Here is a 67,457-nt window from a genome sequence, read left to right as displayed (position 1 = left end):
TACAGAATTTTGTAAAGACAGAACCTTGTAGGCATTTGGCAAGGTGCTGAACAGGGAAAATTTGTTTGAATAGTGAAGAATCAAATTTCCATAGTGAGGTTTGTTATGGCCTTTGAGAGCTCAGAATTTTTACAGCTTCAGCAGATGGACTTCGCCCAGGTAATATGTTATTTTTTTGGAATGTAAGATGTGCGGTTAGCAGCACCCCCACTAACATCTTTCATTTCTGAAGCTGGCACTGTTGTAGGGATTGGCAACCAATTGCCTACGATGCATAATCACAGCACTGTGACATCCTAATGCAGAAAATCTCACCACTCTGGAGTGCTCCACAAACACCAGTTCCAATCTAAAGGCACAAAACTCTAAAAAAGGAAGGTTCATTTATCATCTTACCTTTCTGATGAAAAGCAGCAGGGATTTATTTGCAGCTGTTTGCCCTATGCTATTCTCATCTGAAATGTGTAGCTGCAGAGATGGATTACAGTGAGATTTTTCTTTTTCTGCCAGATATTAGAGTGAGCTCAGTTGTGCATTGATCTGGGCCCTCCAGGTAGATAAGCACCTCAGGGCAAAGAGAGGTACTGTAAGGGCACTCTGTGAAATACATGAGACTTTCATTCACATTATGAACACCAAAAGCCTTTGACTTCACAGCTGGCTCCAGAGAGCAGAACCAGAGCGCCTTTGATAGGCAGGGATGATCCAATGAAATGTCAGTTTGGAGCATATTGGTCAACGTAGCTCCTCATGTTCTATTTTTTATTACTATATTGAAAGGCTGGCACATTCCATGGAGCTGACATCCAGCCTGCAGTAATCAATGCTACCCGAAGAAATTGCACCTTTGCTTATTCTTGCACAACAAAGCAGGACCATGCCCACAACAAACAGAGCTTTAAGACATTTGTTCTAGACTTTTTCCCTATAGTCTGCATTCCTACAATGAAAATATAAACAATCAACAAAGAAAAAAATCCTTTAATCTGGAAAAGCTAGATTTTCAATGTCTCACTTTTATACATACAGAAATCTACTTACTCCACAACGGAGTAAAGGTATTTATAAACCAAGCTGCCTTTGGCCACTGTCTTTTTTGGGAACAACCTTTTTTCCAGGCTTAGTTTCCCTCAACTCAAAATCTGCATAGCCCCCTCTGCCCTCCAGTGCATGTGTCTTTCCCTCACCATGAATGTCTGGCTGCTGTCTGCTCACTACCTTCTCGGCAGTTGGTTTGCAGGGCAAGTTCCCAACTACTTGCTACAACTATCCCAGCCTGCTGCCTTGCCTTGATTTCTAGTGCCCAAGCCTCCACCCCTGCTCTGCCTTCCAGGGAAGTCACAACCTCTCCACAGCCACCTGAGGGTCCTGCCTGATCCAATGGCTCTCCTCACAGGACAATGCAGAAGTGGAAAACAAGCAAATTAATCACGTCATGTCACAGGTGGCTCATAGCAAAGTGTCAGAACTGACTAAAAAAGATTTGAGAATAGCTGTAAGTGTTCTGGTAAAAAGAAAGAAAAAAAAAGTAATCTTTTGATGGAGGTCAGTAAACTGCAGCTAAAAATGGAGATAGCTATGAGATAAACACCAGCTGTTTTTTGAATCCTTCTGAAGCAGTGTATGAGGTGAACTTCAGGTATTTCAGAGGATATGTGCAATGTTGTTGGAAGACACACTGCCATTAAGGAATATTAGAGGAAGGAGGGGTATATGGTTGTTGCCGACCAGGGTAAGTCATTATTAATATTTGCAGTGGATGCCCAGATAGCAGGCACCAGAACAGTGCAATGGTTTGGCCTTAAAAAGCCTCTAGACACCAACCTTTTTCATGTAGCAAGATGTAAAAGGTCCAGTTTCTGTGTTTTGCATTAGTAGGGGGGAAGTGAACAGAGAAAGCTGACAGCTGCCAGATGGCACAAATAGCTCCGCATTACCAAGTACATTTCTAGTTTAACTTTATGGCAGATTTACAGTTTTGCAAGAGCTCAGCCTTCAGAAGCTACACCTAGAATTTCTTCTTGTATGAACTGAGGTGACTGAACAAGCTTTCCTGGCTTCCTCTGGAATATTCCTTATCTTTGGGGTTGCTGGACATCAGCTTCAGTCACTGGCTTCAGTGAATTCGGAATGCCACGTTATTACTCTTCAGTCCCTTCTCACAGCTCCTGCATTTCTTCTCACAGCACCTCTTCAGAAAGCGTTGGTGTTACTGAGGATTTAACTTGGCTGCTGTTTCTCCACCTGTCCTTTACTGACTGGCATGAATTCCTGAAATCACCTAGGACAGACTCAGCAAGAAGGATGCTGGCCTGCAGATGCTGTGGAAGGGAATTGGACAGGGTCACAGTAAAGGTCACATTCGTGGGTTGTGTTTTGTTGTCTGTTTGTTTGTTTTGTTTTGTTTTGTTTTTTAAACTTGCCATCAGTTTAGGGGCTTTCTGCTCTCAGACAGATTCAAGAGACAAGTAGGAGTATTTAAAGTGGGACTTTGACACACTTACGTTGAGCTAGGTTTAAATGAAGGATGAGAGAGCCAAGACTGAAGACTTCAGTGACCAGCTATAGGTGAAGATCCACTAGTATAAAAGGGAAAGGTAGCTTATCTGCATTAATCTTCCTTTCCAGGGGTTTGTGCATGTAATTCTACTCACCTGGGCAGCTACAGGACAGAATTGTATCGCTGTAAACCAGACCTTTTCCTGTGAAACAGGGCAGAAATAAATAGGCTCTCTATACTGATTGGTAGTGAACCAGAAAACTTTTCTTCATATCTAAAATCAATATGTGTACTCTCTTGAAACAAAGTTTGCAGCCTGGAGACCTGTACAAAACTCTCTTTTTGCTCTGGCTAAGTTTGTCTTGCTTGTTTACCAGGTACGTACCAATGGGAAAAAAGGCTCAGCTCTGAGTTGATTTTGAATTTTCAACAACACAAACAAAGAAATCTGTTCTATGTCATCCGTATTAGGCACTGAATTCATATGTCTGCAGTAACTGCCAGAAGAGTTTTGTTGTGATTCTGATATTCAGTAAATGTCAGTGAAATCAGATAACTGCCCCTTCCCTAAATAATGTCTGTCCTCTCCCTCTGTCCAGGGGATTAACATATTGCCAGGGAGTTTTAAATAGAATGAGAGATGAGGAGCGATGAAACAGCTACAAATTCTTCTTATAAGACTGCTTGTCATTAGCATAGATTATTTTTGTTTGTTGCATATGCGCACTTTCTAAATACAATTCCTACTATGCTATTGCCCCTTTCTCAAAAACCACCAGGAACTCAAGCCCAAAGCTATAGCAAAAGAAAATTTTCAGCTCTTTAAGACGCAAAATAAATCATACTGTGGGAACACAGCCAGTCTGAGACTTACTGCAAATGGAAAGAAGGACAAAACAAATAACTTTGTTGGGATCAGTGACACCTGTTTGTAGGTAGACTCAGTGTAACTATATGTATGCAGATATGCACATAGATGATGCCAGTATTTATAGAAGGGTGCACAATACATTGGAAAGCATGTTTTAAAAGACCAGACTTTAAAACCTCTGAAGATGCTTTTAGGAATCTTCCAGATGCTTGGATAGGCAGCCAAATCTCTGGTCCACAAGAGCAAGATGGAGATCTGAAAAAATCAGTTTGTGTTTTTAATTTTCTTCTGCACTATCTCTTGCTCTTGGCATCAAAAGAAAACTTAACAACCCAAGAAAACAAAAGTGAGCTTGAGTTAAAAGGAGAGGTTTGGTTCACTTGGTGGACATCCAAACTGGCATTCTCTCCCTGCAGGTGGTAAATGCAACTGGTGCCTCCCATGACCTTTTCTATAACACCAGCACAAAGGTTTGTGACACTGGGTCCACAAAGAATGATGATAGTTGATATTCCACTCTCATCTGAATGAATGGGATACCATTACTGACCTTCCTTTCTTTTTAGCATGGTTAAAAACTTTACCTGTTAGTAAAATAATTTTTTTTAGTGTAATTTTGAAGATTCATTCTAGAAGAATGCAAACAGTAACATAGGGCTTGGTCATCTATAAGGCACTGAAATGAATGAGTGGACTAAAGAAGGGTGCAGAACTGACTGTGCACTGTTCCTGTGAACATCTAGACATGCGGTACTATTTCTGCTGTACTTGCATCCGTATACTATTCAGTACCATGACATGTTTTCACACAGATGCTGTATCTGAGTTCACCTCCCCTTTTCTTCCCCAAAGACCTTTTGCAAAACTGTTAAGATATGGAGAGTCCTTTTTCTTCAGGAGTGCTCTCTTCCACCAACATTTGCTGCTTCCACACAGTGAGAAATACACTTTCCCCCCAGCTTGCACAATTTAAGTCTTATCACGTAGGTAAAGGCAGTTTACTGACAGTCAAAACACACATGGCTTACTTTGCATTTTTCATGATACCAGTACCTGTGAACAGATTTCTTCACAGATTTTCGGATTTAATTACTACTGGTTTAGTTTAATTTAAATGATAAAGTTGTGGAAAAAGAGAAGAGGGCAACTGAATGTGAACATGAAAGAAGAGAATTTTTTTGCCAGCCTTTCACCAGTTCTCCCTCAGTAGGGCAGTGTTTAGAAGGAAGGAAGGAAGGAAGGCTTTCAAGGAAGCCCAGTGATGCAGTAACCCTAGGTCAGCCAGGTTGGGTAAACCCGCAAAACCTGGGGGAGCTGACTGCAGGGGCTCTGGAAGCAGAATTAGCACAACTCCATCAGTGCATTGCTGCCGTCACCTAAAAACCCAGCTGGGGAATGGGTTCAAAGCCTTTCGGGCAGCACTGGGCTGACTCAGCCACCCCGCTCTCCCAGCCCAGCTGAACCCGCTCCACGCTCTCCTGAGCATGCAGGTTAGCGCACAGCCTGACACTGCTTGAGGGATTTTATTTTTTTGCTGTACCATGAGTCTGCGGAGCTTCAGTGCTACGTAGGATTTAACACATACAGCAAGGCGCTAGAACAAAGGGCCATGCCCAGAAAAGTAATGAACACATGCTGTCATAACATGACAGTTAAAGTAACCTCCCTACCCCTATGAAACCTTCTGTTTCTTCAGCCTCCTCAGCACATATGCTTTACCAGCTCAAACTCACTCCTGTGCTGATAAATACGTATCATCAACTACCCTTTGCTACTTTATGCTAACAGAGTCTATGTGCCTGCTGGAAAACATAACGCTATTTTGTTTGGTTTAATAAGTTTAGAGAGGGTTTACTCAGCTGCAAGCAATACCGCGGATTGTTGCACAGTGTATTTTACCATCTGACTCTAGACACAAAACTAGTACACAAAAGGAAAAAAAGAGGAATTACACTTCTGAAATTTATTTTCAAATATTTGCTCTGAGACAAATGTCTTCCAACAGTTTGAGAAGCACTGAATAAAGAAGGAGCCATAAAGTAGCAGATGACAGAGGGATCAGGATAGATTTTTTTTCCCACAGAGGACAGTTTGTAGACGTCTTACAATGGCCATATCATTCATGGAGCAAACCAAACCCATGGAGAAGATACATCCCAAGGCTGAAGACCTAGAAGTCTAGGGACCTGATGGCAGAAATTGCAGCCAAAATTCAGGACTCTGTCAAGGCATCAGTTGTTTAATTTTGAGGAAAATAAAAATACTTACCTGTTACAGGTGTTCCAAAAGAATGAGGTGACATTTGTTAAACAAGGCGCTTATTCTAAAAATATTTCAGTGTTACTCATTACAAAGAAATTCAGACCAGAATTCAGAATGAGAAACAATACCAGTGCACACTAATGTATGGTTTATATAAGTTGCTCTCATTCTTAGACTGGACATGTTTCTATTTGGTAGAGCTGAAAACAATATTTACATCTGTGTTTTTCATAGGAAAAAAAGAGTTCAAAACCTAAACCCATCCTACCATCCAGCCTTTGTAGTGATTCTGGTGATAAATCCTTCTAAAATACTGGCACCCAAAAAAATCTTCAGCCATCTTCCACCACTGTCAAGTTTAAATGACTTAGTTGCTCTGGATATTAATTGATAAAATACAGCAATACTACCTTTTCAGTAACGCTGTTTTTGAGAAAAGTTGGTACTTTTTTTTTCCCCCTAAATCAGTTCAGTTACACTTTTAAGCAGGAACAAAAGAGTATAATTCAGAGCTCGGTTTTTTGTTCCCTCATGTCAAAATGCTATCTTACAAGTAGAAACTGATTCTTTAGAGTGCACTCGTGGAATAAAACAAAACAAAACGAAACACAAACCTGACCATTTGAATAGAATGAAAGAATTGCTAGAGCCTTGCTCCAGATGAACCTTTCGAGCTGCACCAGCAATTCTGTGCCAAGACAAAGTTTGCCATATGTGTGATGCATGTTACTTTGTTGAAGTACTAAACTTAAATATCCCAGCAATCGTATGATATTCTCACTGAACTTAGAGAAGAATGCAGTCGTGTCAAATGAGAATGCAATCCTAAGGCTCCAGTTTCAGTTCTAATTTCAGACTAGGAGATTTATCCTGAAGTCTTTATTCAGATACACACGCAAAAAAAAAAGAACCATACTGCAAGTGTATATTCTTCCCGCTTGCCCTTTTAATGTGCAAGGATTTCAGACAGACTTTGAATAAACATTGCAAAACTCTCAGTCTAACAGTCTAAAAATGCGCATCTCTGCCCCTGGAAGGAATTTAGAATAAGGTTCTCAGGTCCACCACACTCCAGGCAGAGAGATTTACACACTCCTGCAGATAACAGATCACCACGGCCAGCTGCATCTTGTAATCATGTACAACTGTCAGCTCACAGCAAACACAAAGCATCAGGAGTTCACTGAAACTGAAAGACAAAACAACTCAAATTACTTTTTTATTTGCTCCAGCTTCATGCAGCCTGTAAGCCTGGCCAGTTAAGGCACAATAACTTGTTATCTGCGAGAGAATATATTTCAGCCAGAAGCTCCAAGACATTGGGAGGGTTGACCTCTGACCTGCAGGAGGTGTACTTCTAGTTTTAAAAGGCTTGACATTTATCTGGATCGGTTGTCTCCAATAAACCTGGTGTTTACTCCCCTCATACTTGCTGTTTTAACCATTGCAATTATAACTAGAAATTCATGACACCCCAATAAAACTCATGTTAAAAGGACATGAAGTTTGTATGAACAGCCCTCAGAATAGTACTGTTATGCTTCAAGACGACTGTCAGATTATTATTTTTAAATAACAAGCAGAAGAGACAATCTCTTCTGATCCTTGGAAACCAAAGTGTTTTTTTGCTGAGACTTATAAAAACATTTGCCTGAGCCAGGCACTGAGCATGGGAAACCTGAATGTGGATGATTTGCATCAGGCATTGTTGTTGCAGCTCCAGCACAGGCTCCTAGAAAGAGGATTGTCAGATGCGTTTCAGTACAGGCAGACTTACAGTATAATTGCACTGCAGGCAACACAAATAATAGTGAATAAGGCTTGCTGGGTGTTTGGACAGAAATAGTGTGGTGTGCTGCCTGTAGTGTTTTTTGTTGTTGTATTTGGTATATTTTAGGGGGTGGTGTTACACTGCATGGCTTCAGACCTCAAAACCCAGAGTTCCCACTTACCTCATGGCTGAAATGGTCCTTCCCCGAAGATGAAGACAGATATGCACACAGTAATCACTACCAGAGTTTTCACAAATACCTGTGTAAGGAGCAGCTATCACCACTCTGTTTGCAGTTTTTACACACCACATGGCAAGTGCACCATCTAGTCACAGCATTGCTTGCTGCTACAGCCACAGCCCGCTAAAGCACTTTGCAAACATGCAGGCACTTGCTGTCGGCTCCTTTATATCTAGACATAATTTCGAGATTTGAGGGCAGCAAGAGACAGATATTATACACAACGACTTAAATTCACTGGAGCTATATGTTGAATGTGGTTGTGCAGGAGAAACATGAATATTAGTTGGGCAGAGCTTTGTGGCCAGCCTTAGCTGGAACTTTTTCAATGGAAACTCACTCATTTGCAAACTCAGCGCTGCCATAAGAGACAGAACATATGTAAGTGTTTATTATGTGAATCCATCTGAAGACCTATTTAGGCTGATAGTTTAATGCTCCAAAATTTGTACCACAGGCTTTAATAACATTTTGTCTTCTCTACATAAAGTTCTTCCAAAGACTGAAGGGAAAAGTGAACAGCAAGGAGTCCTCTTAAGCTACAATTGTTTTTCTGAAAGAAATACATCATGGTCCTACACAAAAAAACAACACTATTTTTGCGTAGCTGTAGGCATCATCAGGCTTCAGAAAGCCCACCAATATTCCAGGCACATAGTTTGTCTTTCCTCAATAAACATGAGCTACCACCTATCCCATTTTAACCTCCTCACTTCCTACCTATTTTTCAATTGTGAGTTGAGCTGCAGATGCTCATCCATAACAGGATGGTCAATCCCCTCATCATCTTGTGGTGGTCACACCCACCCTGCTTCCTGTAAGTGATTGGGTAAGAGTATCACAAATCTAACTAGCACATCTTGGGCGGAGCAAAAGAAAAGAAAAAAATAAATAAATTTGCTGCTTCTTCTAGCTATGCCACCTACTTTGATTTCCTCCCCTGCCTTGAGCTAGTTGTGCCTGCTAGACTGGCAAGGCCTTTGAAGTTCATTGCTTCCAGGTTAACTGGTTGGCCTTCATTCCTCTTCTGTCTTGGGGCTCTACGGAGACCATCCCACCATACTGTTTTACTTCACATCCTCAAAGCAAATGCTTGAACTCACCATTCCATTGTCCCTTTAAACTAGGCTATTTCTCCCTCTTCTTCTCCTTTCTTGTGTGTCTCCGCAAAGCAAGACACACGAAGCCCTTTCCTAAAATTATTACTGGCTTATGGCTGTGTTGATTTGGGCATGATCTTCATTCCTAAGTGTTCTACCACTATTCTGTTTGTTTGCTTTTATTCGTGCTTAATATACATTGGCTTGTAGTTAGTTTCAAAGACAGTTTACTTTGACACACTGATAGGTATAGTGTAAAACAAGCCCCTTTACTCCAGGTGTCATATTTCTGCAGATGATGTCAACAGACATGATGACCCTGGATCTCCCTAGTTAGGAACTGGAGGAAGCTGCTGGAAAGCCATTTGCATGTCACGCTTAATTTTGTAACTTGGTCAACAGAGCTAAGCATCTCTAACCTTTGTTGTTGGTTTCTCTGGAGAAGGCTTGAGACCAGGGGATAGCCTGAATTATTCGCACTCTTTTTCACTGGTAAGTACTGGGGGTTTTTTGGTGAAGATCATGATCTTAGGATAGAATAATGAAAATCTCTGCCAAGATCAATGCAGAATCTGGGTAGTAATGAGCAAAATATCGAAAGGATTGATATTCAAAAGGAAGACAACACCCCTACCTCACGGCAGCAGTGTCACTGAATGTATTGGATAATTCCAGCTTTTTGGAGGGGAGAACAGGACTGGGCCTGCAGGCAGCTGTGGAGAGGAAACCTGGTAAAGGGGCAGCTTTTCCCTCTTAGTTCCCTCAACCTCACACATGCTCTTATAGAACACAAACTGAGATCTCCCCTGATGAGCTCATCTGTTAGCAGTATAACAGCCCTGCAGTTGTCTAAAGAAAAACTCCCTCAGCATGGACTCCACGTCAGTCTTGGTCCCTTTATGGCTCTCGCCTACCACTAAGCCCACATGCAATTCCTTATGCTTTCATCTCTGGCTTCCAGGCAATCTTTGTTCTCCCTCAGCAAGGAGCCATCACTAACTCTCAAGCTCAAAACTACAAGGACTGCTCCAACACTCCCTGAAAACAGGCTGCCTCTCATATCTCACTGCAATCCAGGCTCCCAGCCATCAGATCAATCAGATCTCAATAGTCTTCCAAGCCCCATTATTTAGAAAGAAAACCAGACACAGGTGAGCGTTGAGGTTTAAATCCCTTAAAAGCTTACATTTGCCCCATGATAAGTTGCAGGACTCTTGAAATACTTCCAGTAATTTAAACACAGAAGGGTAGAATGGAATAGCTCCAATGAACTCCACAGTTACTTGTCCTGTCAAAATATTAACTATTCCTTGCTGGAAATGTTGGAGATGCACATCTGCCAGCAAGATGCCTCCCACTGCTCTGGAAAACCAAGTGAAGTTCTGGTCTTGAATTTGGTACAAAAAAGATTTTTAAAAATTCGTACATGTGTTTCCCTCCTTCCAATTTGAACACCTTTGAAAGTCAGTGAGACAGAGGCAGGCAAATAAAAATTTCAGCACGTGAGAATTTCAGAGCATGAGAATGAATATGAGATTACTGACAAAGTTGTTGTACATGCTCTTTTGGGTTGAAAAAAATACACAAGTAAAATGTGAGAGACTAGAAGCACACTAATGTATCAAAAACTTTTCAATTACCTGAATTTGTATAAAATATCTTGGTTTTTCTTTCATTGTTCTTCATTTCTTCTTAGTGACTGTTCATTTAAGCTATCTTCATTCATGTACTTTTGTTTCTCAAGTGCACACTGTCTGTGTTGAGTTTATCAAAACCCAGGTACAAGTTTGAAGAATGGATAAATTTTGCATATCACAGGTAGTGATCCAAAATCCAGCACTACTTATGAGTATGTAGACATGCATACGTTCATGTAAGATGGCAGAAAATCCAATCTGGGTATTCTTATTGGAGTAACCTTTCCAGAAGTGTCATTAACCCCATGGGTCTGTAAGTGTCATGTCTCTACTCTGCAGTTTAATTCCAAAGGAGACCAGTAATTCTGTTGGGGTAACACTACTGTCCGTCTCTACCAATACAGTTGTGGTTTTGGTTTTGCTGCAGCTCACCACACCATGAGCAGTAGTTATCTGCAGGCAAAGGACCACGAACAAGTTTCTGTTGTTCCTTTTTGCTCTTTTCCCATAACCAGTGGCTTCAGATGGGTTACAAACTTCCCTATGTGAAGGGGATAGAGTTTGAAGAGATTCAAACGTTTCTGTGTACAAATGCTGCCATCAAGTGGACATACATAGTAGAAGGTTGCAATTAATAGCAAGGATATCATTTCGAAAGAGGAAAGTGGACCAAGAGAGCAAGAAACTTTGTTCCAAGTTTCATGTGGCAAAACATTATAAAAACATTTTTGATCTAATAAAAATTCCTAGTTAAGCCTGGATTAGCCCCTCTTCTTTGTATTATACCACCTTCATGTTTTATCTTCTTTAAAGTCGCTCAAACTTGCCTTTGAGAGACCATAAACATAAGGATGTTGCTCTGTGCCTACAATATTTGTTTGTTTAGCTAAGGATAAGAAGTAGATGTTACATTGTGTTCCCATGAACTCAGACATCTGGAACCCTGATTCAGATAATGAACAAGATCAATTAATTAAATGGTTTTCTTCAAATCCAAGACCAACGGTTCAGTTTGTATCTGAGACTGAAGTACTCTCCTTCATATAAAGTCTTGTTTCCCCTTTCGCAAAGTTTTAAAGAACCATATCCTCACTTCTTTCAGGAAATTTAGAAAGAAAGTTCAAATAATGCTGGACGTTAGAAGAGCAAAATCTAATACACAGTACATTTTCTGGGCCAATCTCATTTAATGGTCACAGAGATGCAGTAAAGTTGGCCCATCTTTATGGGCCTCAAGTGCTGGCTCCAATATGGGCTGAACAACCACAAAAGTCTTCTCTCAAGACTCTTCTTTCACCTAAGCTAGGCTGAACTGGATATTTTCCTATGCTGCGTGACATCCAGGAATGCAAGATCTGTCCATGGCTCATTCACAAGAAATGCATAGTAAATGAGATGTGTTTTGGAAAATCAACAATGCATCCATAGTACGTGTGCAATAATTTAGTGTGCTCTGGATAGATTTGCATGTAGTTCTGCCAGGAAAGCCCTGGATTAAAAACAAAAACCAACAAAACAACAACAGTAAAAAAAAAAAAAAAAAAAAAATCACACAAACAAAAAACCCCCCAAAAAACAACCAAAAAACCAGACACAAACTAAATAAAGTCCTCTCCCTGTAGCAAATTGTTTTGCCTTTAAGGCTGTGATAGTAAATTAATTTTGCCAGTGCACAGGCAAATTTGAGAACTTGGAGAAGGAAGGACATAATTATGAAAAGTATTGTACTCAGGTATTGCAATCTGGACCATTATCTTTAGTGACAGTTTGTATATATTCCTGCTGCCAGGTCCTTAACATTGCTTCACCCTCAAAAGCTGAAGATCTGTTTAAAGTAGGAATGCCATGGTCCATCTGGACCTCAATATTTCTTTTAAAACAGAACTCAGGTGATCAACCCAGAAGAGCAGAACAGAATCCTTATTGATCAAAACCAATGCATACGTTATTGGTGTATGGACAGATATCAAGAACGGCAGTAAAAAGAAAAGTCATGCACATGTTCCCTATTCAGACATCCTTGTCCAGAGTTTCATGATTATCACTTCATATGTTCTACTTCTACAGCAGCCAGACCTCTCTCCCACCATGGCTATGAAAAATAATATTCCCCCAAAGTAACAACAAAAAAACCTACCCACAAACAAACAGAAAAACATTCACACCCTGTCTCTAAAAACCTGAACATTGTGAAACACCTTTTTTGTTAATGTAGCAGGAACACAGTGAAAATGACTCAAAGGAAGATGGTTAAATTAAGAAAATCTATCACAGGCCTATGTTATCTAGACTTGTGTCGAACACACAAGCCTAAACAACGAGGATGATATATGTGTTTTTCTACACCCCAGGTGCAAGTTACTTGAGCATGTTTACAATCCTCCTCACCAATTTTCCGTTGTATTCTGACAGTGTCATAGATATGTTGTTCTCTGTCCATCAATGAAAAATATGTAAAATAAGCATAAAATTGAAGTGACAACAATGGTCTTTGTCTCCTCTTTGCCTTTTTGTCAGTGTTCCTGCATAATGCTTGTTTTAAACTTCTTGCTTTCAGGACCTACTGCAAGCTATTGATACAAACACAGCTTTCTTAAACTTTCTTATCCTCTCAGTTCTCTGTCACTTATATGGTGATCAGAATTCAGAGATATTCACTACACTAACAGCATAGATATAAGAAATTCCCGTACATATGTTTAATTCTGTTCTGGAACAGAGAAGTTAAAGACAGCTATTGTTTTATCCAGCCTTTCAGGTTTAAGGTAAGACCTTTTTCCCTTAGGAGAGTATGGAAGGACAATAGCAGCCTCCTAAGCTGCTTCTCTGACACCACCAACGACAGGGAGGATGCTGGCAGCTGAAATCTATGTTTATTTCCATGCTGAGCTAGTGACCTTCCCTTCAAAGATGCTCACCTGCCTACGTATGAAAAAATACACCATGGTGGAGGAACCGCCAACTAGGTCACCATGGCCAAAAATCATGTGACGGTTTATGAATATAATTATCTGGATTTGATATTTTAAACACAAGCTTAGTTGCTCAAAGCCTTGCTCTGGCCTGGTGCAGAGCAAGGTGTGAGAGCTGACGGAGCCTCAGACCAACGGAAGAGAGAAGGTGAACAGTCAAGTCTGGAATTTAATCTCTGATTCCTAGTGGGTAGCTACTGTTGTAACTGTTTTTGAATCAAAGCTGTATGGTTTGAGTTACATACTGGAGTTATTCAGTTTTTCTGATTACCTTCAAATTGATCCTAACGTACTTTTAATCACAGAATAGGTCACATTAAAATGCACAATACTGAATTACATGTTTAAAAAATATATTTTTTCAAAGAAATGTGTAAACACTTGTGGTTCATGTTTCATGGCTTCAAATTCAACACTGCTTACCTGGTTTTGCATTCGTCTGGATTTCTAAGTCAGTGAACTTCACTAAGGCTGGCTCAAAAGTCACTGGATTTGGTGAATATTTGTCTTCATAAGAAGAATTCTGAGGAGGACCATCTGCTTGCTTTAAAATGTTCATCCTGTTACCTGGTCAATGCTATCTACAGTAGAATTTCAACACCATTTTTCCTGTTAACTCTAACCTTTGCACTTCATTGTAATGCTATGATATGTGTGATTATCAGCAATACAGAAAACTTGCTATATACTTGTAGCAATGTCAACAGAAAAAATCTTAGGATAATGATCTGTATGTGCCTTAAGGCTTTTTTTTTTTTTTTTTTTTTTTTTTCAATTTGAGCAGCTGTTAATGATAGCATCAGATAGCTTAGAAGACACTGCTAAATATCCTTGTCTTAGGTATCTGGGGAAGCAAATTGTTACTTAACAGTATCTAAAGTCACCTTTAAGCACTGCATTTTGAAAGAGACCAGCTAGACACAGGCTGTCCAGTAAGGAAGTGGAGCTGGGAGACCCAGAAGGGTCATGCCACAGGATGGGACATGCCCTCACCAACAGCACAGGCTCACACAGACTGAACACACTGCCAGAGCTGGTGCTGGTAGTAGGGTCCATCAACAGTTCCAGACACAGCAAGTGATGAACCAGGTCCAGGGTCCACCCATGGGCTCCTGCCAGCAGCAAAAGGAGAGAGGGCTGGAGCACAGGTCCAAAGTTCCCATCCAGCAGATAGCCTGCCCACAGTACAGGTCTGAGGTGGAAACCAGCACTCCTACACCACAGCTCAGATCAGGACCAAAAGCCCTGGGCAGAGGGTGGGTGAGGGCCCCAGGGACTTTAAGTGCTCTCAGACCCCTAACAATTTTGTGGGTTTCCTGAGTCTTTGCCTGTTTGCCAGTACTGCTTTTGATTCTTGAAAAATCTTGTCCTCTCCTTGAAATATGACAGAGAAAAAGCAGAAATGAAGAGTGAAAAGCAACTGTCCTCTTACAGGTGACACACTTCATCTTTTTATTTCTTCCCGTGACATAGGCATGAAGGATACTTTTTTTGGCAGAATTCCTTTAAGAATACTTACAGAAAAGTCTGAGTCAGATCCTTTACTTCTCTGCCAGATCTCTTTACAGAAAGTATGACCAAAGACATTGAACACCTCTTTAACATTTTTATATGTAACTAGAACAAATTATGATGTGAATGTGCTCCTGTTGATTGCAATCTCTAAAGTCCTTACAACAGATAGAAGAAGAGTTAGGCAGAGACACTTGTTGTGGACTTCATTGTACCATAGCATTTACAAATGAATAAATAAACCAGTATAACCCTTAATTGCTGTTTATTAAAAAAAAAAAAAAAAGGGCGCATTACTGAGTAATTTACAGCTACTGTATTTTCAAAATAAACTATGCACAGGACAAGAAAGCTGCAATACAGTTCCAGTAGTAAATTATCTTTATTTAAAAAAAAAAAAATTAGCCGTAAAAGAAATCAAATTAACATTCCCTGCTCTTTGATGCCTTTTTTTTAAAAAAACCCAACTTTTATTTTGGACAATGAAAAAATCCTTAACAATACAGATACGTTATGTTTTATCATTATCAGTCAGCGCAAGCTACAGCAAATGTACCTGCAAATATTGAGGCCAGTCACAGGCAATATGTTCAATCTATTGATATTTTACATATTGCTAAGGAAAGTTACAAGTTGCTGCTCAGCTTTCAAGGGCCTAGATGGCAGTGTAGTTCTTAGTGTAATTCGTCAATTTGATCTTCTCTGGGAAGATAATATTAATTGAGAGGTTTTCTCCATTGTTAGATTTCAGAAAAAAGTTCTTTTTCTTGCGTAGGAGATGACTATATTTGGCATTAGCAAGCCACATTTCACATTTTGAAAAAAACACTATTCCAGTTGTACCCAAGACAACAAGACACGTAAGCAAGCCCAGTACAACAAAACAGATCACCTGGCTTCTACTGAGCAAGGGGTCTGTGTTTTGGATTGTTTCTTTCATTGTTATTTTCAGGATTTCTTGTTGATGATGCATGGATCTGTGAAGAGATTTTGGGGATGGCTTGTAATTCTGCGTATGCTTTGTCTCCATATTCACTCCAGCGAGGGTTGTATTTTGGCTGGGATGTTTACAGGTTGCACCAACAAATTGTGGTTTGCAGATGCATTTGAATCCTCCCTGGGGATGTTCACTACATGTCCCTCCATTCTCACATGGGTCACTTGCACAGAGCATGACACGGCTGCCGCAGAGTTTTCCTGTATAGCCATGGGGACAAAAACAGTTGAAACCTACACCAATATCTGTACATGTTCCTCCATTTTCACATGGGTTGGATTCACAGTCATCTCTCTCTATTTCACAGAAGTTACCAGCAAAACCAGAAGGGCACAGACAGGAAGCATGTGGTGCAAAACCATTGTCATCAATGCATGTTCCTCCATTCTGGCAGGGAGAGCTAGAATAAATAACAAAGAAGCTATTAGGAAAGATCTCATATAATAAAAGGAGGTAGTTTTCTTTCAAAGAGCCAATTCTAAATGCAAATCCACTAAGTCAATGAAGTCGAATCAAGAATGAGCTTATTCAAAAGCTTTGTCAATACAGATTATAGTATCTTCTGCCGACCCTTTGGCCAAGATTAATACACCAGTATTAAAATTCAAACTGAAAAGCTGTGAAGGGATTTTAAACTATTTCAAACATTTATTCAAATTAATCTTCCCAGTGCTTTCATATGCTTATAAGTATTTAGCTGAGCAACTATTCAGACAAGACTGAACAAAGACACTAGCAGCATGGCTTTCTTTTCCACCTGATTATTCATAAGATAATCTATGTATTGTATTAGCAAAGAAAAAAATATAAATGCGATAGTGTCAGCCTTGGCAAATACTGTAATGTGATGACAGGACCATAGGAAACCAAGTATTTCTGCAAACCCTTTGACAACTGACCAATTAATTGCCTGATACTATGTTTTAAGTGATGTAAATTCACTGAGATACCTTTTTTCACCTTTTCAATTTATCTGTGCCTTGCTGAGTACAATGCCAGAAGATGGGGCCACTCATTGACAGAAAGGCACAAATGTGTCAATTCAGTGGAGCTAGGAAAAGTGGACTCGGTCCTTCAGCTGGTTGTGTTGCCAGAAAAGGGGCCATGGGTCACAGGTTTGCAAATCTCAAAGCACACTTTCATGGCAGTTTGTCATATATGAACAAAGCTTTTAAAACTTACCTTCTACTAATAAAAGTCAATAACACTTGGCAAAGTCTACAAGTTTCTCTTGACTCCCATTGCTCTGGGAGCAGCTATGATAGAGACTACCTCAAGCACCTCTGGCTTTACTGGGGACTGAAACACTTGGTGGCCACCCATCAGCAGAGCCTGAATATTGTGTTAGAGGAATCATCTGCCTGTTTTTTTGCTGTTTCCACATAAACTACTCTGTCCTCTTGTATTGTCCTTCATTGTAAATGTTGGCTAAAAAAGAGGCTACTGAAAGAACAAATTGGAAGTTTGGAAGTAGTATCAGGAAAACGAAAGGTGTGGTTGTCCCTGGCCTTTGACATAGTATTTGTTCATGACAACCTGAGGTGATAATGCAAACAAGGAATTTTGAAATAATCACTATCCACTGTATCTGCTTTAAGCAAAACACAGAAGCTGGAGTTGTACAGACCTTGAGTAAATGAGCAAATATGGTCTTCTTGGAGAGTCTAGCACCCTCAGCTTTACAGGTCCCATGGAAAATCTGACAAGCTGTTTTGGATGTAGCAATGTGTAGAACTTTGAACTCTCATGGGTGGATTGAATTACAGCACTTTCTAGGTAAGCAGAAAGAAATTCCTGGAGAATGTAAGTGTGAAATTTTCTCTGAAACTTTCAGAAGTTTAAACAATTTAATTTAAAAAAAAACAGCTAAGGGGAAATATCACAGAATCACAGAATGGTTGAGGTTGGAAGGAACCTCTGGAGATCACCTAGTCCAACACACCTGCTAAAGCAGATTCACTTAGAGGAATTTCAAAAATGTATTCTTTATTTATTACTGAGTTGTACTTGCCTAATTTAAATATATTTAAATAAATAAGGTATTGATATTAATCTGCTTGAATGGATCCATGGATGCCATTCTTGGCATTAGTACATATTCAGGAAGGTGTGGTACATGAAGAGCTAGCTGTGGAAGCACAGACCTACCACTTCTTTGCTTTCTAAATACTCTGCTTTCATTTTAGAAAGTACCACTCACTACTCTGTTTCAGAGCAAAACTTCAAAACATCACACACATGTCACTAAGGCAGATACATCTGCCTGATTTTGTAAACAGGCTAGAACAATCACTTTGATTTATGAATTGTCTTGGTTCCATCTGTGAACATTAATGAAGGAGCCAGCGGCAATGCTTAATAATCTCAACATTGTTAACATTATCACTGAGCTAGAGAGGAACTGAGAGGAAGTGAGATGTGAGTGAGATGACATCATATGATGAGGTCCCTTTCCAGGATGTGAGGTGCGCTCTCTGGTGGACTGTGAAGTGTTAGCATTTATGGAGTGGCTGTCCTTTTGAACTGAAAGCAGATTTGCAGATCTTCATTTTCCTGAAAAAAGACACAGCTTCCTAGAGAAAAGGAACTGCTGTTTCAGGAATGTTGTTTCATTATGGAAAACTGTTCATGAGATGTTCCCACCCTTAATCATCTTCCTGGACCTTGACTAGACTCCCTCTAGTAAGTCCATGTCCTTTTTGTACTAGGAAGTCCAGAACTGGACCCAGCACTCCAGTTGTGTCTTACCAGGACTGAGCAGAGGGGAAGGATCATGTCCCGCAGCCTGCTGTTCATACCTTCTCAGAGAATGGAGAACAATGTCCTCTCACACTCTGTTCTGCTGGAAGTGAAATTATCTTCTTCAGTAAACTATGGACATACCATTAAATGTCAGTTAAGAAAATAACAGGCTGGTGTACTAGATGCTTTTGTGCAGCTTGTGCCTTGGCTACTGTTCTTATTACTGTATATGGTTTGTATATACAATTAGCTCTCTCTACAGGTAAGAACAGGGGCCAGGAAGTTTTTCAAGTTTGTTCACAAAAATCATAGGAAGGCACAAATTCACCACTAAAAAATGTGCAAATTGTCAGTTTTAGTACTCAAATTATGCACACAAACTCATGCTTATAATCTGTAAATCTTTACAATATGAACAGATCAGATTTGTGAAGTGTGATAAAAATGTCAGCAACTAGCAGAAGCATTGTATATTTTAGCACACGGATATGTCCACTTAGCAAAACATTTTGAACAATAGTCAGTAGGAGTGTGTTTTTGAATTCATGTCAGAAATGAATATTTACCCATTAATAATGCAGGGTCCTTTTTTGAGATGGCAGTTTTTTCCTGTAAATCCCTGGGCACACAGACAAATATATCCTCCATCACCAGTCTCTATGCACGTTGAATTATTGGTACAGGGTTTTGCAGAACAGGGGTGAATATCTGTTTGTTTGTATTTTTTTTTTTAAAAAAAAAAAGAAAAAAAAAAAGAGAAAAAAAACCTGGGTTCAATTAATCTAATGAGAAAGAGTCAGTAATAGTATATAATACTTCAAATAAAATATAATTTAATGGTCTTTCATCCTGCATTTTATAAATTCTGATTTATAAATCTGGCGTTCAGATTTTTCAACTACTGCAAGTAGTTTCAGCTTGTTTCTCTCTTCCTAGCTCCCACTTGCAAATAGATTTTAATTGTTCCAGTAATATTATGAATAAATTTTTAGTTGGGGAGAAAGGACTATGTCTAGTCATCCTTGCACAATCTTGGCTTCTCCATGAGCAGAATTATGATAAAGCAGTCAGGAACATGGAATTCTCCCTACTCTGTGCCAGTGAGCCTATCATTACATGCTTGTGAACAAATAATTTCATAATAACAGCAAGTTACAAAAGTCTCTTAAAATTTCATCTTTTGACTGAGCTGCATCCAACCCTTACACAATCGTGCCAGAAGAGAGAGCTGTATGACGTCTGGACCCAAAGTCACATATCTCATTTTCTTTACAATTTCTAGCTGAGCCATTTCCCACTCGAAGTACTACTGAATTTTTAAAATAACTAAAAATAAATAAACAAACAAGTGCGTATTTTAGCCAACTAATGGAGCAGCTGCACAGAAGTGTTGACTGCAAGTTATCTGGTGCCTCAAATGCATGTGCACACTTTCTAAGAAGATGGAAAGGGATTTAAGGGTATTTATATTTTACTTCCCATACCATAACATGAAAGTGAGGTGGTATCATGAGGTACTGCAAAATTTTAACCACAGTAAAACATTTCAAAAGCCTTACCTTTCAAATACAATCCTCCCTGGATAAGAGACTCTATTTTCTAACGTATTAGCCTGTTCTCATTGCAAGACAACCACTTTGCATGCACTTTGAGTGTAAACTCCGCTCTTCACTAGCACCAAAATAACCTGGAATGCTCTTTGGAGCAGTGTTGTTTGCCACCCATTTTCATAAGCTTTAAAGGCAGCTACTAAAGTATGAACCTCTGAGCAAGAAAACTCTCTGAAATAGATATATGGATAAGTATATATAGATATATTTATATACACAAACATATGCACATATGCTACTGTCAGTAATTAATGTCAGGGATTTAATTTTAAAGCAAAACTTAAAAGCTTATTGGAACATGTCATTTTAAAGCATAAATACATAAGTAGCCCCAAATAGCCCATTTTAAGTTTTTTTCTCCAGTTGATCTCTAAAATGTCCAACAACCATTTTACTTGCTTCAAGTGATAACTGAGTCTAAGATGAGAATTCAAAAAAAGGAAGGTATATTGACACATATTATGAATGGCATCAATAAATTAGCAATAAATTAATTAATATTTGCATAAAAGTAAGTTGCCATGCTTCAGTAAGTGAAGCAATCGCTGAGTATTTCTGTGAGGAAGGCACACTCAGTAGCAGTTTATGTCACAGCAGAATTTCTAGACCCTGCCTCATGCACGCCCAGCACAGGCATAAGGGGCTCCCACTGTACCCTGATGACAGCTTCCCAACATGTGCCTTGGCAAAGCAGTCAAGTGACAGGTACATTACAGTGGATTAAGCCCAACCCATAATCTGCATGCCTATAAATTACTGGGAAGGCCATAGTTAACCCAAACTGAGGACAAGACCACCCATAGTAAAAACAACAGCTACACATTCAGATGCATTAGCAAATCACTTGGTGATCTAAAACCACTTCAGAAAGAAACTTCCATGATCCAAGGCAAGAATACTAACTTTCCTAGAAAACAGAAAAAGAGGTATCACCCCCAGTCCAAATCACCCATTTTTCCTCTCACACCTAGCAAGCAAATATGCTACTGAGACTATATCTATATTTTACAAATATTTCAGGTGTTTACAGTAGTCGACAAATGAACTTCAGACCCTCCCACAGTTTTCCATTCTCAATTTTACCGTCCTTGTGCATTGGCAGTTGAAAACATTAAAATAGTGGCTATGCTAGAAATTGCCTGGCAAATATTACACTTTCTATAGCTGCAAAAAGGAAGAATTTAAAGAGAATGCCAAAACTGTGTACTCATGACCACTCATCAATCTCCACAGAAGCAACAATGTAGCTTTCTTGCATGCTTTCTCTTATCGGAAGGTAAAAATTGTCTCCGCTAGCTAAAAAATGGCACTATATCATATGCATGTGAAAAATATAACAACTGTGACCTGCTCTCATCAGATACAAACATTTTGTATTAGAAGAGAGAAAGAAGGAGTCTGGTACTTTATTGTAAGAAATTGGTGGGTTTGTATTTCCACATTTAAAAGAGTTATGTTTAAATTACAGTGAACTCCAAAATTCTTCAAAACTTTTCCTTTTTCCTAATTTAATCAAGTTTCATTTAGTGGTACCTGTTACTAAGCTACAGCAGTCTGTATTGACTTTATACAGCCAGGGAACTGACACCAACTTTTTGGCTGAGGATAATGAGATTGGTGGCTGAGCAATTAACCCATTTGAGTTTTCAGTGCTTTATTGAGTCAGGATAACAATCTTCAGCAACCTCACAGTGGCAAGAAAAGGAGGATACTACTTCTGATCCTTTGTGACAAAACAACGCATTTAATGTAGGTAAATCCACTGAGATGAGAGACTTTCAACATAACATGTGCCTGCAGATGAAAAGATGGTTATTTCTTTCTGGCTGAATATTCTTGGCAGCTCTTCATGGGGATCTAGAGTCAAATTGGCAAAGAAGACTCTGAGATTACTTTAAGTGTTGACAGAAATTATAGTATCTGAACTTAGGCAAGGGGTACCTTTTTTAATTATAGAATTATCTTTATGAATTTATATTAAAATGACATTTTTCCATAAAGATACATATACAATTTCCAAAGCATCATTTTGCATCATAAGTAGCAATTGCAAGAGGCAAACATTGCAAGACTCATAATTGTAAAAATATATTAGTATTTAGAATTTCAGCTAGGCTTCTAAAAGTATGCCCAGCTTGAAAAACTTACAGGAATCTTTGGATGTGAAGATGGTATCTTTAAAAATCTCATCATTTGAAGTCGTTGACAAGAAATAGAACTGAGCCTCCTAAGGTGGCAGTGAGGGGTTGCTCTGTCTAGTTTTAGAAATCTATGACTGTAGATGACAGACAACAAAGAGACCCATTCCTCCTCAATAATCGTAATTTGAATCTAGGTGGTTGTCTCAGGTACAAACACATCTGTGAGAGGCGCCCTGAATGACATCTCTGAGAGCTTCTAATCACATCTGCACCATTGCTACCACAGTTCCTGCAAACATTCCGGGACTAGCTTTAGATTAAGAAGCCTTTCTATGCTTATGTGTGTAGCTGGTGAGTATGGGCTGAAAAAACTGATGAGAAGCTAAATGACCACCTGAGTACCTTGCGCCAAGATTGATGTCACTGAAGGATGTGAACTACCTGAGTCTTTTAGTCATCTTGAAAATTTTATCCAGTTCGAACTGTGTCATCATTAATCGCTGTTTTGGGTATTCATTGGCAGAACATGGGCATGCTCCATAAATCACGAACTGTGTAACAATGACAGCCTGACACACATGAAAAGTGAATGAAGCCCTGGACATCTGTCCTCTTCTGTCTGTAGCTACATGTGCTGAACATGCACAGGTTCCTGGATGATCATGCAGTTTTGGTGTTTTGGTGCCACCAGATCTCTTTGGCTGAACATTTGCCTGTGTCAGCCAAAATAAACCGGCTCAGAAAAGGCCAGTTCTTCAGCTTGTTTATGCTAAGCTGGCTCATTCTGACTGGCAAGGGAGCTGTGCTTACCCCTCAGACCTGAGAGGGAAGTGGCAGTCTGTCCAGGCAGACCTTTTTCTCAGTCATACTAATGCTCCTCTACTGAATCGGTGCTGAGTTAAGTAAAGAAAGAAATAAGCACAATGATTTCTTTTAAAAAAATAGCAAGGAAGTAGCATATATATATACACATATATAAATATATATATAAAAATATATATAATGTCCTAGATAAATATTTCAAATTTTATATATACAAGACAACTGGTATTTTTATAGAAAGGTCTTATATGAGAACAAGAGAGCAGTTACCTGTTGACATTGTCCCTGATAATCAGTGTTCAAAATAGAATGCTGACTTTACACTTTGCTCACACATATGCCCAGTCACGAAAGACACTGCATGCTTGGGCCTAAATTACCATAAAAGTTCCAGGCTTATACGCCGCTGCCCAGAATCCCTTTGTTGTCTGGCACTAGCATTAAAATCTTTTAAAATTGGTTATCCAGAAGGACTTTTGCATGTTTCCAGCACCAGATGGGGCTGTTTCATCTCACTTGCCCAAAGACAGGAAAGGATGTGCAAACCTATGTCACAGAGGCTGCCAACCCAACCCTCCTCACAGATGCACTGCCAGGGCTTAGCGCAGCTGCCGTGCAAACACCCAGGGAAAGGAACACACTGATTACAAAGAGCACCCTGCCAACCAGGTTGACACCTGAAAGAGATAAAAGACAAGATAGAGGCATAGTTTATTTTTAACAAACATAATTACAACAATGTTCCCCTTTTTCAGGCACAATAAATAAACTTTGGATACAAAATTGGACTCTGCAGCACATTTGAACAAAGATATCGTCAATCCTTCTGGGATATTAGAAGCAGTTCATGTGTAGAAAATCATTTCATTCAGGGAGAAAAAAGGAAATAAATGCTAATCAATGTAAAGTCTTTTCTTACTGGGAAAAGTAGACTACAAAGGCACCTAGATGTCTATGTCCTTTGATTCCAGTTATTGTATCCTAATAGAGTGCTGTTTCATTACAGTCCCATATTTTCAGAGGGCAAATCATTTCAGCTTTTGCCTGTTTTACATGGACTTTACATTGAAGCTGTCTGTTCCTGTGCTAATAGCCCTGACGGACATCTTTTTACCTGCATTCACTGGGAAATTCACAAAATCCATTCTCTGGGTGGCAGCCAGTTCTACAGTTTATGCCTGGAAGAAGAGATTTATGACATCAAGACTGAAAAATCATCACTCAGAAAAAAATCATATCATGTCCTACACATGACCAATGTTTATAAATAACCCAGACTGCATTATTTTCTGTTTGGTTTTGTTTGTTTGTTTGTTCGTTTGTTTGTTTGATTTTTTTTTCCAAATATATATTTTTGCAACATAAAATTTTAGATTAACTTCATATGGAGCATGTAAACATAGCGTTACTATAAGGTAAGTGAAATGACATGAGGAATTAACTATGAAAGAGTACAAGCTAAGCCACTTTAGCATATGCAATGTGTATGTAACATCACTATACGCTACTTTTAAAGGGAAATTTTGGAAGAGATCCATGTATGTAATTTCACAACATACTACTCCAACTGCATTGTTTTAGAACTACTTGAAACACAAAAGTACCTTTAGTCAGAAAAACAAAAAGTCCATTTAAAACAGCTTGCAGTATAAGTGTTCAATTCATTTCAACCTTAGGTTGGATGAAATAATAATAATAAAAAAGTCACTGTTTTCATTAAATTGTGCATGAATAACATAAGTTAAGGACAAGAACTCTCAGATACTTCTTGTTTGTTTGTTTAAGTGTTTGCATCAAACACACTAAGCAATGCTCCTCTGAAACGCCACCACTAGCTACTGACATCCCACGCAAATGGCACAAGAAATGCGCTCAGTCAGATGCAAAGGAAAAGCTCCCTCAAGACCACCAGCATCTTGGCCGGAGCCAGGGCGGCTCTGCCCCCGGGGGGCTGCAGGGGTCCCGCCGCCGCTCTCCTCCCCGCCCCGCCAAACTCCTCAAACTTTCCCAACTCGCCCCCCCTCTCTGCTCCGCTCCCCGCGGCAAACGCCGAGTGTCCCCTCTCACCCCGCTCCCGCCGCCCCCCTCCAGCACTTCCCGCTGTCGGCCTTACTTGGGGCTGCGGGAAGGACGATGGGCAGCAGGCAGCAGCAGCCGATGAGCCCGGCGGCGCGCAGCCCCATGGCCGGGACCGCTCCGCGCTGCGCCGCGCTGCTCCGCGCCACCGCGCGGGGAGTTCGGCGGAAGGAAGGTGGCACCCCGCGTCCGCAGCGCCTCCGGACTCCGGAGCGAAGGGGAGGGAGGAAAAAGGGACGGGAGGGAGGAGAGGGCTGCCCAGGGGGCGAGGCAGCCCGTGTCTGACTCTGCCGCCCTATGCCCGCTCCCCTGCACGGGAGCGGAGGGAGGAGCCGGGCATCTTGCGTACCCCGGAGTGTGCGGACAAGGAGAGGAAATCTGTAAGGGCGCGGGAGAAGGGAGGTCTGGTGAGGGAGTGTTAAGCACGCCTCTTATCTCGTTAAAACTTACTCTGTCTGTCAATAGAGATCTAATCTGAGGTTTGCCTTCAGAAATCTGAAGGCTTCTCTTCACAGTCATTCACATCAGAGCTCCAACTTTTTCAGCAAAGACCCCAGCAAAAGGAAGGTAAAACATTTTATGTTTCTGAGGCTAAAGAAACACCCCAAACGCTACTTTCATAGTCTTTCATACACTGAACAGATCATGAAGAAACCTTACTTCCACCACAAGGCAATTTATTTACTGTGTTTATTCTGTGACTGCTCTTTCCTATTTTCTATCTTTTTATTCTTCCTTTGAACTGTCCCTTGTGGAAATAGACTGGCTATTTCTTATTCTTTGTATTGTTTCTTGTTCGTTGTTTTGTTCTTTTCAGGAAGCTATGTCTGAGTTTTAGGATTCCTGAGGGACCTGTTTTCTTCTGCTTGCTGATATAGTGCTTTCTTCCACCAGACCTCATTTACCAATTTGCAGTTATGTGAAGCAACTAGAGATCCCTGTAATATGGTAACAAAACTACAACCATCTGCTTTTTCCCTGGAATTACAACGGGCTAATTCAAGATTACCTGCCTGAAAATTTACACACTGTAAAGCACACATTACCTTCAGATAGCCCGTTTACTTGTACTTGAAGACAATGAGGACATGTGGGATGAAAAAACTTCCATCTCTTCATGGTGACTTTTAGTTTTAACGAAGACTGGGGAAAGTGAAGGGCAGAGAAAAGAAGAGTAGAAGGGTGTGTTAAAAGACAAAATTTAGGAATAAGGTGAAGGAGGCAGACACTGCTTCTTCAAAGCTCTCCAAAAGTTCTGGTAGCTGAAATAAGCTGTGCCTTTCTGACTCTATGGACACACATTGTGCCTCCATGCCTTTTCTGTTTGTCTTGCCTTCCTTCTATTACTGAAACATTACTTATTGGTTTTGAAAAGGTTACTTTGCTGCCACATCTTTCGCTATAGTTCACCAGACGAAGCCTTGCTGGGGCATCATGAATGACACTCTAGAGAAGTAAAAATGTGGAGTGGTAATGACGACTGCTTAATCCTTTACTCTGTTCTTCTGTGAATCTGTGCTTTTCTAGGATAAATATCAACAGCTCTGTTTCAGTCTGTTCACTTTGCTTTTACTCTGACTTTCCTAGTTACTTGTTTACACTCGGGTTGTCATAAGTCCAGGGTTGATTATTCCTTCTTTAGGTCATAAGTTTTCTGCTTGACGATGTAGAAGCCTTTCTTTGTTAGACCTTGGGTTGGTTGGTTGGTTGGTTGGTTGGTTGGTTGGTTGGTTGGTTGGTTGTTTTTTCGGACCAAGAGATAATTTGGGTAGTTAAGAAGCCTACAAACGTAATGTGATTTCAGATATTCCTATACTAGCTTGACCAACTGGTCAAAGTAAGGCTTTAATCTTTCTGTCTTCTGTCCTAAACAGCCAGCAGAATTTTCTCCTTGTATTCTTTTATCTTCAGACCATAAGAGTAGACAGTTTGTAAAATTCATAGGTTTCATCTGTACACTCATCACTGTTAAATTATCTGATCTAATTTGCATTGTAAATACATACTCTGACAAATGATTACATGATTATTCTGTTTTCTGAGTTAACTACTGAACATCAGGTGTATTGTCCAAAATTGATATCTTAAGAAAAAATCATTAGGAAAATCTTATTCTCACAATCCTGTATATGATATGTTGCAAACTTTGATTTTTGTACTCTTTTCCTTGCTTGCTTTTCAGGTTTTTTGTATTTTTACCTAGGTACATTGAGAGGCAAATTTTTTTTTTTTTTTTTTTTTTAGAACTACTCTACTTTTTACTTTTCTGTGTCTCAGGGGTACCTCTTGGTTTGCTGAAATTAGGACAAATCTCTATTTTTCCATATTTTCTAGTTACTTCAAAAGTTATCTTAAAAAATATGTTAATTTTATTTCTGAGAGGTCAGAATCCTTTTTGTTAGGGTGGAGTCTATCCAACATAGCCAGAATCTGTTGAAAGAGAATCTGCTTGAATACTGATCCAAAAATAATATCAAAACAGAAACCGCAGCATTCTGTAAATCCAGACTAATTCTCTCTTCTCTCCTTCCACCTGAGCAAACCAAACTGCAAATCTTTTTTACTTAGCTCGCTTGCTGCCAAAAACACTCTGATGCAAATCTCCAAATCTCTCTTTTTTTTTTTTTTTTTGTAGATCTTCGCTTTACAAACTGGAAAGTAAAGAACCTCACGTAGTCTTTGTCTGTGTATGGAGATCACTCAAGGTGACATTGATTGTACTCCTTCATCTAAAAATACTTGAGTGGTGAGTACAGATTGTTGCAGGAATAAGAAGCGTCAGACCATCAAAGACACTGACTGCAACAACTGAATCCAGAAAAAAATCTTCTTAGGTCCTTCTCCAGGAACTGAGATACCATTATTTCATTTTTTCCAAGAAAATGACACACAACAAGCCTGCATTCTTAGACAGGAAAAACAAACATGTTCAGGGGCTGAGCTACCGGAAAAAGCAGACTGAGATTGAGAATTTAAGCTTGCTAAGAACTTCTCTTTTTACACTGAACGTAGAAACAAGGTGCTTCAACCCTCTGGTCAGCACTGTGCAAACAACTTTGCAAAATCTGAAAATCCAGAAGCAGCAAGGAATCCTTGAATTTCTGTCCTGGATAGGAGTATTAGTACTTCTAAGTGCCTGTTTGCCTTCTAATATAACATCTTTTGACTAGAGAGAAGTTCAATTGAATTTTTATTTCACTGTTGCAAGAATCTGGAGATGGAGAATCTGCATCAGTGACAAGAAACATAAACTAAGTCATAAATATAACAACTCCTAAATGTCCCTGCAAAGTCCTGATAGCTAAAATCTGAAGCTAACAGCAGCGTTACATAGAAACCATATGTGAGACACTGCATAAGAGGGAGAGATAACTGTGATTAATTCGTCCTATCCTTATACAAATTGCAGAGACAAAGAAAAAAAAGATCAATTGCAGGGCAGTGCCATCTCCCTGGCAAAGCAGCAATACTTTGTGAATGAAAGTATCAAAAACTGTAACATTACCAGTGGAAAGGTTTTTCCTTTATCTCTTGAAGTTATCTCATCAGCCATGGCTATACATAGGCACAAAGTTCTAGGGTCTGTTAGCTGGGTTTATGAGTTTGTATTCCGTACTGTTTTCTATGAGTAAAGTTGTTTGCTGGAAAAAAGCTCATCAAATGCACCTGGAGCCTTAAGGAACTATTTTACACTCTATGTTAGACTGTTCCATCCTCATGTGTGACTGGACAAGATGGGCTGAGCCAGCCTACAAGCTTATTGGGGTTGAGTAGAGCACCCTCTCTTCCCTTTTCTCCTAACCCCCTTGGTGTGTCCCAGCTGCACAGTTGCATTTCTCCTCTCATGCCAGCCTTACTTCTGGTGCTTCAATGAGGTGACTGGCGGGAAAAACATGAAATTATTTCTGTTGTCATTGTACCCACTTCAAGACCCTGTTTCTGCCCTCACAGAAGGCAACAGGTGAATATGTATAGATTTCGGTGGGGAGACTGGGTTCTCATCCAGCATCTTCTGTATTAGGACACATAAACAAGAAAGTTTTTCTGCACAGAACAGTTTTCACTACACATGGAAAGAGCAGCTATCAACAGTTGGCTAGAGACTGCCGAAACACTTATTTTTTTTCAGTCACGGTAATTTTTTCCCATTGGAACAGTAGCCAGAGCGTGTAAAGCTAAAATGTACAGCAATACTTCACAGGAGTTAAAGCCAAACCCATTCCCTTGCCCAGCACTGAAAATCCTCATAACCTCCCTCTCTAACTATTGACTGAGCACTATCTCAGTGCTATTTATCACCCAGTTACTACAGCACAGAGGATTCTGCCAGCTGTTTCATAAAATAGATTACATGAAATCTTGACCACTCTGAAGACTGAGGCAAAACTTTCATCACTAGGGCAGCTTTCCCTTGACTGTAACAACCTTGATCTAAAAATGAATGCAATTTTCCCTTTGGCCAATGTTAGGAGAGTCAGAAATTTTACCATTCCTGAGGTCATAGTCAAGCCCTTCTTCAATATTGTCAGGAAAAAGCCCTAAATGTAGAAATCTAAAATATTCAGCAAAATTCTACATTCAAAGTTATTCCACTGATAGAGGCATGCACCTAGCAATTAAAATGCAGCACAGAGAAACTACTACATAAAAAGCAAATCAAGACAACAACAAAAATCCTTATTCTTCCAGTAGATATTTTTCCATTCTGCTCTTCACAGCACAAAAGGTGAGAAACTGGAGGAGAAATTTGTAGCACAAGAATAAAGTAAAATAAAATATATTTAAGGAGTATGATTCTGTCACTAATGCAAAATAAAATGAGAACTTATCTGAAGATGTTATGAGAATAATATATGCGTATTTAAAGAAATAGAAGCAAAGTTTTTTTTCAAAGAGCTGGGAGGGTATCATTATAATTTTATATACTACCGGGCTGCCTGTACTTGAAGTACAGAATAATGTAGACAAGCTCATTAAAAGACAGTGTGAGAATCATGGAGAGACTGTTTTAGTCTAAAGAGAGAGAAATGCTAGAAGATGCATCCATCATAATGTCTGAAAACAGGAAATACAGAAGCGTGAATATTTGTAGTGTGCAAAAGTAACACTCAGAAATTTAGTTGGAAGAAAGATTAATTTAGCCTGGATATACAGACATTTTCTTCAACACTGAGGTTAATCAGACAGTTTGATAATATGCCACCAAGGTAGAGGCAAAATAACTGGATGTATTTAAAGAGAGGTTAAATACACTTATGGGAAGGGTAATATAAAACCATCATTACTTGAAGCAGGTGTTTGGATTACATTATCCAAGATGTCTCTTTCAAAGCCATAATTCATGGCCCTGAAATATCTTTCAGTCAGGAAATAATTCCTTTGCAAACTGATGTTAAAAAAGCCTGAATCCTGGGAATTTTTAAAAGATGCTTGACAGTCTGACGGAAGTTAACAAAAGCCAAGAACTTTGTATTATAATAAATCCAGCATATCCAACATGCTTTACTCACTTGGAGATGAAGATAATGTTCAGTTTGTAATTCACACCTCCTTAATATCCTTTATTTTCCTGCAGTGTGAAAGATTTGGCGCAGTGAATATATGCACCTAGATTCTCAATAGTTGGCCAGTAAGCAGAACATTTTTGTTATCGTGTTAGTGATATATATCTATTAAGTACATTCCTGAGGCTAGTAATTTTACTACCGGTATAAAACAAAACTAGATCTGAGAATTCATTTCAGGGCAGGAGCTGCCTATGTGTATACAGGAGAGAAAGTAAGAGAGAGAAAAACCATCTATTAAGTCACTATGTTCTTATGGTTTTCTGGATCAACAGAATAAATTATTCTGTATTCTGGCTGAAAGGGTTATTCATAAAGAATAAAGTTTAAAATGACAGTGAATCACTAAATATTAAATGTCTGAGAGGGAGAAAACTCAACATTGAACAACTTTTTTTTTGAGAATTCTCCACGTATGGATAATGCAGAAAGAGGAAGCATTTTCGTGTATTTCTGCGTGTGTTTAGAATCTACTTCTATATGATCTTTATAATATATATATCTATATGATATCTATATATGGATGGTGAACAGGAAAACCAACAGACACAGGGGAAGTATACAACAGAAAAAACAAACGCATGAAGGGTTTTTTTTTAAATATCAGTTATCAGTTCAAAAAAAAAGAGGTAGAATCATAGAATCATGGAATCATAAGATGGTTTGTGTTGGAAGGCAACTTAAAGATCATCTAGTACCAGCCCCCACTGCCTCAGGCAGAGGCATTTTCCACTAGACCAGGTTGCTCAAAGCCGCATCCAACCTGGCCTTGAACACTTCCCAGAATGGGGCATCCACAGCTTCTCTGGGCAGCCTGTTCCAGTGTGTCACGACCCTCATGGGAAAGAACTCTGAAGGTACTCTCACAACTTACAAAGCTTTAGACTCTGAAACCTCTAGCATCTTATGATACTGACATTTTCAACCTGAACTCATCCTTAGAAGTGCCTGCAATTAGTAATGCTTTGAACTGGTTATGGTGGAGGCTTTAGGTGTTTGCAATAGCCCAAAGGGGAGTTTGTGTTTGGCAAAAAATTAATGAAAAACAGTCCACATGCCTTATGGACTCATTACTGCTGTCAGATCTCTGGATTCTAATAAATCTTCGATATTTTCTTAATCTCTGCTGTATTTTTTTTGCTAACTACAAAGGTGAACTGTTATTTTCATTCTTAGTGCTTTCTCTGGTTTCATGCCATTTCAAAGGAAAGATGCTGCAGTTACTTCCATTGTAAACAACTTCTAGCAATTCCGTTTTTGTTATTTATACATACCCACATACGGGTATTTATCATTTGCTGTTTATCATTGCATGCAAAATTTCCAGTCTTTCCACTTTGTTTGTCTTCTGACAAAGGAACCAGAACTTTCCTCTACTCACTTTTTTTTTTGTCATTTTTGTTTGTTTTGTTTTGTTTGTTTGTTTGTTTTCCAACATATGTGTTTATTTGCTCAAATTTCTGTTACAAATATACCTTTAGTAGTACTAGAAATTAGCTTATATTATCTATGTCATAGTCCCAATTCAGTTTCTTTTTTGGTTCCCTCCTCTTGCGTTATAAACATCGCTATGCTGTACAATTTTCCTTTTCCGTACTGTTTCTAATTGTTTTCCCTGCTGCTGCTCTTTTATGTAGCATCTTATCATTATAGCTTTCACTGTTCTTTTTAATGATAATGTTAAACTATAAAAGGAAACCTGAACTAAGTTCTGTTTGCCTTATTATATTTACCTTGCATTCTGTCTAGGTCTATTTAATCTTCATTTTATTACAGGATATTATGTAATCACCAGTAGAAAATGATCAGTTTTGATGACATTTTTACTGTTTCTATCAATTATTTTTTACCTCCTGAGTAAGAGACACATGAAGAAACTTCCTCAAGAGTATTGTTCCAGTTGTAAATGTAAGGATAATATTTTATAACCATAGATACCATAAAAATAATTATTTGAGAAATAAAAAGAGCCCAAACCAGAAGGAACATCTGATGGGAATAATACAGCTAAACATGCCAGAAGGATTCCTTTTTGCCATAGTAAAACGCTCTTTTCCTCAGTCTATCACTGAGGACAAGAAAAATAGAGATTGGCAAAATATCAACCCTTTATACACATGTAATATTGAAGAAATCATTTTCACTAAGATATATAGCCTGTTTTCTTTGGTTTAGTTTATGTCTCAGCTCTGCGTTTCCCAGGAAATCTTTCTTCTTCCTAGTCTTATCTTGAAATGAAAGAATTTACAAGTGATTGAAAATGTTCAATAATGGTACCACAATAATATGTTTAAATTTGTTAGGGCTGGTAAATACTTGCGGGCAGGAAGTCTGACAAAAGGCACAACTTTTTTGTCTTGTACATCCTGTGTCAGTCTGAAGATATTCTATAACTTTGGAAAGACATTTTTCAGTGAAAGATTTCCAATGAAACAAATTGAATACTTTAGTGAGCCAGTCCAATACTTAATACATAGTAATGTAGAATGCTCAGTGATAGGAATGGCTTTATAAATGGTTTTATAAAATTAATTATGCAGGAATGTAATTGTTGTTGTGCCTGAAACAGCTCTGTTCCTCAATGGTGGAGGTTAAGTAGGTGGCTGAGGCAAGACTGAATTAGCTGTGGTTTGTTTTTCCACAGGCTTCAGAAGAGGAAAAAAGAAATTAGAGATGGAAAAAAATGAAAAGGAGCTATTCAGTACAGGTCATGTTAAAAACTGGAAGTTCCCTGACATTCTGATTTTACAATCCTGATGGCTGTTAGCAAGGGGAATGTTGGTTCTTTGTGTCAGAAGCAGGCACATTTTCAGTTTCCCAAACTAATAGAAACTATGGATCTTCTACCAGAAGGCCCATGTGCTTACACCGTTGAAACAGCAGGTTTTTATGTTTGTCCTTTACAGTATTTTTCACTGTTACCATGAATTATGCTAGATCTAAAATGTTCACACTTGCAGGTCTTTTATAAACTAATCAAATGTTTCATCTACATATTGTTTGTGAATGCTGGACACATGCACATGTGATCTTTCTCTTCCAAGTTCAATAATGCTTCGGCATTTTGTTCAAAAGTGTCATTTTCTCACTATTCCCTTCTCATTTTTAAGCAGAAATGTGTCACAAATCTTTTGAGTCCTGCTCTCTTGTGTAATGCTGTAACATTGCATAAGTTAGTTTTCTGATCTAGTAATGTTCACCGTTACTATCATACAGATTTTAATGTATTGTCCCTTTTTGTTATACCTTACAAAATTATGTTTGTATATGGTAATAAATAGTGGACACAACAGGGCTTTGGAAGCAGGAAACAAAACAAATAATCTATCATATATTACTTGATAGATTGTTTGCATTTTCCTTACTATAGGGAAAAGCCATTAGTGCCAAGGAGGAGAATAAATAGCTAGACCTTTAACTGCAGCTCTGGAAAGCAATGGCAAGCTGGTTTGATATGAAAGATACAACAATGCTCTCAATTATGTTTGTATAAATGCAAAAAAAAACTTTTTTTTTTTTTCTGATAGGACCACTGTATCATATTATTATTTCGTCTGCTTGTGTCTTATGTACTGTTTCTTATTTTAAATTTATAAATCCCTGAGGTCAAGGACAACCTTTTAATATTGCATTTTTAAAATACCAGTCTCTGTGATGGGCTGCTCATGATTTTGACAATGCTAAGGTGATTTAATATTTGTGTTGCGTTAAACATCTCACAGCTGCTATCAGGGCTGTAATCTGACTGCATAGGGCACTGCATAAATATAGAGAAAGATACACTCTTACTCAAAAAGAATGTGAAAGAACACAAAAATGAAACAGAACAGATTAGGATACAACCACACCCAAATCACATGATCACATTGATCTAGAAGAGAGTACACTATCCCCATGGCTCTGCAGGTTGGGATTTTCTTGGTTTTTTCAACATTTGTTTCTGTCACAGAGTATATACAAAACCTGTGCAATTTTATTGTATTATATTATATATATTATATTACTCTTGAAGCAGAAAATTCAAGCCCTCAATAGATAAGAATGCAAGAATTAAGATCTGTATGCAAATTTAATTTGGCTTTTTATGATTACTCTTTCTACTTCCACCTGCAATTTCACCGTTACATACTATGCTTTTTCATAGCACATCTACCTGATTCAGTACTCACCTTTTAAATAACTTTTCAGTATTTTGTGTACTCATGTGGTTCCTTTGCCTTATTTCCTGCACTTTTCAAAACGTGTTCCAAAGACTGAGTTATTGAACTGTCTCTGAGACTTTTCATGCTGTTCTTATTAAAATCCAACTGCTACACAAATAGAAATGAGTGTATTTTCAGAACATGTCTGTAACATAAGGCAGTACTTGTACATAATTTTGTATCTGGATGATACAAAACAGAAATTAAAATAGTTCCTGCTTGGTTTGAGTTAGCAATGGAAAACATTTTTTTCAGTACATTTGGCATATTAGACATTCATAACACAGCTCTCAAAGACATGAAAGGCAATGATGAAAGCACAAGACCTTTTCAATTCAAGCTCAAGTGAGAGACCCAGATAATGAATAAAGCATAATCAATTGCCACACATGAATAGATTTGCTCTACCTACTTGCCTAGCATCATAGACAACACCATGGAAGGAGGCTGGGTAGAAGATAATTCTGCAGAAGGTTTAATGCAGAGATCAGACTTTCTCTTCCCACTTCCCTCTGTACACACCTTCCGACCCATGGGCCTGTAGGATGTACACCTTTCACAGCACAGATGTAGCTCGTTTTCACAACAGGTTGTTTCCATAAAACTGAGCCCCAATTCCTGTTGCATTAACAGTGTGTGACCTTGAAGTAAATCTCCCACCATAACAAAGTCATGCAAGTGGATTGGGAAAAGATCACACAGAGAAGTACATTTACAATGCTTTGGGAGCTTCATGTTATCTTAAAAACATTGTGCAGGTAATATTGTGGGGATTTTTTAATAGTTTGTTTTTAAACAGAAAAAGGAGTGGGATATCCCATAATGTGACATCATCCTCATGACTTCACAGTTCACCTGCATAGTGGTAACACCTATAGCCACTACACAGAACTTGGCAGTCTGAGCTGGTGAAGTAACTGCTGGCCACAGCAAGTTCTCCTTCTAAGTGGGGTAATGAGACACTTTGCTGAGGGATTTTACACATATTTGCTGACAGCAGATCAATGAGACTTATGAATATTTAACTCAATTCCAGGCATAGCTCCTGCTGTTTCTCCATAAGATCAATCCCTTCTGCCCCATGTTTCCAGCATTTCCTCGTGAGAGTATTTTAGAGCTGTCTCAGTCTCTGTTACCCTTTCTTAGATTTCTCATGTCAGTCTTCCTTTGCAATTAGTCCCACTTTCTCCCTTCTTAGTCCTCATGCAATCTGTCCTGCTCCTTCTTTTCTTCCCACTGCACCACTGCTGTCTGGGGAGCTCAGCCTCTTCATCTACTGTGTCTCCTCTCACTCCCCATGGATGCCTCCTGTGCCTCCCTGTGGTACTTCATCTGTGAAGCTGCACCCAGTATGTTTTCATTACAGGTTTTCTGCCACAATGTGTTACCTGTCCAGTCCCTGTTCTTCCCCAGTATCTGGGACTATCATAAAACCCAGTACCTTTCTTGTTTCTTCTCATTTGCTCACACATTAGATCTGGTCTCTGGAAACATCTGATCACTAGCTCTAAGTCTTGTTCCTACAGGAAAGATGGGGAGGAACTCTTTGTAAGGGAGTGTAGCAATAGGAGTGACAGCTTTAAACTGAAAGAGAGTAGATTTAGATTAAACATGAGGAAGAAGTTCTTTACTGTGAGGGTGGTGAGACTGAAACAGATTGCCCAGAGAAGTTGTGGATGCCCCATTCCTGGTAGAGTGGGTTGGATGGGACTTTGAGCAACCTGATCTACTGAAAGGTGTCCCTGCCCATGGCAGAGGGGTTAGGTTAGATGATCTTTAATCCAAAACATTCTGTGATTCTATGATTCTGCTCATCATCATAAACTGATCTTCTTGCCTAGTAGTCTTGGTATTCCTCTTGATCCAGCTCGCATCTCAAGAGTCTTCTTACCTTTTTCAGACTCTCATCCAGACACTGCACTACCGTCCCTGGCCTGCAGCATGCACCGCATGAGCAAAACCTCTTGGGATCTTATCTGGTAAACACTAAGAATTCTCTGCTGAAATGTGCAAATGACAATTTTTCAGGGGCTTATAAGTTATTTGGAAAAGAGTAGGTATTCACAAGAAAAACAAGAAACATGCAACATGTGCAACATGTCCTGATAAACTGCAAATCCCTGCTCTGTAGCATGGGGATAGTACAAAGTATGGGAAATTCGTTTAAGTTTACCATAATTTTGGCCCAGGCCCATGTCAGCCCTGTCCTCAATCTTGGAAATATTTTATTAGTTTTGGCTGACAATAATTACATAAACTTTCAGAAAATACCTTCTTCATGCAGATGTTTGGCACACACAATTCCAACTGGAATAGCTATAAACTTGATTAAGTTCTCATCTGTTGGAAAGCAAAGCCTCATGATGCAAAGGATCTTGCAATGTAAAGGGTAGGTGATGCCTACCTTCTGGTCCCACCGGAAGCTGTGGAGGGTGGCAGGGTGGGTGTGAGCTAATGGGACTACAGGAGTAGAAGGTGAAGTGTCAGCAAAGGAATACCACAGAATACACAGAAGAATGGGAGTAGAAAAGGACGAAAGAATGAGAATGAGGCAAACTATGAAGAAAGGGAATAAGACTGCAACAGCAAGGATGGAAGAAGTCAAAAGAAATCAGTGCTCAGCAGACACACTTTCACACTCCTCAGAGGACTCTCTCAACCACTTCTCCCACTACAGCACTGCATTTCCCAGTTATTTGCCTTTGCTTTAGTAGTCTCTTTGTATCTGCTACCCAACAATTTTTATTGGAGAGATCATCACTAGCTCTTGGTAGTTGCTTTGACTTCAAAATTCTTGTCTTCACCCTCTGAGCTCATAGACCTCAGCATCTACATGTCCCTGAGCACTCACACCAGCCCTGTGCTTCCCCGAGAGGTACCATGCCCAAGGGCAGAGCAGGAAGGGAGCTTGGCTCGGTCTTGCAGGAGCTCAAAGACATATTCATGCTCATGCTGTGATTTCTCTTGCACAGTATGCAACAAAGAAACCTGGCAGGAGTGGGATGACCCATTTGTTTGGTTGCCATGACAATGTGCTACACAGCACAGAATGCTGCTCTGAGAAGCCTTGATGCTTGACTGCTGTGGGCTGACAATACTCTACAAAAATAAAGTAAAAGAGTTGTCTGTTGTCATTGTGCTGCAGTGCATTGACCTCTGCGGGATGAGAGGTGCAGCTCATCTGAGGTGACAAAGATGTCTTGCTCAGAATATCCCATTTCTTTGAAAAGAGCTTTTTTTTCCCCCCCGAGAAAGATTGGTTGAATAACATGGGGTTTTATTTATTTATTTGAATTTCCAAGAGGGGTCATTTAATTTCTAATTCTAGTGTAATGCTGCAAACAAAGTACAACAGTGGCATATAAATGTAGGGGCAGAACTGTATTCACATTGCAGCAGGAAGAAAAACATTTTCTCTGAAGTGGAAGCTGCTGACATCTGTAAGTGAGTATGCATGAGAAGCATGTAAAGTTATGCCTGAAGTCTGATTTAGAACAGCAAATAGAGACTGTTCTCCACCTGACACATGAGGGTGGGCAGTGTTTGCTCTCTCAACCATGAGGAACTGCCTCTGCTGGTGCAGAAAGGAAAAATACTTCATCACTAGCTTATTATCCCCCAGAGATAACTTAACTTTATTTATTTAAAGAAATATAGGCTTCTCAAGTATAGATTACCCAAGAGATGCACCTGGAAGGGCTTTGCTGAGCCTTTGAGGCATTTTCTATGCTCATAACTTACTTCTTGCTATGAGACAAAGATGACTTTTATGTTAAATTTTGTGCTTTGCTATAGAAGTGTTTATGTTACTATTATTATTATTGTTAATTATGAGAATAGTAATTTGCATTGCTGTAGAATTTAGGAATTCAAATCAAGAGTCTTTCTCTAACGTACAGACTCCGTATATACTTCCTTGTTTTTATTTAAACTTCTAGACTAGCTTTTTTCAAAATGCATGTCAGTGAGCAGAGAGTATATAATGTGTCTCCCTAGACCAGATGCAATTTCTTTCTATTCTTCAGGAGATTTGGAGACGTGTATCTGCTCCTGTCACAGGGAGGGATATGCTTTGCAAATCTCTGTACCCTTGACAAGAGCAGCTCTTAGCAACAGGTAATTTCCCTGTATAAGACTCTTGGAGTGGATTTTCCCTCTCTCTGTGTATTTCTTGTTAAATAAACAAGTTTGTCTCTTATTGGAATTTCTGCCAAAATTGGCTCAAAAACAATGTCAAAACAAAGTGTTGCATACACATTCACTTAAGAGATGAAACAATGAAGTCTTGTACACAGGTTTCTCCCTGGTTTATGTCCCCATTTGTGCTCATCAGTTTTGATTTGCTCTTCAACTATACACTGCTTTTAAGTGAATTCTTTCCTGAAGGAACTTGAATATCATGGTAAGTGGCAAAATTGTAAAAGGGGTTTACATAGATGCTATCAATAAAAATGGATAACATTCCTTAATATGGTAATTGATTTTCTAGGCAACTGAAAGGGGAACAAAATAATCTCTCTGGATATCAACAAAGTAGGGTCACATGGGTATATATTTATTGGGAAGGTCTGGTACTAAAGTACATGAACTATAATCTGGGTAAGAAGTTGTTTAGAGATGATAATAGGAAAACCAGAAAGGGAAAGTATCTGGCTGGATGAAGGGAAGTTACTCAAGTTCTTCTTTGATAGTTTCTCAGATCAACCTTGTTTAATATTTTCAGTAATGATCTTGACCCAAACAATAGAAATGTGCTGAGGAAAACCCTCATGTTGCTAATGGCCAAGAGAGCTTGTCTCAAAAAGACTGTAGCAATTCAGATTGACTGCCTACCCCGAACAGTGGCTGTTCTGGTTTCCGACTGCAGGGAGTGCCAGAGCCTGCTGCTGCCAGGGGAGGACAGCCAGCATTCCACCTGTGTGAGGTGTGAGCAGGTGCAAGATCTGCTCAGCAGAGTCGCAAAGCTTAAGGAGGAGGTCAAGATGCTTAGGGCCATGAGGGACTGTGAAAAGGAGATCGACTGATGAAGTAACCACATTCCAGTCATGTGAGCTGTCCCACCATGTCTCTGTAATTGCTACCAGGTCATAACCAGTTACCCTAACTATAGACCGGTCAACCTCACCTCCATCCCTGGGAAAGTGATGGAACGACGTATCCTTGGTGCCATCTCAAGGCATATCAAGGATAAGAGGGTCATTAGGGGCAGTGAACATGGCTTCATCAAGGGGAAGTCGTGCTTGACGAACCTCATCGCCTTTCATGAGGACATAACGAGGTGGATAGATGATGGTAGAGCACTGGATGTGGCCTACCTTGACTTCAGTAAAACATTTTACAGTCTCCAAGAGCATCCTTACAGCTAAACTGAGGGAGTGCGGTCTGGACGATCAGGTAGTGAGGTGGACCGTGAACTGGCTGAAGGAAAGAAGCCAGAGAGTTGTGGTCAATGGGGTGGAGTCTAGTTGGAAGCCTGTATCTAGTGGAGTGCCTCAAGGGTCAGTACTAAGGCCGGTATCATTCAATATATTCCTCAATGATTTGGATGAGGGAATAGAGCGTACTATCAGCAAGTTTGCTGATGACACCAAGCTGGGAGGAGTGGCTGACTCACCAGAAGGCTGTGCTGCCATCCAGGGAGACCTGGACAGGCTGAAGAGCTGGGCGGGGAAAAATGTAATGAAATATAACAAGGGCAAGTGTAGAGTATTGCATCTGGGTAGGAATAACGCCAGGTTCCAGTATAGATTGGGGAATGACTTATTAGAGAACAGCGTAGGAGAAAGGGACCAGGGGGTCCTGGTGGACAGCGGGATGACCATGAGCCAGCACTGTGCCCTTGTGGCCAAGAAGGCAAATGGCATCCTGGGGTGTATCAGAAGGGGTGTGGTTAGTAGGTCCAGAGAGGCTCTCCTTCCCCTCTACTCTGCCCTGCTGAGACCCCATCTAGAATATTGTGTCCAATTCTGGGCCCCTCAGTTCAAGAAGGACAGGGAACTGCTGGAGAGGGTCCAGTGCAGGGCAATGAAGATGATTAAGGAAGTGGAGCATCTCCCTTATGAGGAAAGGCTGCAGGAGCTGGGTCTCTTGAGCCTGGAGAAGAGGAGACTGAAGGGTGACCTTATTAATGTTTACAAATATATAAAGGGTGAGTGTCATGAGGATGGAGCCAGGCTCTTCTTGGTGACAACCAACAGTAGGACAAGGGGTAATGGGTTCAAACTGGAACACAAAAGGTTCCACTTAAACTTGAGAAGAAACTTCTCAGTGAGGGTAACAGAGCACTGGAACAGGCTGCCCAGCAGGGTTGTGGAGTCTCCTACTCTGGAGACATTCAAAACCCACCTGGACACATTCCTGTGTAGCCTCATCTAGGTGTTCCTGCTCTGGCAGGGAGACTGGACTAGGTGATCTTTTGAGGTCACTTCCAATCCTTAACATTCTGTGATTCCGTGTGATTCTGTGATCTCATAAGATAGGATCTCCATAAAAGAAAATAAGACATGAGGAAGTGAGTGGATTAATTAGAGGTGAAATGAGATGGAGTTCAATTAAATGGCATGCAAATTTGTGTAATCGAGGACTCAGATTTTAAGAGTGAGGAGCTCATTCATGATAAATGACTGAAAAGAAGGACCAGACCACAGTGTAACACTGGATCTGTGATGAATTACTGTTGCCAGTGAAACACAGCTGCTCAGAAAAACAATCCACAAATGGACACTGCGGGATCCTGTTAATTTGCAGTGTTCCCTCACAACCCCAACAACTCAGCTGCATACAGTCACATGGAGAGTCCGTTGAGCTGTGAGACCTGCAAAGGGAAGGGAATGGTGGGATCTGGGAAGTAGCAGATATGACCAGAAGAAACTATTGAGCTCAGCCTAGGCTGACAACAGCTGCTGTCTGTCTATAAATATGTCACTGAGGATAAAAAAAGTGTTATCTGTGCAGAGGACAAAGCTAGCACAAAACCAGATAAGTTTAAACTGGATGATAATTAGATTTGGCTGGAAATTTGAAGAGTGCTTATAACAGAGTGGTGAACAGCCTTTTAGAAGGAGAATCAAGGACAAATAAAAGGGAGCTCTTGAAATATTTATGAGGAGATCTTGTGGTGCAAGCGGTGAAGGTCCTGGAACTCAGTGACCCAGAATCTGTCTTCCAGGTCTGTCTTTCTGCACTTATTTTTCCTAGTATTGCCATGCCTCTAGATGTTCTCCATGCTTCCCTAATATCATTGGTACCAACATAGATCATGTCTTTGACTTGTCCAGAAGTGCATCCAGTTATCCAGTGACAACTTCTCCTGTTCTTTAGTAAAAAAGCCATTGTTTTGAAATTGCTAGTGTTTGGCCTCTATTCTTACCATGTGATTTGTCTTACAGCCATAACCCTTTCTCCTGATAACCTTGACGTGTGAAAAAAGATTAAACTACTATTGCAGATCTCATGATTGAAGGAAATATGACATCTGTTCCCATTTTAAGAATTCCTTTTTAAGTCTGTTGGAGAAAACGATTAATTAATTTGTTTATGTCTGCATGTATAGGATGAGTGGGGGCAGCTTCTGTATGTACAAATAAATGACTGAAGGGAAACTAAATCATTTAAATAAATGTTACATTTAGACATGAAAATTTTGAGACTTGTGGCTAATTTTGTTTCCAAGAATCTGTTTCAAAACATCATCTTGTTTGGGCTCACAGATTCACATGCCCACATATTTTAACAGTTTCTTAGGACAACCATCATGAGAGGTCACTGGACAGCAGAGATGAGCCCCCTGATTTTCATGCTTTTCCTCACAGAGGCTTTGCCTCTCTGGCAGATTAGAGTTACTGGTTCTGAGGTGGATGCAGTCTGGAGCTTGTCCCCTGTTACTCTTGTATTCTTATTCAGCTTTTCAGTATTTGCTTCTTTCATGCAGTAAGCTTCCAGTCTCCCAGATGTAATATAGTTTTGGTATATTCTTCTAAAACAGTGTGACCTTAAAGCTTTTTATATGCTGCATGGATCCCAAGCACAAACTGGACAGCAGAGTCTAATTTGCTGTGCGGTTTCTTCAAATGAACGTCCAGTCTCACACACAAAGACTTAGTAACATTCTGTTTTCAGATTTATGCTGGTGGGTGGAAGAATCAATGACAAGAAGCATACAGTATCTGAAAAAGAACAGGTACTCAAGAGCATGAAATAAATATTTGCGAATTTCAAAACAAAAGCTAACGATTAACTAAGCATAAACTGTTTTTCCAGATTCATTCTGGAAGCATTCCCTATTGCCTGAGAACTGCTGAAGTTAAACACATTCTCGAAGCACCTTAGAAACGTATTTTTTTCCTTCTAATCTGTGTAGATGGTGGGTCGATGATGACTCCTGCTTAGGAGAAGTGAGAAATCAAATTAAATCCTTTAATAGGATGTAGAGGAAGAACAACATTACAAAGGGTTCTTACATTTGAGGGTTTTTCCTGAACCCTCTCTTTTAGTGATCTTTCAAAGACTGAAATTATTTTAAACTCAAATAAGCTAGGTTTTATTGGAATGTGAACTAAAACATTAGCTTTAAAACAAAGACGACTGGAAATGATTGGATAGGAAAGAATAGAAATAGATAGATACATACATCCTTTATATGTCTAGAAACAAAAGAAGAAAAAGCAACAAAGACATTTAAGAGCAATTAACAAAAGTAATTAAACTACAAATAAGTATTTATTAATACTCATCAGAAACAAAAAGCCTGCCAGAAAATTTGCAGGGTTCACTGATGATCACTCTCAGAGAAGACAGAGCAATTCCAGAAGTGATAGAGACTTTCGTTGCACCAGTGTTCACCGCAGAAGAAATGAAAGATAGTCCTATTGAAAAGTCATTCTTCACAGGGGACTCATCAGAAACTAAAGTGATGCTGAAGGGATGCTGGGACTAAATGGAAAATGAAAGGTCACATATCACCAGGACCACAGTGTGTTCACTCGTGAGATCCAAAGGAAGTAAAGGATGAAATAGTTGAATTACTAATAATGGTATATGCCCTCTTAGTTAAATTGCAACTATACCTGAGGACTCAGGGGTAATATTAAGCTATCTATTTAAAAAAAAAAAAAAAAAGTGTTTCCAGAGCAGATAAAATTACTAGAAACTATAATAAAAAATTGAATTAATGGACATGTGGTACATTTGGTTTAACTGGCAAGCGTCAACCTGCTCTTTTTGTGAAGCAGTCAGTATGGTTTTTTGGAAAGGGAAGTCCTTACTTGCAGATCTTTTACAGTTCTTTCCAGAGGTCAATGAATGTATGGATAAGGATGATGTGATTGATAAATCCTTAGATTTTCAGAATGTTTTTGATACAGATTCTCATTTTTACTGCAACATTTGCTTCTGATGTAGGAAGCTCACCAATAGGGACAAAATGCAGTGAAAAACGAACCTTTGGTTTAACATGGCTTTGCTAATGCCTCGTTATAGCCCAGATGACTCCTGCCCACTGTGTCCTTGGAGGTACTTTTTTTGATCCTGAGATTGGTTTCAGACAACACAGAACACTTCTGAGTTGCAACAACCCACAGACAATCCTGTCTGTCCCAGCAATATTTATTTCCATAATCTGAGAATCCCAGATTTCTGCTCTCTGTTCCTCTGAACCAGGGGTGCCAAACTCATTTTCACTGGAGGTCACATCAACCTCACTGTTGCCTTCATGTAATTGCAAAATGTAATGACCAAATGTAATTTTATGCATGTATAAATGTAACTGCTCCTACTGTGGTTGATGTGGCCCCCAGTGAAAATGAGTTTGACACCCCTGCTCTTAACAGTTTCTCATTCTGTACATGTACTGCAGGCTCCCTGTTCTGAGCCAAAACTCTCATGCCACAGAAACTCCACTTCTATGCACAAACGTATATCTCTTGGGAAGGAGGAGTCTTCTCTTGCCTTCTAGAGGTGCCCCCCTCACGCAGTTAGTCCCTTCAAGGAACATAACATAAAGCAAGAATAAGCAGCCAAACAAAGCTTGTCCATCACAACTATAGACAAAAGTGGGCATCATGCTGACAAGCAACCTGATTAGCAGGAAAAATTCCAGAAACACCTGCTGCCAGCTCACAAATGGAAGCATCCCTAGTCGGCTCAAAGCCATGTGGGTCATTGAGATATCAACTGCCACAAAACATCCTGGCATAGCAGATGTTGTGTTAGGAAAAACAAGGGAATAGATGATATGATTTGTTCAGGAAGACAAGAGAGGGACACTATGCCACACTGATGAACAGCTGAAGAATGCCCTTTAATAACCAGGATCAACTGAAAAGCTGTTAGCCTTATATTCAAAGCTTGAGAATTTGGGAGGTGTAGCCAGGCTCCCTCTGTGAAGCAGATCTTGTAATGTAAAATAATGCAGCCATTTATGCCCTCAAAGTGAATCTACCAGATTTTGTGTCTCATTTAGATGCCTTTCTGACAGCCGAAAGGCAGTTGAGTTCAGGCAATGTGAGCTGGGTTGATATATATTGCCTTCATTTCTCATTGTTGCAATTTTAGTCATTTCCCTACTTCAGATGTTTGCAGCTATTCTCTTTACATCCACTGAGTATCACTGCATCATTAAAGCACACTAATTTTCATAACTGATCTCTTAAATGCACACTGGTTTCATCAGAACCTTTAGTGTGTCAGATACTGTATGGCTCAAACGTGTTTGTTTTCTTGCTTCTCCGTGGAAGACAATTAAAGTGTCTTTCATATTTTTGCAACTTTTGTTTTACAGTTTTAGTTTTGTCTTCAAATGGTTGATGATCTTAATTAGGTGTTTCCAGGTGTTTTTATCCTAAAAATGATTTAAGAGGCAATCCAGCACTGAGGTTAAAATTAAAATGGATATGCTGGATCAGCCTATAGAATCATAGTATCTGATAGTATAAGAAACAGAATAGGCATTGCCATGTGGTTACATATTCCTTCTTCCAGCAGGTGTTCATGTCAGTGGACTTATGATTTCATACTGAGCCCATTTCTTTACTAGTTACCAAGGAGGGATTCTGGTACAAATAAAAATTCTAATTCAAATAGAAAACTGAATTTTAAGTAGAAATTTAGCCTTGTTATATTACTGGAGGAATTCATATGTACTGGAGTAAAAAACTAGGAAGTTTCATTGGCTACCTTTAAAAATTAAAAAAAAAATCTCTCTGTATTTCTATGCAAACAAAGCGGCCACTGGAAGGCAAAAGGCAAATAAAAAGCATTTTGCTTAATTTATACATCCCTTTGTGCTTGGTTACCTGCTGTGAAATATCATTTGCTTTTAGTAGGAAGCCACAGGTATCGAACTGATTGGTACAGCATCTTTATGAGAAATCACTGCAAGTTGGGGAACACTTTCTATTTCACAGCAGGTCTGTCCTTTAATTTGAATAACTGACGCATTGTGGCTGGACGAAGAAATAGTGAACTTTTGATTTCAGCCGGCTTTCCTGAGGTGCACACACATGAATGTACGGATAAAGCAGACAAAGAAAGAGAAAAGTTGTACTTGCAATATGCTGCAGGCTGGTTTCTGGCTGGCAGTGGGCTTTGCCTTAGCTCTGCTGAAGCAGGAGGCAAGCAAAGGACAAAGTCACATCTGATGTCTGCTGTTCCTGCTAGTGAGGACAGCAAGGGACTGGTTTGGCTACAGTATTGCTGCTACCAAAACTCAGGCACCATTTCATCATCTCAGGATCTGTAAGGCATCTCCAGCCTTTTCAGCCCTGACCTTCCACCATCATCACCCAAGGGTGGATCTTCAAAAGCTCAAGAGAACAAATGGACCTCTGTGGTGAGGACTATGCAACCAGACAGGAGAAAGAGGAAAGGAAGATCAGTGTTGCTTTGGGAATACCTCCCTGAAGATGCTGCGTGGCTAGGGGTTGATTTTCTTTATGTGACAATGTGTTTCTTTAGGAGGAGGAGGGTTCTCCCCTAGTGACAGCAGCTCCTGGGAGGACACTGATACCGCTAGCATGCATTTCTCATCTAGTGTCCCCAGTTGCTCTGTTCCTCTCATTCCCACACGTGACTAAGGACATGTCTTACCCAAATGGCTGTGACAGTCATTTGTTTGAGTTGGAGATGGGAGCAACAAGGAAATCTCACATCTAGGAAAGTGGTGGAGGAAGGGAGAGATTCAAAGAGTAGTGCTGTCTTTTTTTTTTCTCTTGCACCTACAGAGAATTTTGAAAGACTGATTTAGGGCAACTGGTGGCTTCTTCTTGGGCACCTACTCTCGTAATGCATCCCCATATTCTCTACTGATTTGTAGCTGTGTGCGACAAGATTTCCTCAGTGAAGTAAATGCCACTACTTGGGGCACTACTGAACTGTCTTCTGCAAAGCAATTCCAGAAATGAAGAGCAGAAATATCAAGAGCTAATGGATTATTCTCAAAAAAACAACAACAACCACCAAACAAACAAAAAACCCAACCAATTCTTGGTTCTGTTTTTTAATAAATACACAATACTGTTGAGGATATTGGTTCTCTTTCCTGAGGAAATCCAGCATGCTCTTAACAGTTCCTGCACGTCGCCAGGCAGGCATGAAACCTACACGGCCAAAAATGTAATATCCTTTCTGTACATGTAAAGGGGACAAATACATAACCCATTGAAATGTGATCTTCTAAAGATGGTTGAAATTTTCAAATGAAGTATTTTTGGTGGAAAATGGGTTTCTACTAAGCAGAAATGTCTGCTTCAGAAAATTTCCATTTTCATTATAAGTCTGAAAACAGGCCAACACTGGGGAAAATTCTGATCAAATTTTGAAATTCTTTTCGGCTTTCATGTTTGTTTATTTTTTTTATACAGAAGACCTAAATGGTCTGCAATAACTTTCCTGTCTTTAATCAACTCTACAATACTTCTAAGAAACACATTTCTTATGAAGTGATAAAAAAATTTCAGTCATTTTATAGAAACCAATGATTTTATTTCAGTATGACAACAAATAATTTGTGGCATTCAAGTAAGAGAGGATATCATTACCTCACATCTGCAATAAACAACAGTTTAGGAGGAGTATGAGAAAATTATAACCCCTAGCTATAAATGTTCATTCTTATTCCTTTTCCCATACGCACATGCTCCATGTGGAATTCCCAGGTGTTTTAAAATGCAATGTGTTTGGCCTACTGCTGAGATAGTAGCTTTACTTGCATTTTCTATTATGATTTATTCAACCCTATTCTCTAAAATAATTACACAAATGGTAGAGTAAAAAAAACCCAAAACCCTCAAGGCAACATGAAGTAACATTATAGGTTTTGTTAAATCTCACTGAAAAGAGTGGACTGTTAATCACAAAACCTAAAGGTACATTCAAAAACACCTTCTTATCCTGCTATAAAATATTATTTCCTCCAACATAAATTTCGGTCTTTTACTGCAAACCGCACACCATGTGGTAGCACATAAAGATACACTGAGCCAGGTTTAACAAGATTACTACCACAGCAGGAAGAGTTGCTCCCTGCCAATGCGCTATAGTATCAAAGCTGATAGGTCTGTCATGAAGACCCATAAGGATTTTTGCTGTCAGTTGTCTTGAGGACATCCGCATCCATGTAGAAGCACCAGAGAGGGGCTGAGCAACCAAATAGAGCGAAGGCTGCTACAAGACCTAGGTTTTAGTCTAAGCCACTCTTTTGAAATTGGCCGAAAGCAGAACAGTAAAAATGCCGCTTTTGGAGCTGCGTGCCGACTGAAAGAGATGTCAGGAAGTTAGCAATGGCAAATATTCCTGTTAGGTCCTCCTGGATGTAGAAACATCACTTTTCACATGCTTACCAAAGTAATGGGAAGACATCAAAGAAACAAGTGGCTCCATCATAATTCTTTTTATAAAATTATTTAACTTTGCACTACCCAGTAAAACAAAGGAATAAAGGTAAATATAAAGGTAAGAATTGTGAATAAAGCTTGCATTTTTCACTATACAAGTTAGCAAATGTCTTTTTCATTACTGATTAATTTATCTTGTATAAGAGTTTTGAATAAGCAAAAGAAATTAACACCATATCAGGACACGGAGGTCACACATCTTTGTACTACATCTTTTCGATGTTCCTAAACTAGAAAACTTCGTAAATCCATTTGATAATTAACAACTAAAATATTAATTGCACACACCTTCATTTAGTGATACTGAGGATGGCAAAATTGAATTACTTTCTTAGGCTTAACAAGTTATTTGCTTTGCAGAAAAACAGATGTGTTGAAAACAGGTCAACATAGATAGGTAGCAGACTTCCTATTATATCTCTCTACATAAAGTCTTGTGTTTAACGCAGGCATAGGATTTTGCATGTATGCAACTTACTTCAGGATTTCCTGTTGCCCTCTCCTATGACCTAGAGCTACTTTGAGTTATACAAAGACTAAGGGAGGAAAAGAGTCCTAGTGGGGACAACTAATGACAGGAAGGGAGGGAACAGAAGTACCTGATGGACACATTTCATTCCTTCTTTAGCCCATGACCTGACATACATTTAAGCAAAGAAAGAACATCTGTAATAGTTCAGCTGAGGTATGAAAAATGAAGAACCTGTGCTGAAGTTTATACAAGGGCAGGTGGAGCTTAAACATTCACACACAGCTTCCCCAGAGTCAGCTCCTACAACTTGGATAGATAAAGGTCAGGCATCTGTAAGACAGATGTGACAAACTAATGTTTTAGTGGTAGTTTGGGACCATGACGCAGCTTCTGCAGAAATCAACTGAGTATTTCCTTCTTTCTCTCTCCTGTTGGCCTGTGCTGGAGACAGGATTCAAGAGTCCAGCATGACCTGGGAGTTACAAACGTGGGCTGTAGTGGGCCAAAGGAACAGTGGGAAACGATGCAGAAGAATACAAGGGCAGCGCTAGGGGTTTACTGGGTTTGATGCTCATTTGCTTAAGTGTATTTTTAACAGCAGGTTTGCCATGGTGGTAGAGAGGAGTAATATAACTAGAAGAGACCTTGTATTCACATCATGCCAGATCTCTTATTATTTGGTCTCAAATTACTGACATAATTTTTAAACCTTCAGCAATCATTGTCTTTGACACCACTTGTGGGTTAGATTTCTCAGTAGACATATTGTGGCTCTGGCAGATATATCAGCCTGTAATATTCCTTCTTAGCAAATTCCTCATCGGCTTTATTAACACTGAATCTATATTACATGGTGACAAATCCTATTACATTATGGCATACTACTACTCTTGTGCACTTCACATCACTGTGTGAGAATTTTGCATCAGTCTTGTTCAGCGCCTTTGGATTGAATGCTAATTAGGTGGTTTAAATCATCTTTCTCACCTTTCTCCTTCTCCATTACCAATCTCCTTTGCTTTTGCATTCTCTCCTTCTCCCAATCCTCTTCAGGTCTTCTTAGATCCCGTAGCGGTTTCTCCACCTTTCAGTTATCACCTGCACAAAAAAATTCATTTTCTACTTAGTTTCTGGCAAGCCACTTCGGTATTTATGGACTGGAGTCTGCCACTGATGGTGGGTTGTGTCTCTCCTTGTAGCTGCCAAGCTACAAGGGAAAATCCTGCACCCCATGGGGAGGTGCTTGACCTGACACCCACAGTCTGGAAGGCCTAGCTCAAACTGCCCTGAGAGATGGGAGATGCAAGCATCAATGTCTCAGACCTATCCCAGCCAGAGGCACAGGAAAAAAAACACATCAACATGCCTGAAACTATGTGCAGGAAATACATATTCCTTTTAAAATAAGAGGTTCACTGGAGAATCACAGAGGTAATAGGGGTGGATTATTTCACATCTCTTTCAGATTCACCTTTTTCTTCTAAGGATATTTCTTACTTCGGGCTTAGAGAATGACAGATTCATTTGCATGCTGGTGTAAGTGATAATAAATTAGCTGTGCAAATCCCTGCTTCCTAGTCTACTGAGAAAATAAGAGACATTCTCGTTAACATTTTATGCAGCCTCTGGATAGAAACAATACAACCAGAGTCAACAAACGGCTCTTAGATCTCAATACTGAACTCTTTAACTGCCTAAAAATAAACTGGTTCCCTTAAGGCTTGTTATGAAAAAAAGAAAAAAAAAAAAAAAAGCACTATGGTCAGGGATTCCCTTGAGTTCACATCAGCATAACAGAGGTTTTCTCATGGCATTTTTATGCACTTGCAAATGACCTGCATTGTGGCAATGATGGAGTTAAATGTGGCTGTTGACATACTTAGGGTTCAAGAGTCTACAGCCTGTCTATAGAAAAATACTGGAGCAGCTGTTTAGGACTTTTTATCTTCTTTTTTTCCCCTTTTTTTTTTCTAATAACTTGTGATTAAAAATATTATTCAATTTAATAATAACAATTCTTACTCCAGGTCTGATTAGGTCCTCAGTAGTTTTCTGAAGTAATGATTTTCTTATTATTGTCTTATGAAGATGAGTCTGAGTCCATAACTGAATGATGTTGCAGCTGCTCCTGATCACTACAACCTGTCTTTCATGCTAGCTGCTCCAGCTCCTACCTTGCTCATCTGCAATTGGTTCAACATTCCTTTGAGTTTGTTACGTTTATTGACTGAACAGGGTTTCTGGAGTACTCCAAAAATATCCAGAGGGATCTACATTCTCCAACCTTGGCTCTTGAATGTGTTTAACCTTGTATTTTTTCACTTTGAAGCACATGACCCTCACTTCATTATTTTTTTCTGACCCTTTGCAGCTATTTTGAGCATCTGGTCTTCTTTTGAGAAGTTATTTGAAGCCGCATTTCACTTATATTTCTACTTTCATGTCCGTCTACTTCCTTCTATTTCCTTTTGCAAACCATTAGCACCTTCTCTGCCTGTCCACTTGTCTTTGCTTTTCCTTTGATGTTTTACTTGTCCATGAGCATTCTCTCTCTTGCATTCCAGCTGGGGTTTTTTTCTTCACACAAATTCTTTGCTGAAACACAGCTGCACATCGTCCTTTAAACAATCTACCTGCAAATAAATTATTTAGACACACAAACAGATGTGCACACCTTATAAAATAACTGCTGATTCCAAAAGTAACTGATTCTATTTCTGACTTAATTTTACCCTACTGACAGAAAAATCCACTGTCTGCAGAAGAATGTAATCTTTTTATGTAACAAATATTTTTTTCTATGTGGCCAAAACATATTTTTTTCTGTGAAATGTGAAATGCTTTATTTGTGAGTGGGAGCAGGTGCAACAGGTCCCCCACAGAGCTATAAATTTAAACAGGAAAAATTGTCTTACTATCTATCCAAGAGCAAATGTGTTTAACCAGCTCACAGAGTACACTGGCAGTTAAGATAATCTACTAAGCATTTTGTGTGGAAGCTACTGACTGATCAGAATATTCCTCAACGTAGCTGGTTAGGCCACATGCAAAACTTCTGTCCAGGCACTTGGATAATCCTCTGTAAAAGAGATTTTGCATTCTTTCATCATCAATGACAGATATATACTACCTTTAATTTAGATTACTAATGCAATGCTCCGAAAGGATACAAGTCCTGTCTTCATGAAAGAACAGTATGTACATTTGTTTTCTAGCAGTTTGCTCGAAGCAGAACACACAATATTTCTCATAGTCTACAGAGAAAAGAACTTACAACTCATCAATTCACAGCAAAAGACCTTACAAACTTATCTCTAAATGTCCATAAAACAAATGTTCTGTAATTGTTTTCTAGAGAGAACACAAGAGAAGGCAGCAGTTCTGATTCTAGTAAATATTTCAGAATTGCAATACCTCTTTGCCTGAGCACCATTCTGTCAAAATGTGTTCACTATGTAAGTGGACCTAAATCACCAATCCTGCATTTAATTAATTATAAAATCACAATGATCAATAAAAATTAGAGTCTCATTGTTTCACATATTAATGACTTGTGGCCCTTGCACATCCCCCTGAGATCTGGAGCCTTAAATAACAGAGTTCATGGCTCTTCAGCACCTTTTGTGCCCCATTGTGCCTGTGCCCACCTACACACCTAAAGTGGTGCTGACAGTCACATCCTCGCCACTTGGGGGCAGGGTAACTTCATCTCCACCACCTGGGGGACAGGAGGGGTGGGACCCTCAGTCTATTGACAGGGAGGTACCCAGAGAAGCTGAGAAGCTTCTGGACCGTGTTGTAATGCCCACAGCCAGATCTGATCAGGCTATAAAATAGGGTCCTCGCCAAAGACCTGCTTTGAGTGGTCTTAGAGCAGTGGGTCTGTTAACTGGAGACCTCTCCTTAGACTAAGATGCCGTCTGAAGGAGACTTCCTGGGATTGAGAGCACCTCACCTTCTCCTGAGGTCAGTGGTTATTTTTCGCTACTGGATATATCCTTAAACAAGTGCTTGTCTAACCCAGGGAAGTGATTATTTCTTCTGGGTATCCATGAGTGAGAGGCCCCTGGTTTTGTTTCTTGTGGGTGCACACGTGCACATTGTGGATCCTCATTATTCTTATGTTGTCATACCCCAATAATCTCCTCAACTGATATTCAAACCTGTATTTTATGTTGTTGGACTGCTAAATAATTGTATAAACCCTGTTGTGAGTCAGTTTGTTGGCTACACTTTTCTGATTGGAATAAAGTCTGTTTTGGAACTTGTTGTCTGCCTAAAATTGACTTTCGGGATGGCTCCGTGACACGACTGATTAAGATACAGGTGGGATTGCAGGAAAGTATCTAGTCCATTACCCCACAGCAAGATAGTGGAAACCTAATCCACTCCTCACAGATGTTTTTTCAGTCTGTCCTTAAAAAGCTGTAACCATGAGGAGCCCATGTTCATAGAATCACAGTATCGTAGAATCATTTTGGTTGGAAGAGACCCTTAAGATCGCTGGGTCCAACCATCACTGAAATCTAGCACTAAACCATGTCCCTAAGAACCTCATCTATATTTCTTTTAAACACCTCCAAGAGTGGTGACTCCACCACTTCCCTGGGGAGCTTGTTGCAGTGCTTCACAACCCTTTCCTTGAAGAAATGTTTCCTATTATCCAATCTGAACCTTCCCTGGTGCAACTTGAGGCAATTTCCTCTTGTCCTATCATTTGCTACTCAGGAGAAGAGACCAACACCCTCCATACTACAACCTGCTTTCAGGTAGTGGTAGACAGTGATGTTTCCCCTCAGCCTCCTTTTCTCCAGGCTAAACAGCCCCAGTTACCTCAACCACTCAACATAAGAATTGTGCTCCAGGTCCCTCACCAGACTTGTTGCCTTCCTCTGAAATCTCTCCAGCATCTCAATGTAGTGAGGGGCCCAAAACTGAACACAAGATATGAGGTGGGACCTCACCAACACAGGGAGACGATCACTTCCTTAGTCTTGCTGGCCACAGTATTCTTGATGCACACTAGGATGCTTTTGGTCTTTTTGGTCACCTGGGCACACTGCTGGCTCATGTTCAACCTGCTGTTGATCAACACCTCCGCATTCTTTTCAACCTGGCAGCTTTCCAGCCACTCTTCTCCAAGCCTGTAGTGCTGCATGGGGTTCTTGTCAACCAAGATCAGGACCCAGCATTTGGCATTGTTAAACCTCACACAATTGGCCTCAGCCCAGCGATTCAGCCAGTTCAGATCCCTCTGTAGAACCTCTCAAGTTAATCTATTTCAGTGGTTAATTATCACCACCATTAGAGAATTTTCCTCCTATGTCTATCTTCATTCTCCTTTGATCTAATTTAGAATCATTATGTCTTGTCCTGTTCACTGTAGATGCAAGGAACAGATAATTCTCTTTCTCTTTGCAGCAACGTATCACATTTCATGTATAAGTTTTCCTCTTGTAAGGTCATATATTCTAAGCCTCTCTGTTTTTTGGTTGCAGGCAACGATTTGCCTGAGCATTTAAAAACTTAAAACACGTTTGGATAAGACCTTCTGCAAATTTGGAATCTAAGAGATAAAATCTTTCATGCAAGGTTTAATCCAAGTTGGCTGCACAGTAAATAGTAGAAGTGCCTCGTGATTCTTCACATAAATCTTTCCTAGAACAGGAATAAAACCTTATAAATATCATGATTGTAAACAGATTTCTTCCTGGATGAACAGATATCAGATTCCATAATTATAAAAAATAATACATCTTTGATAGTCTGATCTCAGTCTCTGCCAGTTTCCTAGTAATTAAAATCAAAATAACCTGATAATTAAAGCTTTCATTACTAAACAGTTAGTACTTGGGTGTGGCTGAAAGTGATTCGTAAGGGAAGATTGCGCCCTTCAGCCAAGAAAGGAGAAGCAGGAGGCAGGGAATGGTTGTAGCTCCAGATTTCACCCTTTAGCAGGAACCCAGGTTCGGGCAACAAAACTGTGCCCACTGCCCTGCTGATGGCCACCGCCCACTTCTGTCCACCCTGTCCTGATCACATGGTAGGTAAAACTGGTAACCCGTAGGCTTGCCAAGCTGCAGTGGATTCTCTTCTGTTAGACTTCGATAAAAGAAGTATAGTGGATTATTGCCATGGGAAAGAAGAGTTTGCTGGAGACAGGTTCAGACCATAGCATAAAGTCACATTGTTTCTGGAAGCTCCTAAATAGTGGAACTGAAATGCAGAAATAAACTTAACAGCAGAGTCAATTATACTGTTAAGCGGCAATCTTTATTTTATTAGCACTGAGGAACACTGGGGATCATCCTCCATAAATACTCCAATGACTGGATGCTCTTGCATTGCTTATATTCACATAATTATCACATGTGCATTACAATTTTTGAAAATTTTGACATACAATACATCTATACTAAGAAATAATTGATGATGTTAGGTATAACTCTTTAGTTTCTTACTTACAATACACCTATTAATTATTTGTTAAATATAAACTAAGCACTCTGCTTCTAAACAATGTATCACTCATCTTCTGTCTCCCTCTTGTCATGCAGAAGGATCTAAAACTTAAAAAATGGCCCATTTTGCAGGTGGTCAGAAAGCATTTATCTCATGTCAACTGGTTAATGATGGGTACATCTTTTATAACTTAATCACAGTATACATTAATTTGGCAGCTTCTCTTCAGAATTATTAGGAACTAAACTCCTAAATTGTGGAACTCCTAAATAGTGCTGGTAGTGAGAGCTGACAAAAAGACCAGTGCCTGAGAATAAAGACATTGTCATCCTAGGAAAACCTCCCCAATCTTATCATGAACCCTTCCAAGAAAAATACAGTGATATTGTTCACATATCTTAAATAGAAAAGAGAATACCACTGGTACTCTTATTAGTAGTTCATTCACTCTGCAATGAGAAGGAGCATTTAATCACCTGAGAAGGATTAATCTCATTTTCCCACCATGCTTGGAAAATATTTTTATTTTTTTTTCCTCTCTTTTTGCCATCAGTCAATGCTACATAACATTAAGGAGTTTACTGCAAGTAATAGAGCTGTAGAACACAACCAAAGAAATTCCAGTGACATATCCAAGTAGGGATGCACTGAGAGCAGAAAGTGTGATAATGTAAGATGACCTTGCAGTACGGATGATAAGACCTGGGCTAAGCTGTGCCCAAACCCTGTGTTAGCCTTTTGGCTGCACTTTACAAGTAGAGTCATCCAACAGGCTGGATACCTCAACAGGTTAACAGTAGACCTAGATAAATGCTAAATGGTTACTAGTCCAGGTTAAAATCCTGTATATGGTTTAGTAAAGGTTTATCTGATGCTTGAGCCTTCTCTGGAGAGAATTAATGATTTTTCACACAAGTCAGTGTAAGCGTGGGACTGCTCTATATACAGCAGAAAAGGCAGAATCAAAGGCAAAAAGAATGAGATAGACACAGTTGTCAGTAAGGAAATTCTTCTATTCTGTAGCATCCACAATGATTTCAAAGATGAAAAGGTTAGACTGATGGTGTGCTGAGATGTATCTGTGAACACTTTCTTTGTCTTTGAAAGAGGAGCTGTTTTGTGTTCTCCATTTATTCACAGGCCACCCTGATGAGTCCTTCCTCAGACTTGGGCTGCTGTCCCTACGAGATCACAAGAAGTGTTGAAAATGCTGGTCTTATAGAAATAAGTTGGTTTGTTATAGCTACTAGTTACACACTCGTGATTAAACTCTAAATAGAAAGTATATGTGTAACCATAGTAGCCGCATAGTCAAGTCATTTTCAAAACCAGTCACTTAGATTGAGGTTAGTTTTAACAATGTTCATACAAATTTATAAGCATATCCAAAAAGTAGACTGTCCTCATTGTGGAAAAAAGGGCACCTCATTCAACAAACATGATTAAAGAGTAAAGTATGTAACGAATAACATTAGAAACAACAGATTATAGTAATACATGACCATTAAATTAAAAGTAGGAATTGTCATGTTTCACTGAATCATCCATTTAAATACTGCTGAACAAATGACATGCATCACTTATTACTCATATTAAGAAAATAATAAGAAAGCATAGAAGTGTTTTTCTCAAAACTTCTTAAAAATATCTATCAGTGCATATCTGGAGCTGAGGCTGGACTATATATTAATCATCTAAAGCTAGTGGACAACTTAAAATTGTTAGGAACTTGGAATTTAAAAAGCTATTTGGAGTCTGATATAATTTTTTCAACATTATCTTATGATTTCCAGAAGTTTTACATGTATGTGGATTCTAGAGACCGATTGAATGATAACTTATTTCAGGTGAAGTTTAAAAATATTTAACTCTAACATATATTTCTGAAAAATCATTTTGTTTGTTTGTTTGTTTAAGCAATAGAAATAAAAGCTGAACATTAACAAAAAGGAACTTGACATACACCAGACATATTTCAGTCTTCCAGTACACGTTAAGATTACATGTATTGTAATCACATTAATCATACTTGAAAGTATAACCTAATTACATCTTCAACCTTAGACTATCAGGCTGTGTCCTTTCTGACACTATGGCTACTGTCCTGTCATCGAAAACAAATTTATAATTCCTGTTATCTGTAAAATATTGTATTTTAAAGCTATCTTACTGCTTAGCTGTTCAGGAGGAGAATTTAACCTGTTCTTTACCACATCTTGGCTAGATGTAGCCTCACAACACTTGTCATGCCAAGATGAGTAATCAGCAGTTTCAAGACCAGAATAATATATTTTAGACAGGGAATTTTCTTTTCTTTTCCTTTTTTTTTTTTCATTACTTCAAAACTTCTTTCCTTACCAAGAGAGGAGCTAAACTGACTCATGAACAGATTCAAAAGGACCAAATATATCTCCAAACCCTGCTTGAACAGGGGCAGAGTTCTGCTGTGCTTAAAATCTGTTGGTCAGGATAGTGTTGAGAGATGAACTTTGAGTTTATAAATACTTTCTCCAGATCTCTCCATCAAGATGCTATGAACTGTGAAGAAAGACTTTGACAATGCTTGTGGTAACTAGAATAACTTCGGCCTTCACAAATCAGATGGAGTGAGCTTTGTAGCATGTACAATGGTGTCCACTTGGAGTATAGCTCAGTCAAACAAGAACATTTTTTAAGCTTTTATGTTTAAGACATGTGAACAGCATGAACTGTTGAACACAGTTAATTCAGCTATATCCCGGCATTAGTACTTGGTTGAAGTAAACAATTCAGTAATGACACAGTGGTTATTATTGTAGATTCTTTGAAAAGCTATTTATATTCTTCACCATACTATTTGTTCAAAAGCAGCAGTGTATATCAAAGCTCTCTGTCATCCGTAAGATACACAACAGAAATCAGCCTAGCTCAAATGCCCCAATTAAAACACTGTCTTTGGGGATTTCAAGATGTGAATTTACTTTGCAAAGCTGTTAGGACATAGGTGGTTTTGTGGAAGGAGGGAAGAAAACAGAGAATCAAACCAGAATTTACTGTTAGCAAACTGGACTCTTACCACTTGCCAAGTTTACTGAGAGGAAGGAGAAACAGAAGACACCTCCTTTCTTTCACACTTTATCACAGGGGTAGGTCGAGGAGAAAGTAAAGTCCTGGGCAAATCGTGAAACTGCATCAGTCCTCAAAAGAGCAGTGAAGTAACCTGTTACCTGAGCCAAATGTCTGGGTAATAAAATTCAGAAAGTCCTCTACCTTCAGTTGAATTTGAAATAGAAGATGGTTTCCGGAGTCATCTTGCTGATTACAAGTAGCAGTTTGTTAAAAATGACAGAATGATAAAAATTCCCCCAGAAGGAAATCAAACCATAAAACTAGATTATTAAGGTAAAACTAAATATAACTGGGTTGCCAGGGTGACCTTTTCTGAGCTAATGATAATCAGACTAACTCCCCCAGCCTTACTTCAGTGTCTGATAATTTTAAAAAATTATCTTTTCTGCCATTTGTCATTGACTCTACAAAGATGAAATTAAAGGAAGCACCTGTACACTTCAACAACAAAACTAGCTCACCTGCAGAATTTCTTCTACATTCCTGTATAAAAATACTTACTTGTCTGTTAAGTACCACCATCTAGGAATATCTGTTTCACTAAATGTTCTGGCTCCACTAACATTAGCTTTCATATGCAAGATTTGTTCATTATCTTAAAGAAATGAGAGATATCTTTATGAAGTGACTCTCCAGTTGGGTTTACATTCCTAAATCACTTAGACATTGGAAAAGTTAATTTTTAACGATTTTCAAAGGATAATTTGAAAAAAAAAAAAAAAGAAAAAAGTTGATTACTACTGGGTGAGATAACCTACAAAAATAAGAGAGGATAATTTTTATTTCTACTTTTTTCTTTATGTTAGTCTGTTATCTCCCTGGGACAAGGCTCAACATCTTAATGTATGTGTCACGTACAACAGTGACTTGAAACTTGACTGGACAACGCTGGGTGATCCCTTTCAGAAAGCATAGCCTGCAGCTAGAAACTATCATCATTCTACAGAGATGTTCAAAGAAAAAGATCCACACCTAGTTGCAACTAAGCTTTTGTTATTAGCCTGCCTGTAAAATTCAATAACATAATAGCATTTCAAAATGAATGCCTTTATCTCAGAGTACAGATCATTTTGCTCCTGGAGAAGGTCTGTTTGTGGACAGTAAATTATTAACTAGTACATTTTTGTAAGTTTGATACAGTAGCTCAACTTTCTTCCAGTTACAGTTTGTATCAAAAACATCTGAGTCCTCAAGGTGCCAATCTGAATCATCACGTCCCTACCTGCCCAATTTGCATGTACAATCAAATGATTAATAGTGCATTTATCTTGCTTAGTTGACTTTTGTTTGCAAAGTGCTCAGATAGATAAACTTTGAATGCAGAATTCATGTTTTCAGTAGAGAAACCTGTCTTTTGCAGGTATTGGTCTTTTCTATATATGTTTTAGAATGAACTTAATTTGCTATATGGGAACAATCAGTCCAGAAGCAACACCTATGTTGTCTTTCAAATGAATGGTAGAGTAGGTGGCCAAAAATTTCTAAGAGAATATTTCTGTCTCAGAGCTCTTCTTGAGCACAGAAATATGAGGTATTAAAAGTTATAAACTTGCCTAAAGCAATAAATATTTTGCAACGAGAACCTTATTACCCATGCTTCTCCCAGGCTTGCCTCAGGCTTCTGGATGGAGACTGTTTTTTAATTTTTCAGTTAGTTATACTATTATGAGATACTAGAAGCAAAGAAGACAATTTTGTATTCAAAAATAAGAAAATAACCAGTTTCATCTAAAAGTGAATAAAAGTTTACTTTCTTACTTGTACTGTCTTGCCATACAGGAAATGACTTTTTTCTTCTCTGCCAGTGACAAATTATTTTCACTAACACCCAGCGAAAGAAGAACAGATAAAAATACAACATGTGCACAAAAAAAAAAATATCCTATTCCATGTCATCCTGAAATAAATCCTCTCTCTTTGTGGCAGTGAGAGGAAGGGATTGATTTTAATAGATCTTCAGTTACAAAAATCTTCTAACAAAATTTGCCTAGGTATGGTATCACCCCAGCACACATAGGTGGATGGTAGATTTTCCATCACTCCACACTTTTGTGAGTTCTGTGGCCAATATCCACTATTATTCTCATAGGTCACCTACCACCAAGCCCCAAGAGCTGAGCCAATTGCATGAACCCCTTGTCTTGATTCTTATGTGATCCTGTCACACCTGTAATTAGCTCTCAAATAGAGAGCACATAGTATGGAAGAAATGGAGTGTCTGTCTTCCAACTAATCTGAAGGAAAGGTAGACTTTCCAGTGAGACTCATCACCTACAAGGTGCATATCCTGGAGGAAAGTTCCTTTCCTACTCTTTTTAAGAAGCTGACTGCCAAAAGGTCTTCAGGTCTCTTGATATTTCCTCAGTTTCTTCTCTTTTTGTGGAATCCATAGTTCACAATGAACAAATAGCTCAAAATGAGATGGCAAATCATACTTTAGGGTGTCAGACTGTTGAGATACCATAACACAGGAAACGTGTTCCCTTCACAGAATTAACATGGTTATTCTGAGAGCTGAAATTAATCATTCAGCCTCTGCGTATAGTAAAGGTGGGTAGCTGAATCTTTCCAAAACATAGAATATTAACCTCAGGAAAAAAAAAAAAAAAAGAAAAGTTAGAAATGGCTTCTAAGTCCTCCACTTCTTCCATGAATACAAACCTTGAGTTTTCACTTGCTATGACAATACCATGGGCAGCAGCTGATACATGGAAGCATCTCCTACTCCTCCTCTCATCTGTGTCACAGTTTACCTTAGAGGCATGAACTCAGGGTACCAGAATGCTTTTCCTCTTGAAAGAGGAATTTTAATAATGTCCTAAATTACTAAGTGACATCTGTCATTTTCAAGATCATCATGCTGGAAATTAAATGTTATTTATTTATTTTTATTTAAAATTACCATAGGTGCACTTCTGGGATTTTTTCCTGAAATTTCTTTTACATCTGAATTGAAACAAAAAACTTATTTGAACAGTGGGTTTTCCTGTCAAGTGGCATTCTGTGCTGATGTATGAACTGTGCTTGCCACTTGCCCTGTCCAAAGTGTTTAACTGGCATGATCTCTTCTAGAGACTGATTTTTAATCTTGAGGTAAGCTCAAGATTATGAGATGCTAGAGGCAAAGGAAACAAGCCTCAAAATGTCTCAGTACAGTAGGATTTTGGAAGACAGACATGAAAACCAGCAAACCCTGAGGCACACACCATAGACTCACAGTTTCCTATACTTTGTAGGAGGTTGATTGGTACCTACTTTCTCCACAGCAAGGTAAGAAAGAATCAGTTAAAAGAACACATGACTTTTTAAAGACTTTGAACCTCTAAGCTTGAGGCCAATATTTAGGTCACATGAGGATAGATTTTATACATGTCCCAGCTTAAAGCTGTAGAATAGAGAGAATAGCTTGAGAACTTGGCCCAAACTTCCCTTATTCCTCACGTTTTAATTCCTTAGCCAAGAAAAAAAAAAAAAAAGAGAAAATAATTCCACTTACCCTTTCTGGGAAAATTACGGATGTGATTTTTTTAGGAAATTGTTTTAGTTCCAATAATCAGAACCATCTGTCTCACAAACATTTGTTTGGTTTCAAACACGCCGTGTACAATGAACATTGTTACAGAAAAACCCATAAATTGTATGCTGCTGTGGGAGCTTTAAAAATTCTGGGGAAAATTCTCTGTTGCTATAAATGGGTGCAGTTGCGCCCTATTACCCTGGCAGAAAATCTATCCTACTGTGTTTCTGATGTCACCAAATAAAAAGACAAGCTACTTAGAGAAAAATCAGGCTTTTTCAGCCGCTCCCTGTGTCATCTATAACATATACTGCTCTATAGGCTTTGTAACTACCATATGTTTTCTTGTTTTGTTGTCCATACAGGGGTATACTATCCAGACAAGATGGGAACAGGGGTAACTGACTTTAAGTCTGAATTGTAGCAAGCAGAGAATTTGGTTTTGTACTTTGGAGGGTTTATGAGGTTGTAACAGGAAAACCATGAGTAAGAGAAGGAAACACAGCAGAAGAGATATCATGCCAAACGTTCTGGAGAAATGAATGCAAAGGAAAACCTGGTGTGATCAGAAACAGTTCAAAGAGAAAATGTAATATATTGATTATATACCCTATTTATGTTGCCTGTTATTATTCAGAACTAAACCAATTATTATTATTTGCTAACACAGACTGCAAGACATATTACTGTTCTCAAAAATGGGAGTGTGGTAACATTCTTCTCATTTGGTTGTATCTACTTTGACAAGAATATAGATACAGTTGGAAACATCATAACATTTAAGTTGCGAAAGGGAGTGCAAGTCTGATTTTAAGTTGGCTAACTTTTATCAACACCACAATCTTTGCATATTATGTTCCTGTAGTTGGGCAATTTACAGCTTCAAAAGTGTTCAGTATGACTTCTGAATGTGTTAACTTGACTGAGAAAACAGCCTAATAAAAACCCATATCTGTTTCTTCCTGTCAGTTCAAGACAAGGAACCCTCAAGAGAGACTGAATTACAAATAGTCTTTGAGTGATGGCAATCGCAGTTTCCCCTGCTATACCAAGTATGTAGAATATAGCAAAAGGGATTTTTCCTTTCTGGGCTCTGGGCTGTATCTTCAGAATATAAAGCACTAAAGAAACCCCATGTGACTAACAAAGATTAAAAGGACTTTCCTTCTTTAGACCTCCATAAAGAGCAGCTAGAGCAGCACACACACAGGTTCTTCCCCATGTGGACTGGCTAAAGACAACCCAAGAAGAAGTAGCTTAACCCAGTCAGCAAAGCTGGATAGCTTCTGGGCCCTAACATGAAAGCTAGGGAATGTGTCTGTGTTTGGAAAAACACAACCAATCGGTGCCTGGCCCTGAAAAGGGTCATTCAGTTATAACAAACCATTGACATTCAGCTCTTTTGTAATGCCAGTTGGCTCTGGGCAGAACTGCCAAGCAGAAGTAGGCTTCCACTCCAACTCTTACAGAGCCTGCAGTCTGCCATCCATCAGGGAAGGGAACAAAGCATGGGCAAAACTGAGAGCCAGCCCTTGGCTGGAAGGGACAGCTGGTGACAGTCAGCCTGCCCTGTGGCAGCACTGTGCTCATGGGGGCAGCAAGCTTTCATTTGGCTCCCCTGATTAAAACACTGCAGTGTCCCTCTGCATCAGCTCCTGGTTCATCAGTCATCTCAATTTCAATGGTAATTTGGCATCATCTCTCAGCCACTCATAATGAAACTGATTCCCACTGTCAGAAACAATTTAGCCTCATTGTGGAAACAATTGAATAAAGTTTTCCCCAGTTATGCCATAAATCCAGTGTCCTAAACTGAAACTGTACACAACAAATCATGCCTATCTCTGTGTAGTGATTCTTTTATTTATGGAAGCAGAAACTGGAAGATAAGCAAGAATAAGAACAGCAAAGCAAATTCAGCAACCTTTTCGCAGCAGTGAATCGTACCCCAGACCCTGCTCCTGCTAACCTGAGTTTGGTTTAGACTACACTGCTCCTCCCAGCTCAGATTTAAAACCAAAAAGGTGAATAAAATAATCATATTGTGTTTGATTCTCGACTATTTCGTATTTCCTGAAAAACCTTTTTTCTGATCTGGAGCAAAAAGGCCAAATTTGCCCCTGCAGAATTCACCTGCTAGAGAAAATACTTTGGATCACAGTACCAGCTTTTGTTTTCCTCAATTGTATCTGAATGTGTTTGTTTCTATTTTTATGACAGTACACACTGATGCTGTACACATTCCTGTTTCAGCAAGAGAAGTTCACACATCTTTCTGTCTTTTGATGTCTGTTTCATGTGAAGAATTTAAGTCCTTCTGTCTTTCTATCTTTTCTTCCCCTTCCCCTCTTCTGTTTCTGTTATTACTAGTATTATTTTCACTGTTATTATTAGCTGAGGGTGTAGTTCAGGTAAAAGAGCCAGTGTATGTGCGGGAGTTAACAGCTCCACTTTATACCAGAATAAATGTGCTGTGCTGCACAGAACCAGCTCAGCCTGGTTTATGCTTTGGGAGATGAAATTGATCCAAATATTCATGAGGTGTAACCACAGCTTGAGACTAAACTAGGTATCAAGATACATTGTTTTAATGAATTTGAATGGTTAATGTACACATAGCCCATGTTCTTCATAGTCAAAGATTTACCATTTCCCTTAGCGAAAGAAGGTTTAGGCAATGCATTAAATCCAGATCAGTTTACTCAGCTGTATGATACCAGGTGACTGAAGAGCAAAAATGTGAAGGAAAGATGGTAGTTTTAAGAGCAGTGAGAAAAATTATCTGACAATGTAAAGATATATATCATAGTGGGTTCTCACTGAGGACCAGGACCCATGAGCATTTGCTCTAAGAGAGTGAGAAGTTTAAACACCTGGGTGCTTTCTGTAATGTCCTTGTGACCATGCATGAAATCGAAATTATTTTTTTTGTCCTATTCACTGAAGTAGTCCTTGACAAAAAACCAAAATTCTATAAATTTTCAGTATTCAGTAGTTCACTAGTGGAGTAAAAATAACAGGACAATTATATAGTTGCAGTGGATTGTTGCCTGTAGTTGGCAGGATTGTAAGGGTCAAGAAAATGATTAATTTTCTAAGCTGAATTTTGTAGAAAGAAGAAACATGTAGTGAATATTCAGGATGCTGGGGGTTGGAAGAGGGAACTGGAGCATTGGTAATTTCCACATCTGTTGTTGGTGCTGTAGAACACAAAACCTACAGCAAGATTTTATACTGCAGACATCCAGTTTCATAGGTTTGGACTTATGTTGGGTCACAGATTTGGACTATATGTGTTTGGGTGGGGCAAAGCTCCACACTGAAAACATACCTTCCAATCCCACATTTTAAGGTTGGTCATGATTTACTTCTATGTGGAGAGTTCAATGAGAATAACATTTTTCTTGTTTTGCTTTTGGTTTTGATATTCCATGCATCTACCTATGTACGAGCCTTTGGATTAGCAGTGGTTGTTTGAAGTGAATTGCTCACTTCACTTACAGTGCTTTGAGTCTTGCAGGATATGATCAGCATTCAATCTGAATGAAACCAAATTGGAAGATATGTTCCACCTACCCACATAGTGCACCTCAACCATCAGCAGGAGTTTGGGTCGTGGGAGTGGAATAGGATTAGCTTGAAGTAAACCCCTCAAATGTGTACAGATGTGGAAATCTAGTCCCTGACCGCAACTGTTTCTTTCTAAAGATCTGCTTTACCAGACAACACCACTTGTGCATGTACACAGATGCTTACGGATCTTTTTCTGGGATAAATTTTAACTTTTAACCACTACTTTTTCCCTTCCCTATATCCTGGTCTTCATAAATGTGGCACTCCAGCAACTCCATGATGACACAAAGGCAGGGGAAATAGAAACTAAATAAGGTGTCTAATGTTCTTTAACGTTTCTTTGAAAAACTGTGCTTTTGCGTGCAAGGATCCAGTTTCATGATGTCCAGTTACACGATATTGTCTCAGTTTCCCTGTCAAAAACATTGTCAATCTGTGAAGGAAAGAGTCTGTAAAGCAAGACCAAGTAAGATTTTGAAACCTAAAAGCAAAGGGCTGATTTGGGAATAGTCAGGAACTCAAAGTCTCAAGAAAGGAATGCTGACATAAAAAGGTATAGGAACCTGAGGAGTAAAGAAAGAAAAAAAAAAAAAAAACACCAAACCTGAGTGTGAAAACAGCAGCTTGGCAAAAAATAAGAATCAGCCTGTTTCAAGGAACAAACTTCTCCCCTAGTGCCTCCTTAAAGTTTATGTGTCCATCAAATACTTTGTACGTAGTGCTTGTAGTGATGAGATGGGGATAAGCCTGAGAGTGCTTGGCCTAGTAGCATATTAGTCCCCGCAATTTATTATGTCTGTTAAACAATAAACATCCATTGTTCACTCACAAATTGCATTAAATTCTGCTTTCAAGATGCGCAAATAAAATAACTGAGAGCCAAGGGTTACATTTCCTACGATCTGCAACTGCTTTTAAGCCACCTCAAATCCAGAGTCATATCTGTTTCCTTTCTTGACAGTTTGCCCCAGGGAGCCAATTAAACTTTTGAGAATGAGAGCTAGGTTCAAATTCTGCCTTACGCATCACTTACAGACTTGTTAGCCAAGCTGTAGCTGCTGTGTGTTTGTAATTTTTTTTCCCAGCTGATGCATGATTTGGAAGAAATCCACCTGGGTCTCTAATCCCAGGTTGAGTTTTCAAAATGAAATTATTTTATTTTTTCCTTGTAAACTGTACAAATTGGGTTTGCAGTTGTCACGTAACTATGATCATGGAAATGTTTAAAGATGGGGGTTGCATTATTTATTATCTAATTATAAGAATTAGTTCTCTCACTATATTTCTTTCAGGGACTGAGCTGGGTTTCTAGACATATCAAAATCCACAGCATTCTTTCCATTAATGTCAGGAGCTGCTGGCATGTATCCAAAGCCAAATAACTGATGCTTGTACTCAATCCAATATGAAATGAGA

The 67,457-nt window shown here is 39.2% G+C and overlaps 1 protein-coding gene and 1 long non-coding RNA gene across 2 annotated transcripts; one reads left to right on the top strand and one right to left on the bottom strand.

The window, feature by feature from the left end:
- Nucleotides 1-15,141: 15,141 nt before the first annotated feature.
- On the bottom strand, nucleotides 15,142-25,689 carry DLK1 (delta like non-canonical Notch ligand 1). The gene is made up of 5 exons (XM_065840277.2): nucleotides 25,292-25,689; nucleotides 24,293-24,356; nucleotides 23,725-23,855; nucleotides 19,172-19,313; nucleotides 15,142-16,263 (listed from the first exon to the last, which is right to left on the bottom strand). The coding sequence occupies exons 1-5, from the start codon at nucleotides 25,359-25,361 to the stop codon at nucleotides 15,522-15,524; spliced, it is 1,149 nt and encodes a 382-aa protein (XP_065696349.1). The 5' UTR covers nucleotides 25,362-25,689; the 3' UTR covers nucleotides 15,142-15,521.
- LOC139828136 (uncharacterized) lies at nucleotides 25,299-32,200 on the top strand. The gene is made up of 3 exons (XR_011739440.1): nucleotides 25,299-25,429; nucleotides 25,746-25,821; nucleotides 27,890-32,200. It is a non-coding gene; the product is annotated as an uncharacterized lncRNA (long non-coding RNA).
- Nucleotides 32,201-67,457: the final 35,257 nt, after the last annotated feature.

Source organism: Patagioenas fasciata, chromosome 5 (genome assembly GCF_037038585.1).
Source record: "Patagioenas fasciata isolate bPatFas1 chromosome 5, bPatFas1.hap1, whole genome shotgun sequence".
NCBI lineage: Eukaryota > Metazoa > Chordata > Aves > Columbiformes > Columbidae > Patagioenas > Patagioenas fasciata.
This window is presented reverse-complemented; position numbering and strand designations above follow the sequence as displayed.

Excerpts from the sequence above, each read along its gene's own strand:
- DLK1 (XM_065840277.2), bottom strand. The coding sequence starts at position 25,361 with ATGGGGCTGCGCGCCGCCGGGCTCATCGGCTGCTGCTGCCTGCTGCCC. Across the intron at positions 24,357-25,291 it reads CGTCCTTCCCGCAGCCCCAA|GCATAAACTGTAGAACTGGC; the intron begins GTAAGGCCGACA and ends CTCTTCTTCCAG. Across the intron at positions 23,856-24,292 it reads GAATTTCCCAGTGAATGCAG|GTGTCAACCTGGTTGGCAGG; the intron begins GTAAAAAGATGT and ends TATCTCTTTCAG.